Below are 72,089 nucleotides of genomic sequence, written 5' to 3'. Positions count from 1 at the left end.
GGGAAACTGAAACCTGCGTATCTCAGAAAGGAAACCAATTTCTGTCAGTAACCAAGGATAATTATCTGTCACAATTTGTGCAGGGCCCAACTAGAGGGACAGCCCTTCTGGACTTAATTTTAAGCAACAGGCCAGATAGAATAACAGAAGTACGAGTCGATGGGCACCTAGGGAACAGTGACCACAATATAATACAATTCCACTTGTCCTTCAGTAAAGTGCCCTGGAAGGGGGTTACGAAAACGCTGAATTTCAGGAAAGCAAAGTTTGATAAGCTTAGAGAGGACCTTCGCCGAATTGATTGGGACAATGTCCTCAAAAATAGGAGCACAGAAAATAAATGGGAAATATTTAAATCAGTTTTACACACCCACTGCGAGCTAGCCATACTGTACAGAAATAAAAGGGCTAGGAACAGGAGAACACCAATGTGGCTAAATAAGGATGTAAAAAGGGCAATAAATAACAAGAACAAGGCATTTAGGAAGCTAAAACAAGAAGGCAATGAAGAAGCATTAAAAAGTTATAGAGAAAAAATAAAATGTGTAAAAAAACAAAGACATTTTTTAAAAAGTGGAAACTGAGAGACTCATTGCTATGGAAAGTAAAACAAACCCCAAACTATTCTTTAATTATATAAACAGTAAAAAGATTAAAATTGATGGTGTTGGCCCTTTAAAGAACAATGAGGGTGAAATCATAGAGAGCGATGTGGGAAAAGCAAATGTTTTAAATACTTTTTTCTCAACAGTATTCACACAGGAAAAGGATTTGCCAGGGGAAATGCAGAGTGATATTGTAAACTCCCCATTAAGTATTACCTGCCTAACCCAGGAAGAAGTGCAGAACCGCCTTAGTAAGATTAAAATTGACAAATCACCAGGCCCTGATGGCATTCACCCTCGGGTATTAAGGGAGTTAAGTAATGTGATAGACAGGCCTCTATTCCTTATATTTAAAGACTCTATAGAAACAGGGTCTGTTCCTTTTGATTGGCGGCAAGCAAATGTGGTACCAATATTCAAAAAGGGGTGTAAAAGGGAACCTGGAAACTATAGGCCGGTAAGCTTAACATCTGTTGTAGATAAAATTTTTTGAAGGGTTTCTAAGGGATACCATTATGGAATATCTCAATGTTAATAAATGTTTAACTCCATATCAACATGGCTTTATGAAGGATCACTCCTGTCAAGCTAACCTGATCAGCTTCTATGAGGATGTAAGCTCTCAAATGGACCAAGGAGAATCATTGGATGTAATTTATCTTGACTTCTCTAAAGCATTTGGCACTGTCCCACATAAAAGATTGGTAAGTAAGATGAGAAAGCTTGGGCTAGGGGAAAATGTGTGTAGATGGGTAGGTAGTTGCCTTAGTGATAGAAAACAAAGAGTGGTTATTAATGGTGCATACTCAGATTGGGCCAGGGTTACTAGTGGGGTACCACAGGGTTCTGTATTGGGCCCCTACTATTTAATATATTTATTAACCCCTTCCTGACATCAGACGTACTATCCCGTCCATGGGACCCGGGCCCCTATGCCCATGGACGGGATAGTACGTCTAGCGCGATCAGCGGCGCCCACGTGGTGAGCGCCGCTGATCGCGGCCGGGTGTCAGCTGATTATCACAGCTGACACCCGGCACTATGTGTCAGGGGTGGTCACGGACCACCCCCGACACGTTAACCCCTTGCACACCGCGATCAAACATGATCGCGGTGTACCGGGAGTTAAAGGGAAGCATCGGCAGGGAGGGGGCTCCCTCCGTGCTTCCCTGAGCCCCCCACGGCAGCGCAATGTGCAGCGCTGCTGCGGGGGACTCCTTTCCTCCAGGCCCCCGGATCCAAGATGGCGACGGGGGCCTTCGGGGGCCTGGAGGAAGCTGGCTTCCTCAGTGCCTGCAAAGCGCAGGCATGAGGAAGCCTTGTGCACTGCCTGTGACAGATTGCTGATCTGTCACAGTGATCTGTGATGTGACAGATCAGCGATCTGTCACAGGACAGTGATGTCCCACCTGGGACTATGTAATAAAGTAAAAAAAAAATTAAAAAAAAGTGTAAAAATAATTTTAAAAAAATCGCCAAATAAATTAGTAAAAAAAAAAAAAATATTCCCCAATAAATTCATTTTTTGAAAATAAAAAAAACCCAAAACAATAAAAGTACACATATTAGGTATCGCCGTGTCCGTAACGACCCGCCCTATAAAACTGTCCCATTAGTTAACCCCTTTAGCGAACCCCTTAAAAAATAAAAATAAAAAACGAAGCAAAAAATAATGATTTATTATCATACCACCAAACAAAAAGTGCAATAACGCGCGATCAAAAAGACGCATATAAATATCCATGGTACCGCTGAAAACGTCATCTTGTCCCGCAAAAAACGAGCTGCCACACAGCATCATCAGCAAAAAAAAATAAAAAAGTTATAGCTCGCAGAATAAAGCGATGCAAAAATAATTATTTTTTATATAAAATAGTTTTCATTGCATAAAACCGACAAAACATAAAAAACGACCTAAATGAGGTATCGCTGTAACCGTACTGACCCAAAGAATAAAACCGCTTTATCAATTTTACCGCACGCGGAACGGTGTAAACGCACTACCCCAAAAGAAATTCATGAAACGCTGGTTTTTGTTCAATCTGCGTCCCAAAAATCGGAATAAAAAGCGATCAAAAAATGTCACGTGCCCGAAAATGGTACCAATAAAAACGTCAACTCGTCCCGCAAAAAATAAGACCTCACATGACTCGGTGGGTCAAAATACGGAAAAATTATAGCTCTCAATATGTGGTGATGCAAAAACTATTTTTACAATAAAAAGCGTCTTTTAGTGTGCGACAGCTGCCAAAAATAAAAACCACCATAAATAGTAAATCAAACCCCCCGTTATCACCCCCTTAGTTAGGGAAAAATAATAAAATTAAAAAAATGTATTTATTTCCATTTTTCCATTAGGGCTAGGGTTAGGGCTAGGGTTAGGGCTAGGGCTAGGGTTAGGGTTAGGGCTAGGGTTAGGGTTAGGGCTAGGGTTAGGGCTTGGGTTAGGGCTGAGATTAGGGTTAGGGGTGTGTTGGGGTTCGGGTTGGAGTTAGAATTGGGGGTTTCCACTGTTTGGGCACATCAGGGGCTCTCCAAATGCAACATTGCGTCTGATCTCAATTCCAGCCCATTCTGAGTTGAAAAAGTCATATGGTGCTCCTTCCCTTCCAAGCTCTGCCATGCGCCCAAACAGTGTTTTACCCCCACATGTAGGGTATCAGCCTACTCAGGACAAATTGCAAAACAATTTTTGGGGTCCAATTTCTCCTGTTACCCTTAGGAAAATAAAAAATTTGTTAATTTACTCTATAATAATAGTTAGGCATTGAAAACTGGGGGTTATTTGGCTAAAGTTGTGGGGGGGGGTAGGGCTAGCTCCAGATTTTCGTGGGCCCAGGGCCAAAGAGTGTCAATGGGCTCCTTTAACACATGCCACAATTCATGATCCTCTGATACGGCAGAGAAATAGTGGTATAGTACAATGAAAAATACTTCACTTCTTACATCTCATGACTGATATCCATTTTAAATTCTCCAATAGCTCCAAAAATGGACAGTATATTACTCCATACAGTATTATGGCCACCACATAGTCGCTATACAGAGTAATGAGGCCCATATATTTCTCCATACAGAATCATTGGTCCCATATAATGTTTGAAACAGTATATGATGAGCTCCACATAATGCTACAGTATATGTTGGTCCCCATGGATGAAGCTCCACTGTGTTATGGGCCCAAGTAATGCTCCATATATAATGGGCCCCATTTCTAATGCTCCAGTGCATAATGGGCCCTGTAAATGCTGCTCCAGTGTCTGATGTCCACCTTTGGAATGCTCCAGTGTATGGTGGGCCTCATATATCATTCTCCAGAGTATAGTGCTCCCCAAAAATAGCTGTCCCAACATTGAAAACAATTAAATAAGTCTCCTCACTAGGTAATCCCTGTACTAGTCTGGACTCCTCGTCGTCCCCATCTTCCATCTCACTGCACTTGGACTGTTTAGGCAGAGGGCGTACAGACGTGATGTCATCGCGCTCTCTGACCAGAATGTCACTGTCAGGAAATGCGGATGACGTCACGGCGGTGGAGCAGAGAGAGGTAAGTATTTCAACTTTGCAAGTGCTGTGATCGTAAGCAAGCAGGGGGGCCCACTCGTTGGCGATGGCACTGGCACAGGGCCCCTCATAGTACGCCGGTGTGTCTGACGGCGGGTGTGCACCCCCACCATCAGAGACACTTGATTGTGCTATGAGGGACCTTGTGCCAGTGCCATTGCCAAACAGTGTGCCCACCCACCTGTCCAGGGCAACGGCACTCGCACGGGTGCGTGCGCCAGGTGGTGACCCCGGCCCTGTGGGGGGAGGCAGCCAAGTTAGGGAGGTGGAAAAATTGGCATATGTTGATGTTGGACATTCAGCAGCTTCAAATGGAGTAATTGGAGAAGTCCGCGGAAGAGGAGGACAAAAGCAAGCCATTTTTCTGGCAACCTAAGTGTCAGCAGGGGACGGTGGAACAAAATCCTTTGAAACCCATGCATGGTTCATTTTAATGAAGGTTAGATCATCAACATTTTGGGTCAACAGACGGTCCTTTTTTCTGTCAGGATTGATCCAGCAGCACTGAAGACTCTTTCAGATAACACACTAGCAGCAGGGCAAGCGAGCAACTGTAAGGCATATTGTGCCAATTCAGGCCAGGTGTCAAGTTTACTGGCCCAATAGTCAAAGGGGAATGACCGGTGAGGGAGAACATCGATATGGGGGGAGAAGTAGTTTGTTACCATAATTGACAACTGCTGTCTCCTGTCACTTTCAATCGATGCAGTATTACCAGTCGTGTGAGCGGTACTTGAAAAATCAGTCCACAACATGGTCATGAAACCCCTGTGTCCAACGCCACTTCGGCTGTGTGCACCACGAACACCTCTTTCATGTTGCCCCCTACGGCTTGTTGGAAAAACATCACCGCCGCTGTGTGCTGGGAATGCCTCAAACAAATGGTTTACCAGAGTTGCTTGTTTGTTAGCCAATATTAGCTCTAGGTTCTCCTGTGGCATGATGTTTTGGAATTTGCCTTTATAGCGTGGATCCAGGATGCTGGCCAACCAGTAGTCATCATCGTTCATCATTTTGGCAATGCGGGGGTCCCTTTTTAGGATCTGCAATGCATAATCAGACATGTGGGCCAATGTTCCAGGTGTCAATGATGCACTGCGAGTGCAGAGTGGAGGAGCAGTTTCTGGTAAATCCACATCCCTCCAGTCACACACAAACCCTGTACCTGACCTTGCCACGCCAACATTTTTTCTTGCCCCCTGAGAAGCATCCTTCTCCCCAAAATAATCATCCCCATCCTCCTCCTCCTCCTCCTCTTCCTCTTCTTCCTCAAACTCGTCCACAAGACTTCCCTGAGCAGACAATGGCTGACTGTCATCAAGGCTTCCCTCCTCCTCGGCTGCAGACGCCTGCTCCTTAATGTGCGTCAAAGTTTGCATGAGCAGACGCATAAGTGGGATGCTCATGCTTATGATGGCGTCGTCTGCGCTTACCAGCCATGTGCATTCCTCAAAACACTGAAGGACTTTACAGAGGTCTTTCAGCTTCGACCACTGCACACCAGACAACTCCTTGTCTGCCTGCAAACTGCCTGCCCGTGTATCCTCCCACAAATGAATTACAGCCTGCCTCTGTTTGCACAGCCTCTGAACCATGTGCAGGGTGGAGTTCGACCTTGTTGCAATGTCGATAATTAGGTGGTGCTTGAGAAGGTGGAGCAATCGCTGCAGCTTCTGCATACGACTGGAGTGTATGGGCGACCGGCGGATGTGCGAGCACAGTCTTCGCACCTTATGGAGCAGGGGTGTTAACTCCGGATAATAATTGAGGAAGCACTGCACCACCAGGTTCAAGGTGTGAGCCAGGCAAGGTATGTGTCTGAGTTTTGAAAGGGCTATGGCTGCCACAAAATTCTAGCCGTTATCACTAACTACCTTGCCTGCCTCAAGATGTAGACTGCCCAGTCATGACTCTGTTTGTTGCTGCAAGAAGTCGGCCAGTACCTCCGTGGTGTGTCTGCTGTCTCCCAAACACATCATCTTCAACACAGCCTGCTGACGCTTACCACTAGCTGTTCAATAGTGGGACACCTTGTGTGCAACACTGGCAGCTGCGGATGGAGTGCTCATGCGACTGCGCTCTGTGGACGAGCTTTCGCTTCTGGAGGAGGAGGAGGGTCGAACGCCTACAGCCAACTGTTTCCTATACCGTGGGCTAGGCAGCACTGTCCCACCGCCGCTGTCCCCTGTACACCCTGCATCCACCACATTAGCCCAGTGTGCAGTGATGGACACGTAATGGCCCTGGCCATGCCTACTGGACCATGCATCTGTTGTGAGGTGCACCTTTCCACTCACTGATTGCACGTGGAGGGCTGGGATGGCTTTTCACGAAAAGAAGTGCCGACTGGGTAGGTTATAGTGTGTTACTGCGTAGGCCATGAGCTCACGGAAAGCTTTGCTTTCAACCAACTGGTAGGGCATCATCTCTAACGAGATTAGTTTGGCAATGTGGGCATTCAAAGCCAGAGTACGCGGATGAGAGGATGAGTACTTTCTTGTCCTACTGAGAGTCTCTGGTAGGGTGAGCTGGACTTGAGAGCTGCATATGGTGGAACTAGCGGTGGACATGGCGGACTGAGAGAGGGTTGGTGATGGTGATGGTGGTGTTGCTGATGACCTAGATTCAGTCTTTCGTAGCAATAACATTGTGATTCCATGACTGCTTTGCCCTTGCGACGACACCTCGACATTTGCTGCTGGTGGTGTGCTAACCAGTGGGCTTACAGTGTGGGGGAAGTGATGTAGCGTTGCTGACTACCTTCATTCAGAGCAGGTGCACATGTGGTATGTGAAGTTTGGTAGTCCGTCCACGCTTGCAAGTGCATGGTGGTTAAATGTCTAAGCATGCAACTGGTATTCAAATTTCTCAGATTTTTCCCTCGGCTAAAGGTATTTGCGCACTTCTTACAGATAACTTTTGCCTTATCATTAGGATTTTGTTCAAAAAAGTGCCACACTGCACTCTTCCTACTATGGAAGACATTTTGAGACCTTGCACGCTGTGCTAATTTGACTGTCTGGCCAAGCTGTCCTGCAACTCTTTTGGTTTTTGTAACCGTTTTTGAACTGCTACGGTCCTGCCAGATAACAACTGTTGCGATGTTGTTGCCTGCTGCGGATCCTGCTCCTCCTCTTCTGAACTATTGACAGCGGCACCCTCTTCCCCCAATGGATGCCAATCTGGGTCAACAACTGTGTCATCCATCACCTCCTCTTCAGTTTCATGTGCACCTTCCTCTGTGTCACCGTGTAAGGTGGTATAGTATGCGGGAAGGGGTACCTGAGTTTCATCAGGGTCTGATTCTGCCTCTGTACACTGCGAGGACAATGTAGTGCTCTGAGTGAATGTACCAGCAGAAAAATCTAGCAGTGGATGTGCATCAGTGCACTACATGTCAGATTCATCTTGGACTGGGGAATTCACGATTTGACTTGCTAACCCAGGCATGGTATGTGAAAAGAGCTCCATGGAGTAATCGGTAGTGTGGCCTGCCACATCCTTCACTTTTGGTAGGGGTGAAGGACACAAGGAAAGGTGTTGTTCCTGACAAGGAGCCTCCAATGACGACTCAGTGCTTTTATTTTTTGAAACTTCAGAAGAGGAGGCGAGAGAGCTGGAGGCTGTGTCAGCAATGTAAGCCAAAACTTGTTCCTGAAGCTCCGGCTTTAAAAGTGGTTTACCTACTCCCAGAAAAGAGAGCCTTCAAGGCCTTGTGGAGCCAGATGATGATGCAGGCTCAACACCTCCTGCCTTAGGTGCTATTGTGCTTTTGCCACTACCAACAGATGCAACACCACCACCACCACCATCGGGACCAGCTGGCAACCCCCACCCACTTCCATGGCATCTTCCACCATACTTGCTCATTTTTGTGAAAATGTACCCAAAATACCACCAGCTATATGGTACTGTAAAGCAAGGTAGAAGGTGTATCTACTATTGGTGAGAATTTGAATCTCACTAGAGATTTGAGGACGCTGAACTATTGTCTCTGGCCCACTAGAGATTACACCTCAATGTAACAGACTGAAATTGGATGGTGTATGACAAGGTGTAGGGTGTCTATAGGATTGGTGAGAATTTGAATCTCACTATAGATTTGAGGACGCAGAACTACTGTAATGTCTCTGTCCCAGTAGAGATTACACCTCAATGTAACAGGCTGAATTTGGATGGTGAAGACAAGGTGGAGGGTGTCTATAGGATTGGTGAGATTTTGAATCTCACTATAGATTTGAGGACGCAGAACTATTGTCTCTGGCCCAGTAGAGATTACACCATAATGTACCAGGCTAAAATTGGATGGTGTATGACAAGGTGTAGGGTGTCTATAGGATTGGTGAGATTTTGAATCTCACTGTAGATTTGAGGACGCAGAACTATTGTCTCTGGCCCAGTAGAGATTACACCTCAATGTAACAGGCTGAAATTGGATGGTGTATGACAAGGTGGAGGGTGTCTATAGGATTGGTGAGATTTTGGATCTCACTAGAGATTTGAGGACGCTGACAATGATGCTCTCAGTCCCAGTATGGACGCAGGCAGCCTAATAAGCAGGACTGCTGCACAGTACACACACAAAAGGGTGGAAAAATGAACCCTTGGTAACAGAAAAGAGGAAGAAAAGTATTTATGCTTTTAAAAAAGCAGCTTGCACAGCAGTGTGCAAACAGCAATGCAGCTATCAGGGAGCCTTATAAGGCAGCCTAATAACCAACAGAGCTGATACACAAAAATAGAGCCTCCCCTGTCACTGCACACAAAGTGTTGTGTTGTAAGTGGAAATAGCTAACAGCAGAAGCAGTTTTTTGGATCTTCTTCCCTGCCTAACGCTCTCCTTACAGAATCAGCAGCAGCTCTCCCTATGCCCCTGTGACGCCACACAAAGCCAGCCAATCACTTGCATGCCCTTCTCAAAGATGGTGGTGACCGATGCCTATGTCATCGCGTTGTCCACAGTGTGCGTCCTCCATCATTGGCTGAAAAAGGGCGCTGGAAGCATCTTTTGAAACGCGACTTTGGCGCTCTGGTCGCCGACCTCTTGGCCGACCTCACGCTATGGTCAGGTTTCGTTTCACGAAACCAGACTTCAGCGAAAGTCGGCGACTTTTGAATATGACTGACCCGTTTCACTCAACTCTAGTATCGAGTATAGTGTAAAAATTTGTTTCTCCGATTCACCGTATATATAGAAGGCGTAACCACACACACTCACTCACTATGGATGATGTAGGGAAGGTGGACTGACAGACAAACCAGCCTGTTGTGAGAATCAGAGGTGTAGCGCAGTGTAGGTGTGAAACCGCTAAGATAAAGAGAAAGGGTGCAGTGTTTTAGCTTGCCCATTTGAGGGCAGTGGAGAGTGTAGGAGTGGGACTGAATAACTGCCATTGGTCAGAGAAACTGTTAGGTGATGGTGGGTGGAGTTACCAAAACTGGAAGTATAAAAGGCTGAGGGAAAGTTCTGGAAGAGTCAGTCAGCGAAGGGAGCACAGTAAAGAGGAAGTTTTGCTGAGGAAATAGAGACAGTGGAAAGGCTTCAGAGAGGACTGACAGTTGAGGCGGTCACGGGGGGTGGCCCAGAGGATGGTAGCTGCAGACGAAGACGGCTTGGGGCTATCATACGGACGGTGTGCTCAGACTGGTGCAGCGCTGTGGTGGTTGGGCCTAGGCCAGCCACAGTGGAAGAGCCGCGATTATAATTACAAAGGAAGTGAAGGTATCGGGGCCTGTGTACAGAGAAATGTGAAACGGCTGTGGTGAATTGCTGTTGTCGACAGAAGGATGGGCACTAAAAACGGACCTGTTCAATACAAACTCTGTCTCAGTCTCGTGTTTGTCTGCGGCAAGAAGAGGGTTCCCCCCCACAGTTGGTTATCCTGCAGATGATACCTTAATACAAATTTTTGAAACAAGGTACTGTATCAGCACATACCAGGTGTGTCCAGTCTAGGGATAAAATTTCCATCTATACTTCCGGAGTCAGACACAGACACTCACAGGCTCACTATGTATTACATCAGAATTAAAAAAGTAGAAAAAGGGAAAGGTATTCATAGCGTACACCAGTATACAGTGTCACACAAACAAAGAGCACAGAATGACAAATGTGCAAAAATACCTTGCAGTAAGACACATGACAGTAGTCAGCAAGTGCTGATAAAAGGTAATAACAAATACAGGGTATTTAGTCGATACGTTTTTTTGCAAAAAAATGTATGCCAAGCTGCTCCACCTCGTCAAGGTAACACGTATCGAAGCAGTCCCTATCTAATGTATTTAAAACCTGAACATATGAACAGTGTCTAAATGAGCAGGATTAAGACAGGCGCTTTCTAGTATGGGCACGTGGTGCAAGACAGCTCCTTATGTGCATGTCACACAAGAGAGGGGTGGGGTCTCTCAAATCATGCATAAGCATGAAAAAAACTGGATTAAAAACACACATGTGTCACCGTGTAAGGTGGTATAGCATGCGGGAAGGAGCACCTGGGTTTCATCAGGGTCAGATTCTGGCTCAATAGACTGCGAGGGCAATTTAGTGCTGTGGGTCAATGTACCAGCAGAATCATCTAGCAGTGGCTGTGCATCAGTGCATTCCATGTAAGATTCATCTTGGACTGGGGAATTCAGGATTTGACTGGATAACCCAGGCATGGTATGTGAAAAGAGCTCCATAGAGTAATCTGAAGTGTGGGCTGCCGCATCCTTAACTTTTGGTGGGGGTGAAGGACACAAGGAAAGGGTTTTTTTATGACCAGAACCCTGCACTGATGACTCCGTGCATGCAGGTTTCGACCGTTCAGAAGAGGAGGCAATAGAGCTGATGGCTGTTTCGGCAACGTACGCCAAAACCTGTTCCTGATGCTCCGGCTTTAAAAGTGGTTTTCCTACCCCAAGAAAATGCAACCTTACAGGCCTTCTTGGGCCAGACGATGACACAGGCTCAACACCTCCTGCCTTAGCTGCTATTGTGCTTTTGTCAGAACCAGCCAATGCACCACCACCATCAGTACCAGCTGCGCCCCCCTGCCCACGTCCGCGGCCTCTTCCACCATACTTCCTCATGTTTGGGAAAATGTACCAAAAATACCAGCAGAGAGATGGTACTGTATGAGGAGCGTCCAACTGTGTAAGGTGTATTAAACAAATTAAGCCAACGTATTGTGAGAATCATGTGGGAACAGTGGATGAGGGCAGGTATATCTCACCTAGATACCTTTCCTATGTGGACTAGTCTGGTCTGTATCTCACCTTGTTAATAATGAATAATGGGAGGCGGATATAAAAGGATGCCATGTGGTTGTGAGAGTGTCTCAGCCTGGGGACACAGAGAGCCTGTCTGTGTGAGAGACACACGTGAATGAAAGCAGTGCCCACGGTAACTGTGGTTTGGCTGGACGGGAGAAGCCCGCCAGTTGGTAGTTAGGTTGTACCTTGTTTAGTTAGTGCCAGACAGGCAAGGATTTGTTTTATGTTTTTATTTCCTTTATGCATTGCTTTCACCTTTAATAAGCCTGACCCAGTGTCAGTTATACCCGGACCCCGGCTGTGCGCCTGAGTTTCATGCTGAACGCACGTGACCTTTGACCCCAGCAAAGGCGATCCCAGAGTGTTTTATCACATTGTGGTGGAGAACGCGGGCATCACGTTGGAAGCATGAGCATGGAGGACGTGGTGAAAGCGCTGGTACAGTCCACCGCCGTCCAGCAAGAAGCTAATCGAGTGATGATGGCCCAGCTGAAGGAGTTGGTGGACATGACAGCTACCGATCATTCGCTTCTCCAGCAGGTGGCGCAGCGCCTGGCAAGTTTACCTGAGGTTAACCTGGAAGCCGAGTCGAGAGTGATTCACATGAGTCGGTACTGGCAGAAGATGACGACCGAAGATGACGTCGAGGCATACCTGACCACGTTTGAACGGACGGCGGTGCGAGAAAAATGTCCGAAGGCACGATGGGCCGGCCTGATTGCCTCGTTTCTTTCCGGTGAGGCCCAAAAGGCTTATTATGACTTAGAACCTGAAGCCACGCAGGACTTTGACAAACTGAAAGCCGAGATCTTGGCCCGGCTGGGAGTGACGACCGCTGTCCGTGCACAGAGAGTGCTTCAAAGGACTTATCAGCCGGATAAACCACCGTGGTCACAGATGTTCGACCTGATCCACATGATGAAGAAGTGGCTACAACCCGAGGTGCTGACAGCCCCAGAGATAATCCAGAGAGTCGTCATGGACAAATACCTGAGAGCTCTACCGCCAGCCCTGAGGAAGTGGGTAAGCCATGGAAATCCTACGACGGCAGATCAACTGGTGGATCTGGTTGAACGTTACTCTGTGGCGGAAGGACTCCGAGACGACGCTACCCCACCTCGTTCTTCATCATCTCCACGTGGAACCGGTAAGACTGTTCCAGGGAGTTGGAGAGAAGGAAAAATCCCTAAGACAGTGGGGGAGGAAAATGGGACTGCCTGCACTGCGAGGCCGAGAGTAACAAACTATGGTCTAAGCAAGGGGCCCGTTAGGTGTTTCCACTGCCAAGAGATGGGCCACATTGCTGCGAACTGTCCGGTCACTGCTGAACCCATGCAGTGCAACGTCACAGACTCTAAAAACCGCATGTCTATGGTTGCACGGATAGTGAGTGTGAATGCCGGTCAAAAGGATGTGGAAAACACTTGTGTGATTTAACTGTTGATGGCAAAAATGTGGTGGCATTGTTAGACTCAGGAAGTGTGGTGACTCTGGTGTCAGCCCTGACTGGACCATCAGACAAATTTTCTGTAACGTGTGTACATGGAGACACCTGTTCGTACCACACCACGGTCATATGCATTACTACTTCCTATGGGTCTGTGCAACATAAAGTGGGACTCGTCCCTGCGTTATTGCATGATGTTATCTTGGGCCGGGACTTTCCCCACTTCTGGCAATTGTGGGAGGATCAGTTGATGCCCCAGGGTAATAGTGTACATGGTTCTTCTCCCAGGGTGCGTGTGGGTCCCGAACCCCTGGATGAGGTCCCCCCGGAAGACTTGGGGGAAGAGTCTGCTTGAAATTACCTGCAGTTCCCATTTTCAGTCATGGCGGGTGATACGGAGGAGACCAGGGAAGAGGAGGAGGCCGACAGTCGTCCACCTCCCCGTTTGCCGGATTTGGAAGTTCAGAAAGATGACTTCCAAAGCGAGCAAATAAAGGATCCTACCCTTTCTCAGGCTAGGACAAATGTAAAAGTGATAAATGGGGTACTCGTAGAACATGGCTCTAGGCTGGCATATCCTTACATGGTCCTGGAGAATGATTTACTATATCAGATAGAGACAAAGAGGGAAGACATGGTGCAACTATTAGTCGTGCCAAAACCCTACCGGCGGCAGCTGCTGGACCTGGCCCACGGACATGTGATGGGAGGTCACCTGGGAGTCCAGAAAACCACCGAAAGGATATTACACTGTTTTGTTTGGCCAGGCATGCATCACGATATTCGTGTACTTTATATTGTGAGTCTTGTCCTGACTGCCAAGCCTCTGCGCCTAAGCCCTGGTTCTGTAGCCCTTTGGTACCCCTACCTATTATTGAGGTCCCGTTTGAGAGGATTGGGATGGATTTAGTTGGGCCCCTTCCACGGTCTGCACGTGGACACCAACATATCCTGGTCCTCTTGGATTATGCCACTCGTTACCCGGAGGCCATCCCTTTGCGTAACATGGCCACCAAGACGATTGCCAAGGATCTGGTGCATGTGTTTAGTCGGGTCGGTATACCAAAACAGATCCTCACCGACCAGGGGACTCCCTTTATGTCCAGTGTAATGAAGGAGCTCTGCCGGTTGTTACAAATCGAACCGTTACGCACATCCGTCTTTCACCCTCAAACAGACGGGTTGGTCGATCGGTTCAATAAAACTCTGAAGCAGATGCTGAGAAAGGCGATAGACAAGGATGGGAAGAACTGGGACTATTTACTTCCGTATTTGCTTTTTGCCATCAGGGAAGTGCCCCAGTCTTCCACGGGATTCTTGCCTTTCGAGTTATTGTACGCCCGACGTCTTCGCGGACTGTTAGACATCGCCAAAGAAACCTGGGAGGGTCAGCTCACTCCGTTTAAAACGGTGATAGATCACGTATCCCAAATGCAGGACAGTATTGTGGCTGTTATGCCTATCGTCAAAGAACACATGATGCAGGCTCAAGGAGCCCAAAAAAGAATCTATGACAGGGGCGCCAAGATCCGTACGTTTGCACCCGGAGATAGGGTGTTGATCCTGGTCCCCACGGTGGACAGTAAGTTCCTAGCAAAGTGGCAGTGCCCCTTTGAGATTAAGGAAAGAGTTGGTGAAGTAAACGACAAAGTATATCAGGCAGGTAAACGGAAACCTGCACAGGTTTATCATGTAAATCTGATAAAACCCTGGAAAGACCGGTCTGCCTTGTCAGCGGAGCTGGCCCGTCCCGTCTGCTCGCATACCGTACCGGAGGTACGGGCTGCAGAGACTCTCTTGGAGCGGCAAAAGATTGAGGTCAGGCAGTTTCTACTTCAGAACCAAAAGTTTTTCTCAGAAAAACCAGGGCAGACTTCACTAATGAAACATGACATCGTAACGGAACCTGGTGTCACAGTTCATGTGAAACCCTACAGAATTCCGGAAGCGCGCCCTGAATCCGTTTCCCGAGAAGTAAAGGCAATGTTAGAGTTAGGTGTCATTGAGGAATCGCACAGTGCTTGGTCCAGCCCGATTGTGTTAATTCATAAACTGGACGGCACCATCCGGTTCTGCAATGACTTCAGGAAACTGAATGTGGTCTCAAAATTTGATGCTTACCCTATGCCCCGGGTCGACGAGTTAATAGATCAGTAAGGAAAAGCCCGGTATATTACGACCCTAGACCTAACAAAGGGGTATTGGCAGATCCCTCTGGCGGAGGCGGCCAGAGAAAAGACGGCATTTGCTACGCTGGAAGGTTTATTTCAGTATGTGTATATGCCGTTTGGACTGCATGGAGCACCGACGACCTTCCAGAGACTGACGGATTGAGTCCTGAGGCCACATAGGCAGTACGCTTCGGCCTATTTGGATGACATTGTCATTTACAGCTTGGACTGGGAGACTCATCTCCAGAAAGTACAAGCTGTGATTGACGACCTGTGGGAGGCAGGTCTAACCGCGAACCCCAAGAAATGTCACATCGGGCTAGAAGAAGCCCGGTATTTGGGGTATGTAATTGGGAGGGGTATTGTTAAACCTCAGGTCGATAAGATTCAAGCGGTTCAGGACTGGCCACAACCTGTCAACAAGAAGCATGTGCAAGCCTTTCTGGGGACCGCCGGCTATTACCACCGGTTCATACCAAATTTTGCAGCCATCGCTACCCCCCTGACAGATCTTACCAAAGGGAAAGACTCTGTCATGATTAAATGGAATTTAGTGGCTGAAGAAGCCTTCCATAGCCTAAATCTGGCACTATGCTCTCAACCCGTACTGGTGACTCCGGACTTCTGCAGCGAGTTTGTGGTACAAACGGATGCCTCTGATACTGGTATCGGGGCCGTACTGTCACAAGTGAGGGACAGAGTGGAACACCCAGTCCTCTATCTCAGCAGGAAGCTGAATAAGTAAGAGCAAAAGTATGCAGTCGTAGAAAAAGAGTGCCTAGCCATTAAGTGGGCTCTAGAGGCCCTCAAATATTACCTGGTGGGCCGAAAGTTCAGGCTGATCACTGACCATGCCCCTCTCAAGTGGATGCACTTGCACAAGGAACGGAATAGCCGGGTGACCCGGTGGTTCCTTGCCCTGCAGGCCTACACTTTTACGGTGGAGCACCGCCCAGGGGTACAGATGGGGAATGCAGATGCCCTGTCCCGAATGCACTGTTTGGCGGGTGTCATTGCTCGACCGGAGTGGTCTGAGCAGAGGGGGGGATATGTGAGAACCATGTGGGAATAGTGGATGAGGGCAGGTATATCTCGCCTAGATACCTTTCCTATGTGACCTAGTCTGGTCAGTATCTCACCTGGTTACTAATGAATAATGGGAGGCGGATATAAAAGGATGCCAGGTGGTTGTGTGAGTGTCTCAGCCTGGGGACACAGAGAGCCTGTCTGTGTGAGAGACACACGTGAATGAAAGCAGTGCCCATGGTAACTGTGGTTTGGCTGGACGGGAGAAGCCCGCCAGTTGGTAGTTAGGTTGTACCTTGTTTAGTTAGTGCCGGACAGGCAAGGATTTGTTTTATGTTTTTATTTCCTTTATGCATTGCTTTCACCTTTAATAAACCTGACCCAGTGTCAGTTATACCCGGACACCAGCTGTGCGCCTGAGTTTCATGCTGAACGCACGTGACCTTTGACCCCAGCAAAGGCGATCCCGGAGTCTTTTATCACAGTATATATTATGTTAGTCACAGACGCTTACATAATATGTATTTAACCGTAATCCAACAAGCAGATATACGGAACTGTATCAGAAGTGTACAGCTGTATGCGTTTTCTGTGTAACTAACAATCTCCGTATATGTATTTACGGAGTGTCACACACACGCTGACTGGGTATAAAAGTGACTGTAATGTGAACGGCAGATATACAATACTGTTGGAGAATCGGACAGCTCTATACGATGTGTGTATGTAAAATTGTCATGCTCCGTGTATTTGTATACGGACTGACACACGCTGTCTCTGTCTAGTTTTGACCGTTATCAAACAGCTGATATGCGAAACTGTTTGAAAAACGGACAGGATTCTAAGGTGTAGGTCTGGAAAAATGGAAAAATGCCTCGGCTTTTTTTTCCAGTGTCACACACAGGTAGCTTCTATTTGTCCATGCTAGAAGGTGGTACACGGTAGTGTGTGAGGAGCGTACACCGCTGTACGGTGTGTGTATGGAAAATTGTCAAGTTCCGGGTATTTGAATATGGACTGACATACGCTGTCTCTGTCTAGTTTTGACTGTTATCAAACAGCAGATATACAAAACTGTTTGAAAAACGGACACGACTCTAAGGTGTAGGTCTGGAAAAACGGACAAACTCCTCGGCTTTTTCTACCAGAGTCACACACAGATAGATTCTATTTGTCCGTGATTCCAGCCGGTAGAGTTGAGCGACTTTGGTCGGATCAGGTTTCATGAAACAAAATTTGTTTCAGATGAAACTGGTCCGACTAGGGCAAAAAAAGTCGGAGTTTCGTCTGAAACCCGACCCCAATGCAAGTCAATGGGGATTAAAAGTCGGCATTGAGTGGATGAATGTCATCCGCTCAATGCTGACTTTTATTTCCCATTGACTTGCATTGGGGTCGCGTTTCAGACGAAACTCTGACTTTTTTTGCCCTAGTGTAGTGTGTGAGGAGCGTACACCACTATACAGTGTCTGTATGGAAAATTGTCAATCTCCGTCTATTTTTATACGGAGTGACACACGCTGTCTCTGTTTAGTTTTGACTGTCATCAAACAACAGATATACAAAACTGTTTGAAAAGCGGACAGCTCTATAAGGTGTAGGTCTGGAAAAATGGAAAATCTCCTCGGCTTGTTTTTCCAGAGTCACACCCAGAGCTTCTATTTGTCCGTGATAACAGCCGGTACACGGTAGTGTGTGAGGAGCGTACACCGCTAGACGGTGCGTGAAAAAATGAACGCTCAGTAACTCACCAGGACAAAATAATAAAATTTGGAGTGCTTTGAAAAAAGCAGTTTGAACAGCAGTGTGCACACAGCAATGCAGCTAGCCTTAAAAGGCAGCCTAATCACCACCAGTGCTGCTGCACACAACAAAAATCCTCCCCTTTCACTGCACACTAACTGTACAGTGAAAAGCGCCAGCAGCAGAAGCAGTTTTTTTTTCTTCTTCCCTGCCTAACACTCTCCCTGTTCAGAATCAGCAGCAGCACCTCTCCCTATTCTAAGATCGGCAGAAGTAAGATGGCGGTTGGCGTTCACAGCCTTTTATACCCACTGTGACGCCACACAAAGCCAGCCAATCACTTCAATGCCCTTCTCTAAGATGGTGCTGGCCACTGCGCATGTCATCGCATTGCCCACAGTGTGCGTCCTCCATCATTGGGTGAGAAAAGGCGCTGAAGCATCATCTGAAACGCCACTTTGGCGCGCTGATCGACAACCTCATGGCCGACCTCACGCTAGGGTCGGGTTTCGATCAGCGAAACCCCACTTTGGTGAAAGTCGGCGATTTTTGAATCTGACCGACCCGTTTCGCTCAACTCTACCGATGACGCATGTGGATCTATGCGGATCAAGTGCTGCGCACACAGACACGAATGTGAAACCAGCCTAAGAAGGTCTAGCATTTATGTCACTACTACTTTTCGTAAAAATGTGATTTTTACAATTTACCTGCAGATTAGAGGCTATAGTACAGTCACACTTCATGACTATGCATATAGGAAGAATCCAAAAGGGAGAAATTGTGGTTCTGTGCTTTGATTACTACAAACTCACAATTAACACTGTTTCTTAAAAAATTGCAGCAAGACTGTAGGAATTTGCTAAAATTTTTCAGTAATAACTGTGGAAAAAGTTAAGGGGTACTCCTAGCTTAATAGCATATTCTCATGGTATACTTGTAGGAAACAATACTACAACTTTTTGGTATTTGATGAATAAAGAATGATATTTTTGATACACTACACCTTTTGGAGTGCTGTAGTTTTCCTATTTTTTTATATTCTCACAGTATGCCATAAAAGCTTGATAGGTGAAGATTATGTCAGTAGGACTCAGACCTATCAGATAAGAACATGTCAGGAGTACCTTGAGAAGTGAGTCCAGCATCTATCAGGTATACATGACAAGTGGTGTTGAGTATTCCGATACTGCAAATATCGGGGATCGGCCGATTTTTGCTGTATCGGAGTTCCGATATTTTTACAATATCGAATACCGGAATCGGAAGTTCCCATAATGCAATGAGCCAGTTGTGTTAGCCATGTTAACTAATGGCATGGCTGTGATTGGCTGCTGAAATTATGTCATCATGATGCGCGGTCTGTGCGGGCCTGCCGGGGGTCTGTGAGGGCCTGCCGGGGGTCTGTATGGGCCTGCCGGGGGTCTGTGCGGGCTGCCGGGGGTCTGTGCGGGCCTGCCGGGGGTCTGTATGGGCCTGCCCGGGGTCTGTGCGGGCTGCCGGGGGTCTGGGCGGGCCTGTCTGGGGTCTGTGTGGGCCTGCCGGGGGTCTGTGCGGGCTGCCGGGGGTCTGTGCGGGCCTGCCGGGGGTCTGTGCGGGCCTGCCGGGGGTCTGTGCGGGCCTGCCGGGGGTCTGTGCGGGCCTGCCGGGGGTTGTCTGTGTGTGCAGGCATCGTTCGATGGGACTACAAGTCCCATCGGGCTATGCCTGCTACAATGACAGTGATTGACACATTAGCCAATGATGGGACAGTAGTAGTCCCATCATCCGGCTAATGTGTTGAATGTAAAAAAAAACAAAACAAAAAAAACCATACATACTATATACATACTACATATATACAACATTCATACAACATACATACATACTACATACATACTTCATATATACTACATTCATACAACATACATACATACTACATACATACTACATATATACTACATTCATACAACATACATACATACTACATAATACATACATACTACATATATACTACATTCATAAAACATACATACATACTACATACATACTACATATATACTACATTCATACAACATACATACATACTACATACTTACTACATACATACTACATACATACAACATACATACAACATACATACTACATACTACATACAATACATTCAGACATTCATAAAATACATACATATAGACATACAGTACATATAACATAGAGTACATACTCACCATCACTTGTCACTTTGATCCCCGAAGCCAGTGTCATCTCACTGTAAAAAATATTAAAATAACAAATAGCCAATATACTCCCTGATCCGCAGAAATCCACGAGTGTCCCACGACGATCTCCTGCAGTGCATCACTGAGAGGTTACTATAGTTCACTGGTCTCACTTTATGGCAAAAGCTGTGTGGGAACTTTCTCACACAGCAATGCCAAAAGTGATACTAGGGACCATTTTTTTTACAGTGACAGAGGAATACAGTGCGGAAGGATACCTACCTCCCGTCATTGTATTCCTGGAGCCCCTAGAGAGCGGTTGCATCAGCTGAGGCTGCTGTTCTCCACGGGAGATCGTCGTGGGACACTCGTGGGTTTCTGCGGATCAGGGAGTATATTGGTTGTTTGTTATTTTAATATTTCTTACAGATGACACTGGCTGTGGGGCTCAAAGTGACAAGTGATGGTGAGTATGTACTCTATGTTATATGTACTGTATGTCTATATGTATGTATTGTATGAATGTATGAATGTATTGTATGTAGTATGTAGTATGCATGTTGTATGTATGTTGTATGTCTGTAGCATGTTTTATGCATGTTGTATGTATGTAGTATGTACTATGTATGTATGTATGTATGTTGTATGAATGTAGTACATATGTAGTATGTATGTAGTATGTTGTATGTATGTATGTTGTATGAATGTAGTATATATGTAGTATGTATGTATGTTGTATGAATGTAGTATATATGAATTATGTATGTAGTATGTATGTATGTTGTATATATGTAGTATGTATGTAGTATGTATGTTGTATGAATGTAGTATGTATGTAGTAATGTATGTATGTATGTATGTTGTATGAATGTAGTATATATGTAGTATGTATGTATTATGTAGTATGTATGTATGTTGTGTGAATGTAGTATATATGTAGTATGTATGTATGTTGTATGAATGTAGTATATATGAAGTATGTATGTAGTACAGTATGTATGTAGTATGTATGTTTTTTTTTTATTTTACATTCAACACATTAGCCGGATGATGGGACTACTACCGTCCCATCATTTGCTAATGTGTCAATCACTGTAATGTGTCAATCATTGTAGCAGCCATAGTCCAATGGGACTTGTAGTCCCATCGGACGATGCCTGCACACACACAACCCCCGGCAGGCCCGCACAGATCCCCGGCAGGCCGCACAGACTCCCCGGCAGGCCCGCACAGACCTCTGGCAGGCCCTCACAGACCCCCGGCAGGCCCGCACAGAACTCCGGCAGGCCCGCACAGACCCCCGCAGGCCCGCATACACCCCCGGCAGGCCTCACAGATCCCCGGCAGCCCGCACAGACCCCTGAGAGACCCGTACAGACCCCGGCTGCACACACACGCACAGTCTCCACCCACGCACCGCCCACACTATTCCCCCCTCCTGATCTGGATGTGCAAGTAAAGAAAGGGTTTATTTTCATTCCGATATTTGTGCCCCATTGACTTGCATGGGTTTCCGGTATCGGAATCGTCGATACCCAATATTTTTGGGGTATCGGTCCGATCCAATCCGATCCGATATTTCTCGATATCGGAAGGTATCGCTCAACACTAATGACAAGTCCTGCAGTGATACCATATCTGCCTAACATGGAAAAAAACTTTAAAGGGGATGTCCATAACATCTACAGTCATGGCCAAAAGTTTAGAGAATGACACAAATATTAATTTTTACAAAGTCTACTGCTTCATTTTTTCTAATGGCAATTTGCATCTACTCCAGAATGTTATAAAGAGTGATCAGCTTAACAGCAATTACTTGCAAAGTCAATATTTGCCTAGAAAATTAACTTTATCCCCCAAAACACATTTCAACATCATTGCAGTCCTGCCTTAAAAGGACCAGCTAACATCGTTTCAGTGATTGCTCCATTAACACAGGTGTGGGTGTTGATGAGGACAGGGGTGGAGATCAATCTGTCATGATTAAGTAAGAATGACACCACTGGACACTTTAAAAGGAGGCTGGTGCTTGGCATCATTGTTTCTCTTCTGTTAACCATGGTTATCTCTAAAGAAACACGTGCCGTCATCATTGCACTGCACAAAAATGGCCTAACAGGGAAGAGTATCGCAGCTAGAAAGATTGCACCTCAGTCAACAATCTATCGCATCATCAAGAACTTCAAGGAGAGAGGTTCCCTTGTTTCCAAAAAGGCTCCTGGGCGCCCAAGAAAGACCAGCAAGCGCCAGGACCGTCTCTTAAAAGTGTTTCAGCTGCGGGATCGGGCTACCAGCAGTGCAGAGCTTGCTCAGGAATGGCAGCAGGCAGGTGTGAGTGCATCTGCACACACTGTGAGGCAGAGACTCTTGGAGCAAGGCCTGGTCTCAAGGAGGGCAGCAAAGAAGCCACTTCTCTCCAGAAAAAAACATCATGGACAGACTGATATTCTGCAAGAGGTACAGGGAGTGGACTGCTGAGGACTGGGGTAAAGTCATTTTCTCTGATGAATCCCCTTTTCGATTGTTTGGGACATCTGGAAAACGGCTTATTCGGAGAAGACCAGGTGAGCGCTACCACCAGTCTTGTCTCATGCCAACTGTCAAGCATCCTGAAACCATTCATGTCTGGGGTCGCTTCTCAGCCAAGGGAATGAGCTCTCTCTCAGTCTTGCCTAAAAACACAGCCATGAATAAGGAATGGTACCAGAATGTCCTCCAAGAGCAACTTCTCCGAACCGTTCAAGAGCAGTTTGGCGATCAACAATGCCTTTTTCATCATGATGGAGCACCTTGCCATAAAGCAAAGGTGATATCTAAATGGCTCAGGGAACAAAACATAGAGATTTTAGGACCATGGCCTGGAAACTCCCCAGATCTTAATCCCATTGAGAACTTGTGGTCAATCATCAAGAGACGGGTGGACAAACAAAAACCTTCAAATTCAGACAAAATAAAAGCATTGATTTTGCAAGAATGGACTGCTATCAGTCAGGATTTGTTCCAGAAGTTGATTGAGAGCATGCCAGGGAGAATTGCTGAGGTCCTGAAGAAGAAGGGTCAACACTGCAAATATTGACTTGCTGCATTAACTCATTCTAACTGTCAATATAACCTTTTGTTACTCATAATATGATTGCAATTATATTTCTGTATGTGATAAAAACATCTGACAAACACACATAAAAACCAGACGGCAGCAGATCATGTGAAAATATAATATTTGTGTCATTCTCTAAACTTTTGGCCATGACTGTATATTGTACCTAAAGTACAGATAGACACCCCCAGAAAGCTATTACCAGTTACTACAGTGGCCAGAAGTAGAGATGAGCGACTTTGATCGGATCAGGTTTCATGAAACAAAATTTGTTTCAGATGAAACTGGTCCGAATAGGGCAAAAAAAAGTCGGAGTTTCGTCCGAAACCCGACCCCAATGCAAGTAAATGGGGAATAAAAGTCGGCATTGAGCGGATGACATTCATCCACTCAATGCCGACTTTTATTCCCCATTGACTTGCATTGGGGTCGGGTTTCGGACGAAACTCCGACTTTTTTTTGCCCTATTCGGACCAGTTTCATCTGAAACAAATTTTGTTTCATGAAACCCGATCCGACCAAAGTCGCTCAACTCTAGCCAGAAGTGCCCAGTGTATGAAGCTGGAACAGCACAACTCCGTATATTGCGTGTTGGATGTTCTCTGGTACTGCAGGTCAGCTAACATTCCTTTCAATGGGAGCTGAGCTACAGTATCCAAGAACAGCCATTACACAGGCTGTAGTGTTCCAGCTCCAAACACCATGTACTTCAAGCAGCAATGGTTTCTGCCAGCTCAGTGTGGGTGTTGAGTGTTGGATCTTCTTTGATATGACAATGATGACCTTCCTATCCCAAGAACAGGTCATCAATATTGCAGTCCTAAAAAAAAACTTTTTAAGATAGATTTAACAAAAAAGAGTAAAGAAATTAGCAGATAATGCATTACTCACTATAAATTCCTTTTAGCCTCTAGTATTAGCGAGGCGGTTCATGCCAATCCTGTCAATGGGAATCCCAAATCTTCTTTTTGTAAGATCTACTACTTTTCTGCAAGGACAAAAGCAAATGCATCAGCTTGTAAATTAATCAGCTTTTAAAAGAAAATTTAAGTCAATAAGGGTAGCGGTCATCAGGAAGCGCCAGGCAGGCAGTGAGATGAATTGTATTAGAAGAGTTGTTCAAAGCAGCTCCAGCCGTAAACCTCCAAGGGAGGATGATATACTGAGACAATAAAAATGAACGGTCAAAGGAGCGCTAAGAACACCATGACAAGTATTGGTTTCTTAAGTCCACAACGCATTTTGACGGTGACCAGTCTTCATCAGGTGGTAGTTTAAACTGCCACCTGATGAAGACGGGTCACCGTCGAAACGCGTGGTGGACTTAAGACACCAATACTTGTCCTGGTGTTCTTAGCGCTCCTTTCACCGTTCATTTTTATTGTCTCTTTAAAAGGAAATTTGACATCAACTTTGATTCACTTTAACTATTATCCTGTATGAAACTAAATCTAAAAAGCCTATATTACTCTATTTGTATTTTTTCTTTTAAAATCAGTCAACTGTGATATTACCATTAATGTAAATCTGACGCCTAAGGAAACACTCATTATGAATTATTAATCAAGCAGGCACCTACATGCATTCAACATAAAGGGTATTTCACTATATAATATAAAAAGGTGAATAATAGTAAACATAATATAAAAGGGAACCTGTCACCACCCCCAGTGTCCCATAGGTATGGTGTGTCCCCCTGTATCAGCCGCCTACCATCCATCCATCCATCATGCTTTTGTCCTGTGTCTCAGCGCCGCCAACCATCAGTCCATCATCATGCCCCTGTGCGTCGCTGCCTCCTCCTGTTTTGAATGCCGGTGCCTCCGCTGTGACAAGAGTTCTCGGGCATGCGCAGTGCGTACTGCCCGAGAACCGACATCAGGCTATTGCGCCTGCGTGTTGTGGAGGCCCCAGATCCCGCCCCGCAGTGTGTTATGATGTATTCACACTGCGGGATCTGGGGCCTCCGCAACACGCAGGCACAATAGCCTGATGTCGGTTCTCGGGCAGCTCACACTGTGCATGCTGAGAACTCTTGTCCCAGCGCAGGCACTGGCATTCAAAACAGGAGGAGGCAGCGACACACAGGGGCCATCATGATGGATGGATGGTGGACGGCGCCCAGACACAGGACAGAGGCTTGATGGACGGATGGTAGGCGGCTGATACAGGGGGACACACCATACCTATGGGACGAATTACAGGTATGATGAGCTAGTTATGAAAGTCAATATTTCAGCATTACTAGGGGTCTGAAACAGAAGAGCCACCTTCACAGAATGCAGCCTTAGTGCTGCTGAAGGTGGCTCTTTAACTGAAAAATGCCCTGTGTGGGTTAAAGGTTCCCTTTAATGGCAGCACTTAGGGCAGTGCATTAGCAGTTATATTAGGCAAACTTTTTTAAAAAGTGCGTCCCAACTGGTAATCTTTATTTTAAAGTGAGGTTGTCCAGTAACCAGATGATCATCCGAGGGCTGGATGGTCTAATCTCCAGCAAATGGTTCTTCTAATAAGGGGAAAGCTGATTGCGGCCAATGTAGGAGGAAAGCACAACTACATTTAACCTATTCCAGTGAATATACAGCAATGCAGAAATGGTCGGATTAAGACTTGTAGAGCAGGAGTTGCTCTTTCTTAGGGTATGTGCACATGACATCTTTTTTAATTGGTCGAGTTTTCGAGAGAAAGACGATTCAGGAAATACTGACATTTTTTTCCCTAAAGCATCATTTATAGCTTTTTATTTTAGTAGTTTTCTCAATGCTTTTTCGACGCTATTGACCACCAGCACTTCTTCTTTTGAGTGTTGCTTCAGGATTGTTGTGGAGAGCGTTTTACTGGTGTTTCTTTTCATTTTATTTAACTTCATTCAATAATGAATACAAGGAAAAATGCTGGCAGAAATGCTCAAAAGACAGTGTCTTTTGTGCCTTCTCACTGACTTGTATTACAAAATATAGAAAGTCTTCAGGCAGAAAATGCATGAACCATTGTTAACTGACTGGTTTTAATTGTTTGGTCTCATAGGCTAGGAATGGGTGAATGTGCAGTCTGTTTTCCATACTTGAATCAAAAGGACAAAAAACATGTTTTTATGAACAAAGCCCATGACGATGGAATCTTAAATATTACTCACCTTTTTTGATTGAAGGTTGTTGCTTCAATTATGAGAAAAAAAATTACATATGGCAAACCCATATGGCCACCTACTCTTATCATAGAATCATAGAATCATAGAATGTCAGAGGTGGAAGTGACCTCCAGGGTCTTCATGTCCATCCCCCTGCTCAATGCAAAATTCACTAAACCATCTCAGACAAATGTCTGTCCAGCCTCTGTTTAAAGACTTGCATTGAAATATTATACAAGTTTTCACAGTCCATCTATAATAAATCTGCCTAAGATAGGAAAAAAGGTAATGTTTTATTGTATAATAATGCTTTTTATAGTAGAAGAGTGTCCACATAAGGCCAGGGCTTCAATGCCAGATGTGTCGGTCTACAGTTATTCTCAGACGAGTCGCGTGACTATACGTACTTGTGTAGCTTGCCTGCAACTTGCTGTCATGTACGGTAATTATTTTAAAGCTATGATTTTGCTGCACAAAAACCCAGTCAAATTACAGACAAGTTGCATTTGCACATTGGCATTTACTATGGTTTGTTGACTCATCCATGATTTACAAAAAAAAGTCTATGCCCAAACTACACTGTTCACCCCATATCAACGGTGCATTCACGAGTCAAATGCAAGAGGATAGTTCTCTACTAGTGTTGAGCATTCCGATACCGCAAATATCGGGTATCGGCTGATATTCGCGGTATCGGAATTCCGATACTGATTTTCGATACTTTTTGCATATCGAATACCGGAATCGGAAGTTCCCATAATGCTATTACCCAGTTTTATTTGATTCAGCCAATGAGGAATCCTCAGAAGTGTGGGCACATCCTGTTAGGCATGTAGGCATGTTAACTAATGGCATGGCTGTGATTGGCTGCTGAAATGATGTCATGATGCACTATAAAAGCCGCCGCCATTTAGGGTTCACTCTGCTGTGAATTCAGTTAGGGACAGGCTGCTGTTCAAGACTCTGAGGGACAGTTAGAGATAGCGATTTTCCAAATAATATTGTGCTTTACCCAGGCTACATTATCAATCAGTGTAGCTTTCTTTTGCCTTGCAGCGCTGTTCACAGCTGTCTGCAAGGTCTGTCTGAGTGCAGCTCACTCTGTGTAGTGTGTCCTGCAGCCACGTCTGGTTGTAGGCCGCTCAGCGTGCGTCACTGCCTCATACATATTTTTCTTTTATTGCAGCTCATTTTTCATTAATTCTCCTATTAGTGTGCATCCATCCATATCCATATACATTGGTTGGTTGCAAACACTATAGGAGTAGACAGCGGAGCCTTTCTGCAGCCTTTCAGTGCTAGTGCCCAGTTATCTGCACTGTTCACGGCTGTCTGAGAGGTCTCTGTGTGAGTGCAGCTCATGCTGTAGTGTGTCCTGCAGCCATGTCTGGTTGTAGGCCGCTCAGCGTGCGTCACTGCCTCACACATATTTTTCTTTTATTGCAGCTCATTTTAATTAATTCTCCTATTAGTGTGCATCCATCTGTATCCATATACATTGGTTGGTTGCAAACACTATATACGAGTAGATGGAGGAGCTTTTTTTCTGGCTTGTGTCCTGCAGCCGCAGCCAGATTAGTATTACCCTATTTTTTGGAGCCTCATCTATTGCATTGTAGGTTATCTTCCTGCATTGTAATAGCTCCAAAAAGTTTGTGATACTATCGCTTTCACATCTTTGGTCACATCCTTTTTGTTTTTTTGAAAAAAAACAAACAAAATAAAGTTCACCAAACACTCCACTTGACAGTTGTGTAGGCCACATTAGCTCATATTTAAGTGTAGTCCACACACTTTATGAAACTAGTGTTTTTATACCTGTTAGCAGCTGTTCAGGAATAAGCACACTAAGCCCCCCTTTGTACTTTTCTGCCTATCTTTATGAGTCCACCAAGATGAAGAAGGCAGGGAGTAAGGCACGTGGTCGTGGGCGTGGCGTTGCAGCAGGGAGAGGACGTGGGGATTCAGCAGGGAGAGGACGTGGGGATTCTGTGCCTGCTGCAGGCACCAGTGAGTCAGCATCCCCCAGTTTTACCAGACAAAAGTCCTTTATGCGCAGCTTTGTAGGACCTCGCCGTACGCCACTGCTGTGGGACGAACAAATTGAAGCCATTGTCGGATGGATGGCAGCTAACGCATCGACTTCAATGACTTCCACATCCTCCCAGGGCCAGAGCACTGAAGCGCAACCATCTGTCTCTTCACCACCTGCCAAATTGCCCAGGCAGTCAGAGAGCCCTGGACAGGAGCCATCTCAGTCTCTAATTCTGTTCTCTAAATCTGTTGGCTTGGAAAGAGGGGGCCAGCCAAGCAGCATTCAAGAATGTGAAGAAGAGGGAGTATGAAGTGATGCGCAACTGCTTTGTCCCTCTGAATCTGAAGAGGCGGGTGGGCCAGTGCCTATGGTCAGCACACCGCAGTACACATCAGATGATGAGACTCAGGTGCCACTTTCTGGTGCGTACGGTGCTGGCGAGACTACCCAGGAGAAGCAGGTGTTTGAAGAGGGGAGTGTAGATGATGAGGTCCTTGACCCATCATGGCGTGAGGAACAGGAAAGTGGTGGGAGCAGCTCTGAGGAAGAGATTCCCCGAATGGCCAAAACAGGAGGGGGAGGGAGGGGGCATACTTGGTTGCCTATAGCCTCCACCTAGGCACCCATTAGGAGCATTCCTCTTCCAAAAGCCAAAACGGGCGCTCCCAAGACTTGCAGTGCGTGGTCCTTTTTTGACACAGTTGCAGATGACATTTGCTTTGTCAAATGCAAGCTGTGTCACTAGAAAGTCAAAAGAGGGAAAGTGTCAGCAACCTCAATACCACAAATATGTGGAAACATGTGCGGACCAAGCACGTGGTGGAGTTACAAAGACACGCTGAAGACGTAAGCCAACCTACAGCACCACCTACCACCTCTTCAGCTCGTGTTGTAGCCTCTTCCTCCAGCTCACACACAGCTGGTTCGGCTTCCTCACAGGATCGCCATGGAAGAACCTCTGACACTGTTGTCCAGAGACTCAGTGACATTCCACCCACAGCACCACGATCCCACTCATCCTCACACTCCCAGGCCACTCTACAGCAATCGGTAGCACAGGCATGGGAGAAAAGGCGGCCATACTCGGCAAACCATCCCCGAGCACAGGCTCTGAATGCTGGCATTGCCAAACTACTGGCCCTTGAAATGCTCTCATTCAGGCTGGTGGAGACAGACACCTTCCGGAACTTCATGGCATTGGCAGTCTCACAATACACCGTGCCCAGCCACTTTTATTTCAGTAGGCAAGCCGTTCCTGCCCTGCAAAAGCATGTGGAGGGAAAAATTAAACATGCGCTACTAAACGCCGTCAGTAGCAAGGTCCACCTGACCACCAATGTGTGGACCAGTAACCATGGACATGGACGATACCTTTCCCTCACTGCCCATTGGGTCAATGTTGTGGAGCCGGGTACAGATCTGGAGAGTGGCGCAGTATGGGTTCTGCCAACTCCAAGGATTGCAGGAATCCAGTCTGTACACATTGACTCCTCCTCATACTCCAGTTCCTCAGAATCATCGCTGCAGGAGCCTGTTACAACCGATATGAGCACAGCCGTCGCCAAACGTCAACATGCCGTACTGAAATTAATTTTCTGAATTTTCTTTCTAGTAGTGGGAATGTGGACAGAGCAGGAGACATTGCTGGACACACATCCGGGGATCAACTGACGTTACTGAGCCCCAGTAACACAGGAACAAGTGTTGATTGTGCAGATGGCACTTCTGAGCAGCAACTGCCGGTGTTGGAGGATAGGGTAAATACTAGAGACAGTGGAGCCAGAGGCCTAATTGGAGCACGGTTAAAATCAGTAGTAGTCTACAACAGATATAAAACTTGATGAAATTAGGCCTCAGGATACACTCAGATTGACCCTGGGCTCCAACATCGCCAGTTGCTGCTCAGAAGTGTCTTTGGGACGGGTACTCCCTCCTGCCCAGCCTGGTTCCAGCACACCTGCTGTTTCCGGGGAGTGTCAACATCACTTTGCCACCAATACGTTGTCCTGTCGTGTTGCGGTCGAGTTAGCCGAGTCTATGGTGCCTGCAGTTTAGGTGCTTCCTATGTGGGCTGCGGGTTCTGGTAATAAAGGCTGGTTCTGTAGTGCCAATAGGTCAAGCACCCCCTGTAAGGACTGTGGGTTTCGGTAACTGCGGCTGGCTCTCGGCCTTGCAACTTTGTTTTTCATGGGAACCTTCTGCTACCCATCCGGGTTCCAGTACCGTCAGCTGGTTCTCGGCAGTGCCTTTGGCTGAGGTGCCTCTTTCTCGGTATCCGAGTTCCAGCAACGTGTGCTGGTCCTTGGTAGTGCTTTCTAGCACAGGTACCTCCTGCTTAGTAACCGTGTTCCAGCACCGTCAGCTGGTCCTCGGTAGTGCCATTGGCTTTTGTTCCTTCTGCTGCTCCTCCGGGTTCCAGCACCATCAGCTGGTCCTTGCTAGTTCCATTAGCTCTTGCAGCTTCTGCTACCCATCCGGGTTCCAGCACCATCAGCTGGTTCGCGGCAGTGCCTTTGGCTTAGGTGCCTCCTCGGTATCCAAGTTCCAGCAACGTCTGCTGGTCCTTGGTAGTGCTTTCTAGCACAGGTACCTCCTGCTTAGTAACCATGTTCCAGCACCGTCAGCTGGTCCACGGTTGTGCCATTGGCTCTTGTTCCTTCTGCTGCCCCTCCGGGTTCCAGCACCGTCAGCTGGTCCTCGCTAGTTCCATTAGCTCTTACAGCTTCTGCTACCCATCCGGGTTCCAGCACCATCAGCTGGTTCTCGGCAGTGCCTTTGGCTAGGTGCCTCCTTCTCGGTATCCGAGTTCCAGCAACGTCTGCTGGTCCTTGGTAGTGTTTTCTAGCACAGGTACCTCCTGCTTAGTAACCGGGTTCCAGCACCGTCAGTTGGTCCTCAGTAGTGCCATTTGCTCTTGTTCCTTCTGCTGCCCCTCCGGGTTCCATCAATGTCAGCTGGTTCTCGGCAGTGTCTTTGGCATGGGTACTCCCTCCTGCCCAGCCTGGTTCCAGCACGCCTGCTGTTTCTGGGTAGTGTTAACGTCACTTTGCCACCAAAACGTTGTCCTGTCGTGTTGCGGTCGGGTTAGCCGAGTCTATGGTGCCTGCAGTTTAGGTGCTTCCTACAGTGTTGGGCAAAAGTATTGACACCCCTGCAATTCTGTCAGATAATACTCAGTTTCTTCCTGAAAATGATTGCAAACACAAATTCTTTGTTAATATTATCTTCATTTAATTTGTCTTAAATGAAAAAACACAAAAAGAATAGTCCTAAAGCCAAATTGGATATAATTCCACACCAAACATAAAAAAGAGGGTGGACAAAAGTATTGGCACTGTTCGAAAAATCATTTGATGCTTCTCTAATTTGTGTAATTAACAGCACCTGTAACTTACCTGTGGCACCTAACAGGTGTTGGCAATAACTAAATCACACTTGCAGCCAGTTGACATGGATTAAAGTTGACTCAACCTCTGTCCTGTGTCCTTGTGTGTACCACTTTGAGCATGGAGAAAAGAAAGAAGACCAAAGAACTGTCTGAGGACTTGAGAAACCAAATTGTGAGGAAGCATAAGCAATCTCAAGGCTACAAGTCCATCTCCAAAGACCTGAATGTTCCTGTGTCCACCGTGCGCAGTGTCATCAAGAAGTTTAAAGCCCATGGCACTGAGGCTAACCTCCCTAGATGTGGACGGAAAAGAAAAATTGACAAGAGATTTCAGCGCAAGATTGTGCGGATGTTGGATAAAGAACCTCGACTAACATCCAAACAAGTTCAAGCTGCCCTGCAGTCCGAGGGTACAACAGTGTCAACCCGTACTATCCGTCGGCATCTGAATGAAAAGGGACTGTATGGTAGGAGACCCAGGAAGACCCCACTTCTTACCCCGAGACATAAAAAAGCCAGGCTGGAGTTTGCCAAAACTTACCTGAAAAAGCCTAAAATATTTTAGAAGAATGTTCTCTGGTCAGATGAGACAAAAGTAGAGCTTTTTGGGCAAAGGCATCAACATAGAGTTTACAGGAGAAAAAAAGAAGCATTCAAAGAAAAGAACATGGTCCCTACAGTGAAACATGGCGGAGGTTCCCTGATGTTTTGGGGTTGCTTTGCTGCCTCTGGCACTGGACTGCTTGACCGTGTGCATGGCATTATGAAGTCTGAAGACTACCAACAAATTTTGCAGCATAATGTAGGGCCCAGTGTGAGAAAGCTGGGTCTCCCTCAGAGGTCATGTGTCTTCCAGCAGGACAATGACCCAAAACACACTTCAAAAAGCACTAGAAAATGGTTTGAGAGAAAGCACTGGAGACTTCTAAGGTGGCCAGCAATGAGTCCAGACCTGAATCCCATAGAACACCTGTGGAGAGATCTAAAAATGGCAGTTTGGAGAAGGCACCCTTCAAATATCAGGGACCTGGAGCAGTTTGCCAAAGAAGAATGGTCTAAAATTCCAGCAGAGCATTGTAAGAAACTCATTGATGGTTACCGGAAGCGGTTGGTCGCAGTTATTTTGGCTAAAGGTTGTGCAACCAAGTATTACGCTGAGGGTGCCAATACTTTTGTCTGGCCCATTTTTGGAGTTTTGTGTGAAATGATCAATGTTTTGCTTTTTGCTTCATTCTCTTTTGTGTTTTTTCATTTAAGACAAATTAAATGAAGATAATAATACCAAAGAATTTGTGTTTGCAATCATTTTCAGGAAGAAACTGAGTATTATCTGGCAGAATTGCAGGGGTGTCAATACTTTTGGCCAACACTGCATGTGGGCTGCGGGTTCTGGTAATAAAGGCTGGTTCCGTAGTGCCAATAGGACAAGCACCCCATGTAAGGATTTGTGGGTTTCGGTAACTGCGGCCGGCTCGCGGCCTTGCAACTTTGTTTTTCATGCGTACCTTCTGCTACCCATCCGGGTTCCAGCACCGTCAGCTGGTTCTCGGCAGTGCCTTTGGCTGAGGTGCCTCATTCTCGTTATCTGAGTTCCAACAACGTCTGCTGGTCCTTGGTAGTGCTTTCTAGCACAGGTACCTCCTGCTTAGTAACCGTGTTCCAGCACCATCAGCTGGTCCTCGGTAGTGCCATTGGCTCTTGTTCCTTCTGCTGCCCCTCCGGGTTCCAGCACCATCAGCTGGCTCTCGGCAGTGCCTTTGGCTTAGGTGCCTCCTTCTCGGTGTCCGAGTTCCAGCAACGTCTGCTGGTCCTTGGTAGTGCTTTCTAGCACAGGTACCTCCTGCTTAGGAACTGGGTTCCAGCACCTTCAGCTGGTCCTCGGTAGTGCCATTGGTTCTTGTTCCTTCTGCTGCCATTCCGGGTTCCAGCACCGTCAGCTGGTTCTCGGCAGTTTCTCAGCCTTCTTGTACCTTCTGCTACATTTCCAAGTTCAAGCCTTTGGAAATGGTTTTTGTTTATTATCACTCTGGATCTCCCTGACGACAACCCTGAAGACCACCCCGAAGAAGACGACGACCATGAAAATGATGACCCTGAAGACGACGACCTGGAACATCACCCCAAAGAAGACCAAAAAGATGACCCTAAAGAAGATGACCAAGAGGACAAAGAACATGAAGACAACCACCAAGATACAGAACAACAAGAGACAGAAGACCAAGAAGCAGAAGACCAAGAAGCTGCAGAAAAAAAGCAGAACAACATTAAGCATAAGACTAAAAATCAGAGCAAAGGATATTATCTAAAGTATAAGCAGAAGAAGACTAAGCAGTGTATGGGGGTGAGTCTGTTCCTCCTCGTGGTGCCCCTGGAAAATGCCTGCTGCTGCAGGCCAAAGTGAACGCAGACAAATCCTGTTGTAAATCTTTTGTGACAGGCAGAACGGAAGGTGTAATGTTCAAACTTTTATAGATAACAACTAGAGGAATGCCTGTCACAAATAAGAATATGATGAAGAAGAAGAATAGGAAGAAGATGAAGAAGTAGAATATGAAGAAGGATAATAGTTGAATAAGAAGAATGTGAATAATGTAAAAAAAAAAAGAATAAAAGGAAGAAGATGAAGAAGAAGAAGAAGAATAAGGTGAAGAAGTTGATGAAAAAGATGCTGCTGCTGCTGCTGCTGAGGATCATGAAGGAGAAAGCGTGGGAGAAGTGAAAAGGAAGGTCAAAAGCATGGAAGTAGTGAAACATACATATCTGACAAAATATAAAAAAGTTTAACATTGTCAATATCTTTGTAACTCTGAATGTCTTTAAAAAAAACAATTCCTGCTATTCCATTTGATTGGGCTAAACCTCTATGTCTTTAATGTCTCCTCCACCTCCCCCAATACATTCTACATTATTCTTAGTTGTTTTTCTTCATGTTGAATTAACCTACAAGGAAAGAAAGGGTTTTTTTTTTATTCCGATATTTCTGTCCCATTGACTTGAATGGGACTTCCAGTATCGGAATCAGCGATACCCGATACTTTTTGGGTATCAGCCGATCCAATCCGATCCGATATTTCTCAATATCCAATGGTATCGCTCAACACTATTCTATACACATATAGAAATTAGAATTTGTTTAACTATTATTATACTTATTATGTGTCATAAAATAATATTGTACGCCCCACTTTTCAGTTTTTGAATTTCCACAAAAATTTTAAATAACCAATAAATTTCGTTCAACTTCACAATTGTGTCCCACTTGTCGTTGATTCTCCTCCAAAAATTTACATTTGGTATCTTTGTGCTTGAAGCATGATATGTGGGAAAAGGTTGAAAAGTTCCAGGGGGCCGAATACTTTTGCATGGCACTGTATATATATATATGAATGGAGATATGTCTGCATGTTGAATATACACTTTATTTAAAAATATCTGATGTTACAGTTTCTTGGCTCCCTCTTCTGGCTGAATCTCACAAGTACAGCTTTGAATTTTTAATTTTTTGGAATGAATCGTCTTTGACACAGAACAGTTATTTTCTAATGAGATATGTATGAACAGAATGAGCTCCAGATCCACAAATACACATTTTTCTGTAATGGGGAAAATTGGATAGGTCATATAGTTGGAAACATGCAGTAAATGTTCTACTAAAGAAGTATATTCACCTTTGTTTTCCTTTAATTTCAGTGGTGCTTGCAGAAATTCTGTCTAGCGGAGATCCAAATCCTGGAAAACTTCTTTTCTTCTTGGTCTCAATCACATCATTTTCCAGAGAGACAAGTTCATCCAGAAGTAAGAGTTTAGCTGCCAGATCTGCTGACTTCTCTTCATTCGAAATTGATCGCTGACCAACATCCAAAACAATTGGAGAGTCAAACCTCTGTTAAATAAAATTCAAAACAAACAAAACAAACACAACCAAAGACCATTGAATAAACAATGTTCAAAATTTGAGAGTCCTCAGTGGTTCATACTAGTGATGAGCGAAGGCGCTCAGATAAGGTGTTATCTGAGCACGCTTGTGTGCTAACCGAATGTCTTCGACATGCTTGAAAGATATGTTCGAGTCCCCGCTCCTGCATGTCTCGCGGTTGTTCAACAACTGCAACACATGCAGGGATTGACTGTTTGTTAGGCAATCTTTGCATGTGTTGCGTCTGTCAGTCACGAGACATGCAGGAGCGGTGTCTCAAACATATTATTAGAGCATGCCGAAGACACTCCGTTAGCACACAAGCGTGCTCGCATAGCACCATATCCAAGTATGAACTCTCATCACTAGTTGAAACCATTTAATGGCTAACTGAATAGATGGTAGCAAATATCAAGTTTTCCATACTACTCAGGTCTCTTCACTAGGCATAGCTTAACCTATTTCTATTACATTGACGACAGTTAACCTCTTCACGCCGAAGCCTGTTTTCACCTTCCTGACCAGGGCAAATTTTTTAATTCTGACTAATGTCACTTTATGAGGTGTAGCTCTGGAACACTTTAGCATATCCCATTTATTCTGAAACAGTTTTTTGTGACACATTGTACTTCATGTTAGCAGTAAGTTTGGATGGATATGGCTAACGGCAATTTATGAAAATATAAATTTGACAAAAAATGTGAAAATTTAGCATTTTTCAAACTTTGAATCTTTATGCCCTTAAGCCAGGTATTTATACCACTCAAAATAGTTAAGAAATAACATTTATCACATGTCTACGTTACATCAACAGAATTTTTCAAACATAATTTTTTGTTAGGAAGTTAGAAGGTTTAAAAGGTTATCATCAATTTTTCATTTTTCCCCTCAAAATTTGCAAAATCAGTTTTTTTTAGAGACCACATCCCATTTGAAGTGACTTTTAGGGTCCTACTTGACAGAAAATACCCAGTATGCAGTAGCTGTGGCCGCTTCATGAGCTGGCACGCTACATGGAAATGGGGGTTCTGGCTGTGGGGTGTGGACTTTAGCTGTGATGGTGATATGCCCATGCAGACCACATGATGCCATTTTTCCTGCCAGCCAGCACCAGATGTAAGAGTTCAGTGCGAGAGAACATAGCTCATAAATAAACTTATTTTTACTGAAGAATAACTTATGAGAAACTAAGTACAACAAATAACTGTGCTAGCGGGGATCTCACCAAGGTCATGGCAGTTCAGCCTGGCTGGAAACGCAGCCTCAGTGACCGGAGGTAACCTTGATAATGTCACCGCCAGTCACTGAGGCTGCAGTTAAGTAACCAGTGGTTCTCAGCCTGGACGGTCCCATCTTGGCACCGTCCAGGTTGAAAACTTACCCTGAGACATGGATTATGGCGTGGGACAGAGTGATAGCTAGGTGAGGGATAATGTTGTTTTTTATTTATGTTTTATTACAAAAGATGAGGGCTTCGGTGGAATAGGCGTTAGGTGAGCATAACAGTGTTTGTTATTTTTAAATAAAAAAGTAAAAGTGTGTTTTGTTTTATTTCAAATAAAATACTTTATTCTGGCTGTCTTTTTTTACCATATAACTATAGGAATAGTAATGGATAGGTGTCTTATAGATGCCTCTCCATGGTCTTGATGTCACCAGACAATACAAAGGTGACATCAACCCTACAAATATTACCCCACTTGCCACCGCTACTGGGCAAGTGGGAAGAGCAGGGCAAAGAACCAGAATTGGCGCATCAAATACATGTGCCTTTTCTGGGCGTCTTCGAACTGCTATTTTTAGTCTGGGGAGGCCAATATCCATGGCCCCTTACCAGCCTGAGAATACCAGCCCCCAGTTGTCTCCTTTAGCAAGGCTGATTGTCAAAAATGTAGGGGACCCCAGATCGTTTTTTTAAATTATTTATTTAAATAATTTAAAAATACAGCATGGGGACCCCTCTATTCTTGAAAACCAGCCTAGCTGAAGCTGACAGCTGAGGGTTGCAGCCACCAGCTGTGAGTTTTACCTGGCTAGTTATCAAAAATACAGAGGAACCCTCACCGTTTTTTTTAATTATTTATTTTTTTACAGCGCAGGAGCTGGCTAATGAATACTCTCATCAGCCGCTCCTGCTCTCGCTGTTATTAGCGGCAGCAGGCTTCGGATAAAGGGAGCAGTCATCCCATCAACTGACGCCAGTGACCGGAGGTGAACTTCATACCTCCGATCACAGCTCAGTGCTCATGCTGTCTTTTGACAGCGTGGGAACCGCAGCTCTCTGACCGGCGAGTATGATTTCACCACTGATCAGAAGTGGTGTTTTCTGCCCTGTCATGCACATAACAGCATGACAAACACGCGGTGTTCGGGCAGCCGAAACCAAACAGTAACAAAGAGTAGGTGTTCGGTACGGATCCTGAACTTCAATGCTCGGGTTCGCCCATCTCTAGTCAGAATTCATCATCCAATTGCATCAATCAGTGCTGTGTGCATTAACATTACTATAGTCCACTGTTGTGAGTTCATTTTTCCCTTCACCAGTGAGGTCTGATGAACTCCCTCTTCTGGCGAAGGGAGGTAGTGAGGCTGATTACCAAACAGCTGAGCAGGTAGATGATGACTGGGCCACAGGAACTGATGACTGGATATAAGGAAGCCGACGCCCTGCTGCCTTGCCGGTGATTTTCCTGCTGGATTCTTGGAGACCAGTCTGATTTCTGCTTCTCAAAGCTAAGTTTTGCTCTGCCTTTTGTACACTTTAGTTCTGGTTTTGTTTGCCTTGTTTTTTGGAGTTCAGCCATCCCCGGCCGGGGGTGAGCTGAATTCCATTTTTGTCTCTGATCTGTTGATCTCTGGCTCTGTCTTCAGAATATACCTGAGTGCTGATATAGTCTTTTTGAAGCCTAGCGACTTCAGGACCTGTTTTTCCTATCAGTCTGTTGGTTTATTTTTGGATAGGGTTTTTGCGGATTGCAGACAGCAGCTTTTCTATCCTGTCCTATTTAGTTAGCTTGGGCCCCATCATTTGCTCAACCTATCTTTCTATCTGTGTTAGTGTTTTTTCATCTTGCTTCACAGTCATTATATGTTGGGGGCTGCCTATTGCTTTGGGGTCTGCTCTGGGGCAGTTTAGATTTCCCCTTTCTGTCTTTAGGCTAATTTAGTTCTCCGGCTGTGATCGAGGGGTCTAGGGCACCGTAGGAGCCCCCCACGGCTACTGCTAGTTGTTGTGGATAGGTTCAGGGGTCTGCAATCCGATAGCTTCCAACTTCTCTGGTTTTCTGGACTTAGCTATTATTTTTGTTTTTTCCTCCTTCGGTGACTCATCCATAACAGTCCATGATGTAACTGTACGTCAGTTTGCGGAAACCTCTTCCCGATCAGGACGTACAGTTTCGTCATATGTCATGAAGGGGTTAATTTATTCTTTGACGAAGAGCAGTCTGCATAGTGTGGAAACCTTGATATTTGTTACCATTTTTTCAATTAGCCATAAAAAGGTACCAACCACTGAAGACTCGCAATTTTGACTATTTTTCTATCTGCTGGCTAAGAGCACAGTACAGTAGAAAGATATATTTTTTACAGTAACATTTAAGTAACAGTGAGAACAAGGATGATATATTTATACTGACCCATTTATTATTTAAAATGTATATATAGTGGCATGTAAAAGTTTGGGCACCCTTGGTCAAAATTACTGTAATTATGAACAGTTAAGCTGTTAAGTTGAAGACGAAATGATCTCTAAAAGGCCTAAAGTTAAAGTTGACACATTTTATTTTATTTTAGGCATTTTACATTTTAAAAATTACTAAAGGAAAAAGGGCCAATGCAAACATTTGGGAACCCTTGGAGATTTGTGTGCTCAGATAGCTTTAACCAAAGTTTCAGACCTTAATTAGCCTGTTAGGGTTATGGCTTTTTCACTATCATCATTGGGAAAGGCTAGGTGATGCAAATTTCCCAGCTTTATAAAAACCCAGCCTCCTGTAACCCTGTGCTAAAAAACAGCACCTATGAGTTTCTCTAAGCAGCTGCCTAGCACTCTGAAAATGAAAATAGTGGATGCCCACAAAGCAGGAGAAGGCTATAAGAAGATACCAAAGCAGTTTCCTCAATGCTTCTAAGAAATGGAAGCTAAAAGGAACAGTGGAGGTCAAGAAAAGGTCTGAAAGACCAAGCAAAATTTCAGAGAGAGGTGCTCAAAGAATTGCTAGAGAGGTAAACCAGAACGCCCACCTGACTACAAAAGACTCAAAAAAATTAAGCAGACTGTGGAGTTGTGGTACATTGTTCTACTATTCAGAGACAACTGCAAAAATATGGCCTTCATAGAAGAGCCATCAGAAGAAAACCTCTTCTGCCTCGTCACCATAAAATTCAGAGTCAGAAGTATGTAAAAGAACATCTAAACAAGCCTGATGGATTTTAGAAACAAGTCCTGTGGACCAATGAGGTTAAAATACAACTCTTTGGCCACAATGATCAAAGGTATGTGTGGAGATAAAAAGCACATAATTTTAGGTAAAGAATATCTTGCCACCCATTAAGCATGAGGATGGATCAATCATCCTTTGGGGTTGTGTTTTAGCCAATGCCACAAGGAACACTTTATGGGAATTTTCAATGAAATTTCAACAAATCCTTGATGCAAGTATATACACCATCTATAAAAAAGCTGAAGTAGAAAAGAGGAAGGCTTCTACAAATGGATAATGATTCTAAACACACAACAGACTACCTAAAAAGGTGCAAGCTGTAGGTTTTAAAAAGGCATTCACAGTCCCCTGATCTGAACATCATTGAAAATCTGTGGCTAGACCTCAAAAGAGCAGTGCATGCAAGATAAGCCAGGAATCTCACAGAACTGGAAGAATTTTCCAAGGTAGAATGTATGGAAATCCCTCAAACAAGAATTGAAAGTCTCTTGGATGGCTACAAAAAGCATTTACAAGCTATGATACTTTTATAAGAGGGTTCTACAAGGTACAAACCAGTACAAACCATGCAAGGTGTCTAAACTTTTCTATCAGTCCATCAGTCCATTTTCCTTTTTGTAATTTTTAAAGTGAAATAGATGAATATATATATATATACACACACACACACACATACACACACACACACACACACACACACACACACACACACACACACACACTAACATTCCATGAAAACTCATACTTTTTTTAATCAAATGAGTTGCCAAACTAATTTACAATCTAGTCCAGACATTGACAAGGTTCGAAAAAAAGGTTTTTATTTGAAATAATAATTTTCTTCTTCAAACTTTTCTTTCGTCAAAGAATGCTCCCTTTACAGCAATTACAGCATTGCATACCTTTGGCATTCTTGCAGTTAATTTGCTGAGGTAATCTGGAGAAATTTTACCACATGCTTCCAGAAGCCCCTCCCACAAGTTGGTTTGACTTGATGGGCACTTTTTGCATACCATACGGTCAAGCTGCTCCCACAACAGCTCAATGAGGTTGAGATCTTGTGACTGCCCTGGCCACTCCATTACAGATAGAATTCCAGCTGCCTGCTTCTTCCCTAAATAGTTCTTGCCCGTAGAAGTGCAATAGCACGAAACCGCCGCCGTCGCTCACAGACTCCTGTCCCCATTCTCCCCGCCAACATGTTTTAATTACCGTCAATAAAGTATGGACTTCTGAGACCGGTGAGTGCCACCTCTCTTTCTTCTACACAAGATAATCATGAACCATGTATCTAATCCTATCCTGTGTGTTACTGTCTGCTGAGCCATGTATCTAATCCAATCCTGTGTGATACAGTCTGCTGAGCCGTGTATCTAATCCTATCCTATGTGATACTGACTGCTGAGCCATGTATCTAATCCTATCCTGTGTGATACTGGGCTGTGTATCTAATCCTATCCTGTGTGATACAGTCTGCTGAGCCATGTATCTTATCCTATCCTGTGTGATACTGGGCTCCCCCTGCAATCTGTGTCAGAGGGTGGTCTGTGTCGGCACGGTAATAATTTGTGTTATTTCCAGCTTTACAGAAGGATGATACCATAGAAATGATAAGAATAATAGGCCTTGGTTACCACAACTGTCTACAAGGAAAACTGTTCCTCACAGCAACCAATCACAGCTCAGCTTCTTTTAAACAGCTCTGGTGAAATGAAAGATGCTTAATGATTGGTTGATATGTGGAGTGGGCGTGGCTGATAAACACACACATACAGTTGTGGCCAAAAGTATTGACACCCCTGCAATTTTGTCAGATAATACTCAGTTTCTTCCTGAAAATGATTGCAATCACAAATTCTTTGGTTTTATTATCTTCATTTAACTTGTCTTAAATGAAAAAACACAAAAGAGAGTGAAGCAAAAAGCAAAACATTGATCATTTCACACAAAACTCCAAAAATGGACCAGACAAAAGTATTGGCACCCTCAGCCTAATACTTGGTTGCACAACCTTTAGCCAAAATAACTGCGACCAACCGCTTCCGGTAACCATCAATGAGTTTCTTACAATGCTCTGCTGGAATTTTAGACCATTCTTCTTTGGCAAACTGTTCCAGGTCCCTGATATTAGAAGGGTGCCTTCTACAAACTGCCATTTTTAGATCTCTCCACAGGTGTTCTATGGGATTCAGGTCTGGACTCATTGCTGGCCACCTTAGAAGTCTCCAGTGCTTTCTCTCAAACCATTTTCTAGTGCTTTTTGAAGTGTTTTGGGTCATTGTCCTGCTGGAAGACCCATGACCTCTGAGGGAGACCCAGCTTTCTCACACTGGGCCCTACATTATGCTGCAAAATTTGTTGGTAGTCTTCAGACTTCATAAGGCCATGCACACGGTCAAGCAGTCCAGTGCCAGAGGCAGCAAAGCAACCCCAAAACATCAGGGAACCTCCGCCATGTTTGACTGTAGGGACAGTGTTTTTTTTCTTTGAATGCCTCTTTTTTCTCCTGTAAACTCTATGTTGATGCCTTTGCCCAAAAAGCTCTACTTTTGTCTCATCTGACCAGAGAACATTCTTCCAAAACATTTTAGGCTTTTTCAGGTAAGTTTTGGCAAACTCCAGCCTGGCTTTTTTATGTCTCGGGGTAAGAAGTGGGGTCTTCCTGGGTCTCCTACCATACAGTCCCTTTTCATTCAGATGCCGACGGATAGCACGGGTTGACACTGTTGTACCCTCGGACTGCAGGGCAGCTTGAACTTGTTTGGATGTTAGTCGAGGTTCTTTATCCAACATCCGCACAATCTTGCGTTGAAATCTCTTGTCAATTTTTCTTTCCTGTCCACATCTAGGGAGGTTAGCCACAGTACCATGGGCTTTAAACTTCTTGATGACACGGCGCACGGTAGACACAGGAACATTCAGGTCTTTGGAGATGAACTTGTAGCCTTGAGATTGCTCATGCTTCCTCACAATTTGGTTTCTCAAGTCCTCAGACAGTTCTTTGGTCTTCTTTCTTTTCTCCATGCTCAATGCGGTACACACAAGTACACAGGACAGAGGTTGAGTCAACTTTAATTCATGTCAACTGGCTGCAAGTCTGATTTAGTTATTGCCAACACCTGTTAGGTGCCACAGGTAAGTTACAGGTGCTGTTATTACACAAATTAGAGAAGCATCACATGATTTTTTGAACAGTGCCAATACTTTTGTCCACCCTCTTTTTTATGTTTGGTGTGGAATTATATCCAATTTGGCTTTAGGACAATTCTTTTTATGTTTTTTCATTTAAGACAAATTAAATGAAGATAATAATAATAATAAAGAATTTGTGATTGCAATAATTTTCAGGAAGAAACTGAGTATTATCTGACAAAATTGCAGGGGTGTCAATACTTTTGGACTCAACTGTACATGCACTCATTTTTATATATATAGATATATATTTTCCTAAAATGCAAAGGAAATGTGTCATCTTCAACTTTAGGCCCTTAAGAGATCATTTCATCTTCAACTTGCTTAACTGTTCACAATAACAGTAATTTTGACCAGGTGTGCCCAAACTTTTACATGCCACTGTAGATTACTTTTTCACTTTTGTTTCAAACTAAGCAGCACAAAATATTAAAGTCAGTGTTCACTTATTTTCTAACTGACCCCCATTGAAGGCAGATTGCAATAAATAATAAGTAAAATAATTCTACAGTACTTACTCCCTTACCTCTGAAGATGCCTCAGTGACAGTGAGACCAGTCCACTTCAGGATAGCAACAGTAAGGAAAAGGTAGACACTCACATTGCTCCTGTCCAGCATCTGTAAAGAAAAGGCCAATATTACTGATAAATAATATTGAAGAAAAAAAGGGGGAAGAAAATCTCCAGCGTGTATACTGAGTGAAGTTTAAAATTCCAATTTATTCAACACATCTTTAAAAAAAAGCACATTTCTCAGTAATGCACATGAAGGATGGAATTCCAAGTGTAACCAACGCGTTTCAAACAATATAGGTCTTAATCATGGTATGACAATTATACCAGGATTAAGACCTATAGTGGTTGAAATGCGTTGGTTACACTGGGGATTCCATCCTTCATGTGCATTACTGAGAAATGTACTATCTTTTAAAGATGTGTTGAATAAATTGGAATTTTAAACTTCACTCAGTATACACGCTGGAGATTTTCTTCCCCTTTTTTTCTTTAATATGGACTACGCCCTTGATCAAGTTGCCTCCGTGCATGTCTGACAAACAGGTTCCTCCAGAGATTGGAGAGCTGACCTCCTTTTTCCCTTTATCTACATTTTTTATAATAAATAATATATCATGTTTCATAAAGCTAACTGATAAGGGAATACACCGTAAGTAGAACTATGCTTTAAAAGAGTTGGCCACTTTATCTTTAGGTGTTGAGGACATAATTTTGTGTCTTTTACTAATATATGAGTATTACAGGTTCTGCTCTTGCATTTGTTAGTGCAGCTTTCCTTACAAACTATAGAGCGCAACTGTTCCCATTATGGCAGGTGGTGGAGGAGTATGTGACCAAACCTGTCTATCAGCCTCTTCCGATGGAAAAGCAGGTTTTCTGGGTCTGGTTACATGCTCCTCCATCAACTTCCATTTTAAGAACAAAAATATTGTGCAATCTGTGAGGAAGGCTGCAATGACTATGCTTCATAAAGGAGGAGAAATAATATTAATAATGATATATTAGTTAGAATGGCAAAAATGATATCCCAAAAACATTTGCTAAAATAGAAAAAGATAGTGACAAAGCCTATCCCCTTGCAGAACCAGACAGTTTTCTTTTTTTTCTTTTTGCTTTCGTATTTCCCTTTTTGTTTTACAAGAACCATCCTTTTTTTTTACCTCTATTGATATAGGTATAGTAGAGTTTGTTTTTTTTGCAGGATGTGTTGCAGTTTTGAGTTTTTACATTCATTTTACTATATAATGTTCTGAAAATGGAAAAAAAATCTATGTGGGGTAGAATTAAATAAAATCAGTAATTATGCCATAGTTTTTTAGTTTCTGCTTTTACAACTTTCTCTTTGGACGAAAAAGGACCTGGTAATTAGTATGGTTATGGTGAAACAAAATTTATATGTATTGTAAAGCAGCGGTAGCACCGTACGCAGTGAAGAGGCAGAGACTCACAAATTTCAAACACAAAAGTCTCTTTAACCCCTTCACCCCCAAGGGTGGTTTGCACGTTCATGACCGGGCCAATTTTTACAATTCTGACCACTGTACCTTTATGAGGTCATAACTCTGGAACGCTTCCATGGATCCCAGTGATTCTGACATTGTTTTCTCATGACATATTGTACTTCATGTTAGTGGTAAAATTTCATTCAAATAACTTGCGTTTATTTGTGGGAAAAACGGAAATTTGGCGAAAATTTTGAAAATTTCGCAATTTTCCAACTTTGAATTTTTATGCCCTTAAATCACAGAGATACAGCACACAAAAAACTTGATAACTAACATTTCCCACATGTTAACTTTACATCAGCACAATTTTGGAACCAAAATTTTTTTTTAGTTAGGAAGTTATAAGGGTTAAAAGTTGACCAGCGATTTCTCATTTTTACAACACCATTTTATTTTTAGGACCACATCACATTTGAGGTCACTTTGAGGGGTCTATATGATAGAAAATACCCAAAAGTGACACCATTCTAAAAACTGCACCCCTTAAGGTGCTCAAAACCACATTCAAGAAGTTAATTAACCCTTTAGGTGCATCACAGGAATTTTTTTGAATATTTAAAAAAAAAATGAACATCTAACTTTTTTTCACAAAAAAAATACTTCAGGTTCAATTTTTTTTATTTTACCAAGGGTAACAGGAGAAATTGGACTGCAAAAGTTATTGTGCAATTTGTCCTGAGTACGCTGATACCTGATATGTGGGGGGGAACGACTGTTTCGGCGCATGGCAGAGCTCAGAATGGAAGGAGCGCCGTTTGACTTTTTCAATGCAAAATTGGCTTGAATTCAGATCGGACGCCATGTCACGTTTGGAGAGTCCCTGATGTACCTAAACAGTGGAAACCCCCTACAAGTGACCCAATTTTGGAAACTAGACCCCCCAAGGAACTTATCTAGATATGTGGTGAGAACTTTGAACCCACAAGGGCTTTACAGAAGTTTATAACGTACAGCGGTACAATTAAAAAATCATATTTTTTCCACAAAAATGATCTTTTCACCCCAATTTTTATTTTCCCAAGGGTAACAGGACCCTAAAAGTTATTGAGCAATTTGTCCTGAGTACGCTGATACCCCACATGTGGGGGTAAACCACTATTTGGGCACATGGCAGAGCTCGGAAGGGAAGCAGCATCATTTGACGTTTTTGGATGGAATTGAGATTGGACATCATGTCGCGATTGGAAAACCCCTGATGTACCAAAACAGTGGAAACCCCTCACAAATGACACCATTTTTGAAACTAGACCCCCTAAGGAACTTATCTAGATGTGTGGTGAGAACTTTGAACCCCCAAGGGCTTCACAGAAGTTTTTTAACATACAGCCGTACAATTAAAAAAATCATATTTTTTCCACAAAAATGATCTTTTCACCCTCAATTCTTATTTTTCCAAGGGTAACAGGACCCTAAAAGTTATTGTGCAATTTGTCCTGAGTACGCTGATACCCCACATGTGGGGGTAAACCACTATTTGGGCGCATGGCAGAGCTCGGAAGGGAAGCAGCACCATTTGACGTTTTTGGCTTGAATTGAGATCGGACACCATGTCGCGATTGGAAAACCCCTGATGTACCTAAACAGTGGAAACCCCCCACAAATGACACCATTTTGTAAACTAGACCCCCCAAGGAACTTATCTAGATGTGTGGTGAGCACTTTGAACCCCCCAGTGCTTCACAGAAGTTTATAACGCCCGGGCGTGAAAATAAAAAATTCGTATTTTTTCCACAAACATGATCTTTTAGTCACCATTTTTTTATTTTCCCAAGGGTACCAGGAGAAATTGGACCCCAAAAGTTGTTGTCCAATTTGTCCTGAGTACGCTGACACCCCATATGTGGGAGAAAACTACTGTATGGACACACGTCGGGGCTCGGAAGGGAAGTAGTGACGTTTTGGAATGCAGACTTTGATGGAATGGTCTGTGGGTGTCATGTTGCCTTTGGAGGGCCCCTAATGTACCTAAACAGTGGAAACCCCCCACAAATGACCCCATTTTGGAAACGAGACCCCCTAAAGAACTTATCTAGATGTGTGGTGAGCACTTTGAACCCCCAAGGGCTTCACAGAAGTTTATAATGCCCGGGCATGAAAATAAAAAAATCGTATTTTTTCCACAAACATGATCAATTAGTCCCCAATTTTTTCTTTTTCCCAAGGGTAACAGGAGATATTGGACCCCAAAAGTTGTTGTCCAATTTGTCATGAGTACGCTGACACCCCATATGTGGGAGAAAACTACTGTATGGACACACGTCAGGGCTCGGAAGGGAAGTAGTGACGTTTTGGAATGCAGACTTTGATGGAATGGTCTGCGGGTGTCATGTTGCCTTTGGGGATCCCCTAATGTACCTAAACAGTGGAAACCCCCATAGATGACCCCATTTTGGAAACGAGACCCCCTAAGGAACTTATCTAGATGTGTTGTGAGCACTTTGAACCCCCAAGGGCTTCACAAGTTTATAATGCCCGGGCATGAAAATAAAAAAATCGTATTTTTTCCACAAATATGATCAATTAGTCCCCATTTTTTTTTATTTTCCCAAGGGTAACAGGAAAAATTGGACCCCAAAAGTTGTTGTCTAATTTGTCATGAGTACGCTGACACCCCATATGTGGGAGAAAACTACTGTATGGACACACGTCGGGGCTCGGAAGGGAAGCAGTGACATTTTGGAATGCAGACTTTGATGGAATGGTTTGCGGGTGTCATGTGCGTTTGGAGAGCCCCTGATGTACCTAAACTATTGAAACTCCCCACAAGTGACCCCATTTTGGACACTAGGCCCCCCACGGAACTTATCTAGATGTGTGGTGAGCACTTTGAACCCCCAAGTGCTTCACAGAAGTTTATAACGCTCGGACGTGAAAATAAAAAAATCATTTTTTTCCACAAAAATGATATTTTTGCCCCCAATTTTTTATTTTCCTAAGGGTAACAGGAGAAATTGGACCCCAAAAATTGTTTTGCAATTTGACCTGTGTAGGCTGATACCCTACATGTGGGGGTAAAACACTGTTTGGGCGTATGGCAGAGCTTGGAAGGGAAGAAGCACCATTTGACTTTTTCAACTCAGAATTGGCTGGAATTGAGATCAGACGCAATGTTGCATTTGGAGAGCCCCTGATGTGCCCAAACAGTGGAAACCCCCAATTCTAACTCCAACTCGAACCCCAACACACCCCTAACCCTAATCTCAGCCCTAACCCTGACCCTAGCCCTAACCCTAGCCCTAATGGGAAAATGGAAATAAATACATTTTTTCTATTTTATTATTTTTCCCTAACTAAGGGGGTGATAACGGGGGGTTTGATTTACTATTTATGGCGGTTTTTATGTTTGGCAGCTGTCACACGCTAAGAGACGCTTTTTATTGTAAAAATAGTTTTTGCATCACCACATATTGAGAGCTATAATTTTTCCGTATTTTGACCCACCGAGTCATGTGAGGTCTTATTTTTTGCGGGACGAGTTGATGTTTTTATTGGTACCATTTTCGGGCACGTGACATTTTTTGATCACTTTTTATTCCGATTTTTGGGACGCAGAATGAACAAAAACCAGCATTTCATGAATTTCTTTTGGGGGGGTGCGTTTACACTGTTCCGCGTGCGATAAAATTGATAAAGCGGTTTTATTCTTCGGGTCAGTACGCTTACAGAGATACCTTATTTAGGTCATTTTTTTATGTTTTGTCAGTTTTATGCAATGAAAACTATTTTATATAAAAAATAATTATTTTTGCATTGCTTTATTCTGCGAGCTATAACTTTTTTATTTTTTCGCTGATGATGCTGTGTGGTGGCTCGTTTTTTGCGGGACAAGATGACGTTTTCAGCAATACCATGGATATTTATATGCGTCTTTTTGATCGCGCGTTATTACACTTTTTGTTTGGCGGTATGATAATAAATCATTATTTTTTGCTTCGTTTTTTTATTTTTATTTTTTAAGGGGTTCGCTAAAGGGGTTAACTAATGGGACAGTTCTATAGGGCGGGTCGTTACTGACGCGGTGATACCTAATATGTGTACTTTTATTTACTTTTATGTACGGTTTTTTTTTTTTATTTCTAAAAAATTGATTTATTTGGGGGAATATATATTTTTTTTTCTAATTTATTTGGCGATTTTTTTTAATTTATTTTAACATTTTTTTTTATTTTTTTTTTTTACTTTATTAAATAGTCCCAGGTGGGACATCACTGTCCTGTGACAGATTGCTGATCTGTCACATCACAGATCACTGTGACAGATCAGCAATCTGTCACAGGCACTGCAGAAGGCTTCCTCATGCCTGCGCTTTGCAGGCACTGAGGAAGCCAGCTTCCTGCAGGCCCCCGAAGGCCCCCGTCGCCATCTTGGATTCGGGGGCCTGCAGGAAAGGAGCCCCCTGCAGCAGCGCTGCACATTGCGCTGCCGTGGGGGGCTCAGGGAAGCACGGAGGGAGCCCCTTCCCTGCCGATGCTTCCTTTTAACCCCCGGTACACCGCGATCATGTTTGATCGCGGTCTGCAAGGGGTTAACGTGTCGGGGGCGGTCCGTGACCACCCCTGACACATTGTGCCGGGTGTCAGCTGTGATAATCAGCTGAAACCCGGCCGCGATCAGCGGCGCTCACCACGTGGACGCCGCTGATCGCGGTAGACGTACTATCCCGTCCATGGGCATAGGGGCCCGGGTCCCATGGACGGGATAGTACGTCTCATGTGAGAAAGGGGTTAAGGCTGGAGTCAGACACAACGTATAAAAATACGGTCCATATTTTACGGACGTAATATACAGAAATGTTCCCTGAACAGTGATCCGTATGACATCCGTTGGCAAGGCTAGGATGCGATTTTTTGCGCTTGTAAGGCTAGTTTCACACTTGCTTTTTTTTGCAGCGCGTTTTTCCCGCAAAAAAACGCATTGAAAAAACGCATACAAAAGCATACAACTGCTGCGTTTTTTTCAAGCATTTTTATGAGCATGCATGAAAAAAACGCAGCGTTTTTAAGCGTTTGTATGCGTTTTTAGTGCGTTTTTACCGCGTTTGCGTTTTTTTCCAACATTTTTAGGTGGCCCCTCACACTACCCAAACCATGACTTTACTAACCCTAACCCTGACCCTAACCCTAACCCTAACCCTGACCCTAACCCTAACCCTAACCCTGACCCTAACCCTTAACCAAATCATACTTAACCCTAACCCAAACCCTAAACCCTAACTAACCCTAACCCTAACCCTAACCCTGACCCTAACCCTAACCCTAACCCTGACCCTAACCCTAACCCTAACCCTAACCCTGACCCTAACCCTTAACAAAACCATACTTAACCCTAATCCTGACCCTAACCCTGACCCTAACCCTTAACAAAACCATACTTAACCCTAACCCTGACCCTAACCCTAACCCTGACCCTAACCCTAACCCTAACCCTGACCCTAACCCTAACCCTAACCCTAACCCTGACCCTAACCCTTAACCAAATCATACTTAACCCTAATCCTGACCCTAACCCTGACCCTAATCCTTAACAAAACCATACTTAACCCTAACCCTGACCCTAACCCTAACCCTGACCCTAACCCTAACCCTGACCCTAACCCTAACCCTAACCCTAACCCTGACCCTAACCCTTAACAAAACCATACTTAACCCTAATCCTGACCCTAACCCTGACCCTAACCCTTAACCAAACTATACTTAACCCTAACCCTGACCCAAAACCCAACCCTAACCCTGACCCTGACCCTAACCCTAACCCTAAACCCCCTTAACTAACCCTAACTCTAACCCAAACCCCTAAATTCCATGGTTTAAAAAAAAAAACGCATATGCAAAAAAACGCATACATGAGCATGCCAGTGCGCACATATGCGCATCCATAGGCTATAATGGCCATTTTTAGCGCAAAAAGTGCGCATATGTGCGCATGCGCTTTTTTGCAGGGCCAAAAAATGCAACATGCTGCGTCTGGAAAATCCAATCGCACACCCCAAAAAAACGCAGCGCATGAAAATCGCATACATGCGCTTACAAGCGCGCAGGTATGCGCACCCATGTTAAATATAGGGGAAAAAACGCATGCGCACATGTGCGTTTTTTTCCAGCGCTAAAAAACGCAAATGTGAAACCAGCCTAAGCATCCGTATGACATCCGTATTGCATCCGTATGCTGAGATTTTATCGCCAGCTTACAAAATGGACATATAATGGATCCCAATGACAGGTTAAAAAACACAAACGAAAGAATAGATAGACATATATATGTCCTCCCTCCCCCACTGCATCTAGCTCACTCTCTGATTTTGAACCAGTCACAGAAGAAGAAGTAAACAGGCTCCTTGCATCTTCTCGCCCAATCACTTGCACCATTGACCCATTTCTGTCACATCTCCTCCAGTCCCTTTCCCCTGCTGTCACCCCTCACCTAACTAAAATATTTTACCTCTCTCTCTTCTATTATCTTTCCCTCCTCATTTAAGCATGCCATCATACATCCACTACTTAAAAAACCATCCCTCGACCAAAACTGTGCCGCTAACTATAGACCTGTCTCTAATCTTCCCTTCATCTACAAACTCCTGGAACGCCAGGTCCACTCCTCCCATCTTATCCACTATCTCTTTGATAACTCTCTTCTTGACCCTCTCCAATCCGGTTTCTGCTCTTTACACTCTACTGAAACTGCCCTCACTAAAGTCTCTAATGATCTACTAACAGCTAAATCTAATGGTCACTACTCCATGCTAATTCTCTTGGATCTCTCTGCAGCATTCGACACTGTGGCTCATCAGCTCCTCCTCACTATGCTCCGTTCCATTGGCCTCAAGGACACTGTTCTCTCCTGGTTCTCCTCCTATCTCTCTGACCGCTCCTTTACTGTATCTTTTGCTGGTTCCTCCTCCTCTCACCTTCCCCTTACTGTTGGGGTTCCTCAAGGATTGGTTCTAGGCCCCCTCCTCTTCTCCTTGTACACTGCCCCTTTTGGCCAAACAATCAGTAGATTTGGTTTCCAGTACCATCTCTATGCTGATGACTCCCAATTATACGCTTCTTCTCCTGACATCACGCCAGCCTTTCTAGAAAACACCGGCAATTGTCTTAACGCTGTGTCTAACATCATGTCCTCACTATATCTGAAACTGAACCTGTCAAAGACTGAACTCCTTGTGTTTCCTCCCTCTACTAATGTACCTATACCCGACATTGCCATTTCCGTGTGTGGTTCCACTATTACTCCCCAGCAACATGCCCGCTGTCTTAGGGTCATACTTGACTCTGAGCTTTCCTTTACCCCCCCACATCCGATCACTGGCTCGCTCTTGTTATCTGCACCTCAAAAACATTTCTAGAATTCGACCTTTTCTTACTTTTGACTTCGCAAAAACTCTGACTGTTTCTCTTATTCATTTTCGTCTCGACTATTGTAACTCCCTTCTAATCGGTCTCCCTCTTACCAAACTCTCACCTCTCCAATCTGTCTTGAATGCTGCAGCCAGGATCATATTCCTCACCAATCGTTACACCGATGCCTCTACCTTGTGCCAGTCATTACGCTGGCTACCCATCCACTCCAGAATCCAGTACAAACTTATTACCCTCACCTACAAAGCTCTCCATGGCTCAGCACCACCCTACATCTCCTCCTCGTTTCAGTATACTACCTTACCCGTGCCCTCCGTTCTGCTGATGACCTGAGTTTAGCATCCTCAATAATCAGAACCTCCCACTCCCGTCTCCAAGACTTTACACGTGCGTTGCCAATTCTTTGGAATGCACTTCCCAGGTCAATACGATTAGTCCATTAGTCCCCAATCCCCACAATTTTAAGCGTTCCCTGAAAACGCTTTCATTCAGACTGGCCTACCGCCTCAACACATTAACCTAATCTATCCCTGGGTGGCACAGTCAAAAGTTTTACCATAACCAGGTTCCCTGCATCATGTTCCCACATGCTTTATGCATCCATTAGCCCTCTGTGTCTGTACTGTTACACTCTTAACGTTATGGCTGGTCCATACAATCAGGGCAATTATTACCACCCACCTTTCGTGTCTACCTTTTTCCTCATAGACTGTAAGCTTGCTAGCAGGGCCCTCATTCCTCTTGGTATTTGTTATATCTATGTGATTATTGTTATGCTGTAATGTCTATTGTCTGTACAAATCCCCTCTGAAATGTAAAGTGCTGCGGAATATGTCGGCGCTATAGTAATAAAATTTATTATATATATATATATACACACACAGTATATACATGTCATTATATACAGTATATAGATTTAAATTTCATAGAGTTCTCCATAGCATAATAGCCACTAAATCAATTGCCGGCTTCTGTAAAATAATTACACAGCCCGACATGAAATGATATATGGTTTACATACAGCAAACCATTTCATTTATTTTTTTTATATGTATTTGACTAATAATTAGATTAGGGTATGTGTGTAAAATTTTGGATATGTAGGTGTTAAATTAACGGGTAAATTCATTGAAAAAAATTGCATGGGCCCCCTCGGTAATTTCTCCGCCAGAGAGGGAAAGCCAGTGAGTGAGGGCAGATATTAATAGCCTAGAGAGGGACCATTGCTTTTGGCCCCTGGGCTAAAAAAATCTTCCCCCAGCCACCCCAGAAAAGGCGCATCTATAAGATGCGCCTTTTCTGGCGCTTAGCCTCTCTGTTCCCATTGCCTTTAGCGGTGACTCATGGGTTAATAATAATGGGTTAAAGTTAACTAATCTAATCTAATTATTAGTCAAAGACATAAATAAAAAAATTAAATGGTTTACTGTATGTAAACCATGTGTCATTTCATGTCAGGTTTTGTAATAATTTTACAGAAGCCGTCAATTGAAATATAAATATATATATGTGTCTTAATGACATATATATACAGTATATATATATATGTATTCTATGTGTATATATCTATTCTTTCTTGTCAGGAACACCGCACTGCACTTGCTCACTGAGCCAGTGCACGCGTCCTGAGTACAAAAACAGTGTTCAAAGATACCAGTTGAGCGGGCAGCAGCGGTGACGATGCATGCTCCAGGACCTGAAGCACGTGACTGCTGGGGGCGAGGCCTAAGCTCCACAGAGCTAGGAGCTGCAGGGAAACTCCTAGAAAGGTAACTACAGGACAATGTTACCAAGGGGCATAGACAGAGACAGAAACCAGATCAAGTCGGGTCAAAGCACGAGATAGCAGGACAGTACTAAAGGGTTAGACAGAGCAAATAGTAAAGACGTAGCAATAGATCAGAAAACCAGAACGGGCAATGGACAGTACAATAGGGACAAACTGCAATGGAGTAGCAATAGCCAAGCCAGGAGGTCAGAACCGGAGAAGACAATAGTACCAAAACAAGAGACGGAGTACAGGGTGAGGGAAAAGGCCGGGTCATACACGGGAATCAAACAAGCAATGCAGAATACACGCACACCAGGGGGTCGGTCAGACACACAGCCAGGATAACAGTATAGCTGACAGGGAATGCTAGTCTGGAGTGAGTATAAATACCCCTCCCAGATCCAAAGAGAGGCCGGCAAAAGTTAACCCTGTGAGAACAGGACATTAACCATGTCCTAACCATGACATTTCTATTCTTTATTAAACATGTCAGTGTGATTTTACTGTATCGCAAAATGAATAGTTTTCGCTCCCCCATAGACTTGCATTGGCGTATTGCAGGCGTAAAACGCTGACAATCGCATGATATTGATGAAATTTGTGCAAAATCAAAGCTGCTTATTCTGGCCTTTTACTTTTTTTGTCCCTTTTAGAACATAAACTAGCATAATCTTTTAAAAAGTCACACAATCTTCTTCAAGTATGCAAAAATGTATTTTTCACTCTACTTGAGCACTGCAGTACAATTGTGCAAAACAATTGTACAAGAATGTTAAGCAATTCAAAAAGTTGCAAGTGATGAATTAGGATAAAACAACTGGATGAGGAAAACCAAGGCCGCATTGTTGAACAAATGAAAAAAGAAAAGTCAGGTTAAAACTGCAAATTAAATAATAAAGTGCAAATAATAAAGGTCACTGCTAAATCACTTTTTATTCCAGAAAAATGACACCAAGACATTGATAAATTGAGGCCTATGTTTTTTTGCTAAAATGTTGCTAATGTTGGAAAAATAATTTCTGGTAACACATTTTTTTCGTTACTGACTCCAAATCCACATTAAGTAAAATTATAGTCTCACATATGAGGAATGAATTTGCTGTAATACAAGCATAATTTTACAAGCATAATCATCACACATCTTCAAACTTTCATAGAATACAGTGGCACTGACTTACACTGAAGATCTGGAATAAGAATGTAAAATATTTGGATTTACAAATGCAAAGTTTTGACTTATTAAATAATTAATAAAATATCACAGAGTGAGTTGCAATATTATTTATTGACTAAGGATTTTACCTCTTTTTGGGAAGGAATATAAACAAATTAATAATAAAAATATATATAGCGCTAACATATTCCGCAGCGCTTTACAGTTTGCACACATTATCATCACTGTCCCCGATGAGGCTCACAATCTAAATTCCCTATCAGTATGTCTTTGGAGTGTGGGAGGAAACCGGAGTACCCAGAGGAAACCCACGCAAACACGGGGAGAACATACAAACTCCTTGCAGATGTTGTCCTTGGTGGGATTTGGGCTAACCACTGAGCCACCGTGCTGCCCAAATTAAGTTTTGCCGCTTTTTTTATGCGTTTTAAATTTTACACTATGCGCTATGTTGTTCCATACCTTTGTTCCGTGTGTTACAACTATTGATTTGGAACTAAATGGCTATCTGGTTCTTACCTCGATCGAGAATTTATGATACCCCTTAACAGGTACGGACTGGGGCTGAAATTCAGCTCTGGCATTTGAAATCACACAGTCCCATGCTGTCTCCGTCCCCAAGCACCAGATGGGATATATTACTAATATTACCCTGGATGGAGGAAAGAAATATTTACTACAAGACCAATGTTTCTAATGATACCCGTGGCCTGCAGGGATAAGTGATGGAGTTCGCGACTTTGTGCTCCGGCACAACTCTTAACAGTATGGATGTCTTTAGTACACCGATTCTGTTAACAATGTAGCAGACAAGGCAGCCCATGATCAGACAGGCCCTTCTGGCATTTGCCACAATTGCCAGATGGCCAGTCCGGCCCTGCCCCTTAAGGATAAAGTGATCAAAAGTTTAAATTAGGGTTATTATTCAACTGTTCTTCTCGGGATACATAATTCCAAGTACCATCTATGCTTTATGCTTCCCATGGATAGTTGTTTAACCAGCCATGGTTTATAATAAGGTTTTGGAGTTGACAACACTCATACTAGGAGTGGCAATCAAACATCCTCCGCAAGGCGCTAAACTCAACTGTTCTTTGTTTTACACACTTTATTCACTATTTTAATGATTTAATAAAAGTTAAGTATTATATACTTTACAATCTATGATTTTTAACCTAAAAGGTAGACTGTGGGCTGTTCTCACCACAGCTATTTCTATTAATATCTATTAACCTCTTCATGACCTATAACGTATAGATATGTCACAGGTCATGTCCCGCCATTCTACAATTGTTTTTTCTTTTTTACCTTGATCACTAAATGCTAAGACTGACCTGCTACTATGGTTCTTCCGGACATTATCCCCTTCCTGACATGTGCCTTACTAGTACTGCTTTGCAGGACATGCGTTCCTGCAAACAGCAGTGCTAGTACGGTGCACCGATCTTGAGGCCTCATGTTGTTCTGTGGCGATCGGGTGCGGGTGTCAGTTGTATGTGTGTCAGTATTGACAGTGACATAGAGAAGCATTGTGCAGGGAATCAGTTCCCTGTGTGCTTCCCTCAGGACAATGCAATGCGATCGAGTTGTCCTGAGAGTCTCCATGGAGAACCCCGGCAACAAGATGGCCACGGGGTCCTTCTTGGTCCTGCAGGGAGGTGGCTTGTGAGCGTCTGCTGAGAGTAGGTGCCAGTATGCCTTCTTCCCTGCCTGTCAGATCGTTGATCTGATACTAAGAGTGATCTGACATTGTATAGTGATGTCTCTTCCTGAAACAATGCAAAAAAGTAAAAAAATATTAGAATGTGTAAAAAATATTTAAAAAAAAATTTCAAAAGAAAAAAAATAAATGTTTTTCCAATATATATTTTTTATGTAAATTAAAAAAAAATAAACACACACATATTTGATATCTACATGTCCGTAATGACCCGCTCTATAAAATAATCCCACTAGTTAACCCCCCAGTGAACACCGTAAAAAAATAAATAAAAAAATTAGGCAAAAAAACAATGTTTTCTTATCATACTGCTGAACAAAAAGTGCAATAAAACGAGATAAAAAATGGATGTCAATAAAAATAGTACCGCTGAAAACGTGATCTTGTCCTGAAAAAAACAAGCTGCCCTACAGCTCCATCAGCTGACAAGTAAAAAAAGTTATAGCTCTCAGAGTAAAGCAATGCAAAAATTATTATTTTTTATATAAAACAGTTCATTGTGTAAAAGCACCAAAACATAAAAAAAGATATAAATGAGGTATCGCTGTAATCGTACTGACCTGAAGAATAAAGCTGTCTTATCAATTTTACCACATGTGTAACTGTATAAAAGAAAAAAAGAAAAGCAATTCCTGAATTGCTGGTTTTCGTTCATTCTTTCCCCCGAAAATTGGAATAGAAAGCGATCAAAAAAGTCATGTGCCCAAAAATGGTAACAATAAAAACGTCAGCTCATCCCACAAAAACCAAGCCCTCACATGACTCTGTTGGCCGAAATATGAAAAAAATATAGCTTTCAAAATATGGTGATGCAAAAACTAGTTTTTGCAATAAAAAGTGTCTTTTAGTGTGTGACAGCTGTCAAACATAAAAACCCGATATAAATCTGGTATCACAGTAATCACACCAACCTGAAGAATAAAGTCTCCTAAACCTAATTCTTCACATGCTGTTGATTTTTTTCATTCTGCCTCCCAAAGATTGTAGTAAGGCTCGGCGCACATTTATCCTGCGCTCTGTGCTGAGCGCTTACACTGAGGTTTCTGTGTAAATCTCTGAAATAAGTGATTCAGACAGATCTCCCGGCGGAAGATTCCCTATAATAAGACAGATGAAGGCACTGTGTGCGCCATAGGACCTGTGATGCGGTCGTGTCTGTCTTTTTAGGATTGCATAAAAATGTCGTCGGCCACAGTTTTGCGCACTTCTCAAAAGGAAACTACTGAACAGAGGCCAGATGGAAGCCAGAGTAAATCTGCTGCCTCATTATAGTGAATGGATGCCTTTTGGGTTTCATCTGTCACATCACTCAGAGATTTAGATGGAAACCCCAAAGTGCTCAGCGTAGAGCGCTGGATGTGATCCCTAATGTTATGTAAAATGTTCCCAATAAAAGCATCAACTCAATCCACAAAAAAGGCAAGTCCCTACTCAGGCTCATCATCTGTTAGTGGAAATATAGGGGGCTTCCACCTTACTGGTAGCACAAAGGCTCTGGAAAAGCTAAATGGTTTCACGCTCCCCAAAAGAAATTCAGCAAATTCTGTGCTCCCAAATCCAAATTTCCCCCGTCCCTTCTGAGCCCCAGTGTGTCTAAACCACATATAGCGCCCACATGTTTGGTATTTCTGTAGTGATGAGAGCCCACCTAGTTTACAGGTGTGTGTTACCAGAAGCGTGAGCTGGGCATAATGTACTGGTTACTACAACGGCAGTTTGTAATTTTCACTCAGCAACATCCACTGCTGCTTGTTTCTGGAAAACACCCATGGAGTCAAAATCGTCAATACATATGTGTAGATGTGGTGTCACCTGTGGGGGGTTTCCAGTGTTTTGGCACATCAGGGGCTTTCCAAACACTACATGGCATCCGCTAATTATTCCAGTAGATTTTACCTTCACAAAGATGCTCCTTCTCTTCCAAGCCCTGTCGTGTGCTCAAACAGTAGTATTCCCCCACATAAGGGGTATCGTGTATGCAGGACAAATTGCACAACAAAATATATGGAGCAATTTCTCCTGTTACCCTAATGAAAATGCAAAATGTGGAGCTAAAAAAGATTTATTTTGGAAAAATGTGATTTTTTTCACGGTTTAACTTTATAAACGTCTGTGAAGCACCTGTGAGTTCAAGGTGCTCTATACACATCTAGATAAGTTCCCTAAGAGGTCTACTTTCCAAAATGGTGTCATTGTGGGAAGTTTCCACTATTTAGGCACATCAGGGGCTCTGCAAATGTTACATGGTGACTGCTAATTATGCCAGCAAATTTTACATTCAAAAAGTGAAATTGCGCTCCTTCCCTTCTGAGCTCTGCCATGTGCCCAAACAGTAGATTTCCCCCACATATGGGGTACTGGCATGCTCAAGAGAAATTGCATAACAAAATGTATGGTTCATTTTCTCCTGTTTCCCTTGTGAAAGTAAAAATTAGATCTAAAGGAAAATTTTTGTGAAAGAAAAGTAAATGTTTATTTTTTTCTTCCACATTCCAAAAATTCCAGTGAAGCACCAGAAGGGTTAATAAACTTATTGAATGTGGTTTTGAGTACCTTGAGGGGTGCTGTGTTTAGAATGGTGTCATTTTTAGGTATTTTCTGTCACATAGGCCCCTAAAATCACTTCAAATGTCAGATGGTCCCTAAAAAAATGGTTTTGTAAAAAAGAGAAATCACTGGTCAACTTTTAACCCTTATAACTTCCTAACAAAAAAAAATTGTGTTTCTAAAATTGTGCTGTAGTAAAGTAGACATGTGGCAAATGTTATCTATTAACTATTTTGTGCGATATGACTCTCTGATTTAAGGGCATAAAAATGAAAAGTTTGAAAATTGCAAAATTTTCAACATTTTCACCAAATTCCTTTTTTTGACAAATAAACACAAGTCATATCAAAGAAATTGTACCACTTTCATGAAGTACAATATGTCATGAGAAAACAGTCTCATAATCAACAGGATTTGTTGAGGCGTTCTAGAGTTATGACATCAAAGTAGCAGTGGTCAGAATTGTAAAAATTGGCCCGGTCAGGAAGGTGAAAACAGGTTTCGTGGTGAAGGGGTTAAGAGTTAGCAGATTCCCAACATGTATAGTTTATGTTTTATCTAAGTGATGAAAAAATAATACAAAGTTTGTAAAAAAAAAAAAGGAAAAAAAAATGGCGCCATTTTCCGACACCCGTAGCGATCACGACTGTCATTCCCCACATTACCCATTTGGATGTGCGCAGATTTGAAATTCTCAATTAGTCTGTCCTATGTCCAGGAGCCCATCTCAAACAGTCTGATACGCATCTGGAGCATCAACAATCTCCCACTGTTCTGGCAAAAATTAAGAGACCACCACATCAAAACCTTGTCATGGGCAGCCCATTCTCCAGACCTGAACCCCATTGAAAACCTCAGGAATGTAATCAAGAGGATGATGGAGAGTCACAAGCCATCAAACAAAGAAGAACTGCTTACATTTTTGCGCCAGAAACAGTGTGAAAGGTTAGTGGCAAGCATGCCAAGACACATGAAAGCTGTTTTTAAAAATCATGGTTATTCCACAAAATATTGATTTCTGAACTCTTCCTGAGTTAAAACATTAGTATTGTTTATAAATGATTATGAACTTGTTTTCTTTGCATTACTTAACGTCTGAAAGCACTTTTTTTTTATTTTAACCATTTTTCTTTGTCAGAAAAAAATACAAAATTTATTGCTTGGAAATTCGGAGACATGTTTTCAGAAGTTTATAGACTAAAATAGCAATTTGCATTTTACTCAAAAATATACCTATAAAGAGAAAAATCAGACAAACCGAACATTTGAAAGTGGTCCCATAGTTTTTTGCCAGAGCTGTATCCCTGTCCTTTTATATATTATAGAACTTTGTGTGCATGTAAATGAAGAGGGAAATAGGCTCAATGTTATATCAATAAAGAAAATACTCCAAAAAAAATTCTTATTCCATTATTGTAAATACAGGGATAATGCCTCATAAAATCTCACTATGTGGAGACGACTCTCATTAAAACTGAGAAAAAACTGGAGAAAAAGTGGAGTCCAGATCCATTTCAAGCATTGTACATTTTATTAGTAATAAAAAGGCACATAACAGAGATACAGGTTAGTGAAAAAACAGTAAGATGGGTAATCACATAAATAACCCGGAGCCAAAAAGAGAAAAGCAAGTCAGCAGCCTGATGGTAAGTATGAATGCCTCAAACACACTCCAAAGAGAAATTATGCAATAAAAATGCTAACTAGCAGTATTCAAAACTTCTACTAAACGGAATTGATCCTATAATAAATTGCACATAGCCCAAATAGTAGTGTGCGGTAATACCCATTAATAATGGGCTAGGTGTGAGTAACCAGTAATGCAGTGGATTGTGCAGCCCCCGTCAATCAAACAGTAATCTAGTAATCAACACAGATGTCTGTGTATATTATGTATAAAGACCGGGGGAAGCAGACTCCACCACACGGTTGGTTGCGGTGTAACGTTTAGGGTAAATACATGGTAGTCGCAGCAGTGTGCCGCTTCCAACACTCAGGTTCAAATCCTGTTTATGATGCCACTTTTGTGGTAACCTCATGTGCTGTATGGCAGAGGACAAAGGTTATAACAGTGGGAGATAGTTTGTTGCTGCGCCAGATGTGTATCAGACAGTGTAAGATGGGCTCCTGGACATAGGGCTGATGGTGACTCCCAAATCTGCACACATCAGAATGGGTAAAGTGGAGGATGTTGGTATGCACAGTAGCTGTCTCTAAGTAGAGGATGATGGTGGTGATAGTGATTTGTGCAACTAAGCTCCAATATGAAGAAGCAGTGTAAACTTAAACAGAACAGTCTTTTTACTAATAATAGCGAGGCAAGTAATTATATACAAATGGTAGGTAATTAGTGCTCAGGTTTACACTCACAATTGAAAATTGACTCATACCTGTGGACAGGCAGATCCCTTGTGTCATGAAATCAGAAAATGTCTTCCTTAGAGTTGACCTATGCTTCTGCCATGGGATAGTTTTTCCTCCTAGAGGTGCAATAAGAATTTTCCTAATATGAAGGCTGTCCTCTCCCCTTTCTTATTTCATTAGTCCCTTCTAGACCCAGTAGTCAGGGGGAGAAAACTCCTCCTACAAAATGGCTTCTTCATCTCACTCCTCTCACAAAATGTTTGACCTTCAAATGCCTCCTCAATTCTTAACTACCTCACAAGATTTAGCTTCTTCTACTCTCATGTAACTCTTACAGCTGCAGTCATAGGCTGACTGCCTAAAGCAGTCTGTTCCAGAAGCTTCCGCATACCAAGCAGAGCTGGGTCACATGATCAAGCCTATGAGGAGAAGATTAACCCTTTTTGTGCTACCTGTCAACAGGTCTGATAATGTGTTTACAATATATTGTTTACACAGAAATCACAGCATTTGTATGGAATACACTGCACATCCGCTATCCCATGGAAATGGCCACTTTGTGGGATACCACATAATAGTAGGAAAGCGACATCACAAATTGTTGTGCAATTTCTCCTGAGTATGCTGATATCTCATATGTGGGCCGAAACTACTGTTTGGGAACATGACAGAGCTTGGAAGGGAACGAGCGCTATTTGATTTTTGGAGTGCAAATTTGGCTGTAATAGATCGTGGGCCCCATATTACATTTGAAGAGTTACTAGGATAAAAAAGACAGCAAAAACACCTAAAGTAACCTCATTTTGTAAACTGCACCTTTCGAGGAATTTTATAAAATTGAACTGTGAACATAAAAAAAATTAAATTGTTTTACACTAAATTTTTTTCCAGGCGATCAAAAGATCATATCTACCCTAAAATGATATAGATAAAAACATCAGTTCAGCATTCACCAAATAATCCTCACAAAGCCCCAGATCTCAAAAAATGGAGACACTATGGGTTTTGGAAAATGGCATCATTTTTTTTTTAAAACTTTGGATTTTTTTTTAAGACTTAAATAAAAAAGAACTTAAACATGTTTGGTATTATGAAACTCATAATGACCTGAGGAATCATAATGGCAGGTCAGTTTTAACACTTATTGAACATGGTAAAACAAAATCCCCAAAAATTTTTTTGCAATTTCACCGCACTTGGAATTTTTTTCCTGTTTTTCAGTACACTTTATGGTAAAACCAACATTGTTTTTCAAAAGTACAACTGGTCCTGCAAAAAACAAGCCCTCAAACGTTCATATTGACAGGCAAATAAAAAGTTATAACTCTGGAAAGAAGGGGAGCAAAAAACAAAAATAGAAAAACGGTTAGGTTTCCTTCTGTCCTGTGCTCTATGCTGAGCAATTATGTCATGGATTAATCCCCAAAATACTAAGATTTGAGAATCCTCAGTGGTTGATACCTTTTAATGGTTAACTGAGAAGATGGTAACAAATTGCAAGTTTTCGAGACTACTCAGGTCTCCTCATCAGGCATAGAATAGCACAACATTAGAAAAATCACATATTTATACACAAAAGGGCACAGAAATAATGCAATAAATAAGATAAATGATGTGAAGCAGAACAAAAAGCTTTGCATTATTCTATACTTGATGATGATACCTGAGTAGTCTTGAAAGCTTACAATTTGTTACCATGTTTTCAGTTAGCCATTGATTGGTATCAACCACTGAGGACTCTCAAACCTTAATTTTTTTCTATCTATTTGGTAACATGTACAAAGATTTATATCTTCCCCAAAATACTTAATTCATACAGAACCCTGACAGATCATTTCACTATCAGGAGGCTGACAGAGTCACTTTGGACTCCATATGACCTCTGCTCTGTTGGTGTCTGTCTTTTTTAGAGCGGCACAAAAACTTGTAAACCACTCGTTTCTACATGCCTAAAAAGAGATAGGAAACAGGCCAGATTGAGTCTACACTGAAGTGAATGTTTCCATGTTTTGCCACATTTTTATACTAAACTATTTTTTATGCAAAATTATTTGTTTTAGCATTACCATATTTCAAAAGCAATAACATCTTCATTTTTTTGGCAACTAAGCTCTTGATGTTTGTAGGACAAGATGACATTTTCAGTTATACCATTTTTCTTTATATTTTACTTTTTGTCTGTTTTTTCCAGTTTTTGCATCACACAATGAAAAAAACTACAGTTTTGGCTTGTTTTTCAAATATATTTTACAGTGTTTACTGCACAGGTTCAGTAGATTGAGACTTTTATAGGTCCAGGTGTTACTGACGTGACGATACCAAGTATGTGTATTCTATTTCTATGCATGTCCATGTCGGCAGCTTAGGATTGTTGTGTTACACCGCTCCGTCATACTCACCCGGCCTCCGCTCCTACGCCGCAGCCGGCCTCCACTCCCACGCCGCAGTTTCTCTCCACCGACGGCCACGGCGGTCACCTCTGACTGGCTCGCGGCCGATGCCATCCCTGCATGCAATGAGCATGCGCCATAGGCCGCAGCCGCGCCTCCCTGCTGCTTCTTGTGCTCCGGCTGTGCCCTGACCCGGAAGCACCTTCGGACCAATGACAGACCAGACAGGGCTATATCAGGCCGCTTCCCCCTGAGGGAGGTGCCTGATCGTTGTGTTACCTTGCACACTGGGCCCTGCTTCCTTCTGTGCTCTCTACAGTATCTCGGTGCCGTTCTCAGTGTTTCCTGCAGCAGCCTCGCAGCCTGTCTTCCGTGTTCGCTAACAGTTTTCTCAGTCCTGCTCCAGTGTTCCTGTTTCCTCCATCTCCTGCCTCGGTGTTCCTGATCCATCCTGCTCCAGTCCTGCCATCCTACTCCAGTCCTGCCTCCGGTATTCCTGTTCCATCCTGTTCCAGTCCTGCCATCCTACTCCAGTCCTGCCTCCGGTGTTCCTGTTCCAGTCCTGCCATTCTACTCCAGTCCTGCCTCCGGTGTTCCTGTTCCATCCTGTTCTAGTCCTGCCATCCTACTCCAGTCCTGCCTCCGGTGTTCCAGTTCCATCCTGCTCCAGTCCTTCTGTCCTCCTTTATTCCCATCTCCTGTGTTCCAACTCTGTCCTGTCATCTACACTTCAGTTCCTCCACGTTCCAGTCTATAGTCTTACTCCATTCCTGTCTCCTGTGTGCCAGCCCTGTTCTGTCATCTACACTTCAGTCCCACTGTCCTACTCCAGTCCATCCTGAGCTGCCCCTCTTGGTACCAGCTACCGTGGTACTCAAACCCCTGGGCCTGCTCCTAACGGTCCCTGTATAGGGGTCGGTTCCACATGGCAGCTCGCCCGGGATCCCTCGGTGCCACGGTCGAGAGGGTCAACTCCTGGAGATTCTGGCTCCTGACCACCCATGCTAACAGTACGATCAGGCCATGGACTCTGCTGGTACTACTGCTGCTACTCAGAAAGAGTTGCTCTTCCTGCGGGAGAATCGCACCCGTTTGTCAGCCCTGCAGGTGGCCGATCCTGGAAATGCCACTCAACTGGCCAGTCTCCAACAGGAGCTGGGTCAGCAACAAGATACTCAAGCCCACATTTTGTCTTACATGCCCCCATTTGACAGTCGCTTGTTGGCCCTCCAGGCTGCTACCGCAGCCCCGACTCCTCCCTCCGCGTCAACAGCTCTCCCGACGCCCCGCCTTGCCAAACCACCTTGCTTCACCGGGGATCCCAAGCTCTGTAGGGGGTTCTTAAATCAGTATAGCCTCCACTTTGAATGGTTGCCGCAGCAATATCCTTCTGATCAGGCCAAAGTGGCCTTCATCATGTCCCATCTGGAGGGGGAGGCCTTGTCTTGGTTGAATCCCCTCTGGGAACGTGACGACCCTGTAGTCTCGAGTCTCCCGGTTTTCTTGGATACTTTTCACAGGGTCTTCGATGAGCTGGGCCGGTTAGCCTCTCTCACTGAGTCACTCTTTAACTTACATCAGGGTTCTCTCACGGTCGGATAGTACGCTATTCGCTTTTGCACTGTCTCCTCTGAGCTCGGCTGGAATAACGCGGCTTTGGTAGGGGCATTCTGGCGCAGTCTTTCAGGCAGAATAAAAGATGAACTCGCAGGTCGAGATACCCCGTCCTCCTTAGAGGACCTTATCTCGCTGGCTACCTGCATTGACCTATGCTTCCAGGAGCGCATTCGCGAGTCAGCGAGAGACAGGAGGTCCACCAGGCCAGTTCCCCTTTTCACCCGTTCTGCCAGTCCCCGTTCAGCCGGGTCCCCTTCTCCCTCCTCAGTCGAATCCATGCAGATAGATCACCTATAGTTGGCCGAGTTGCATCAGAGAGAGAGGCGGGCACAAGGTCTGTGCCTCTATTGTGGTGATTCGTCACACTATGTCCGCACCTGTCCTAAGAGACAGGGAAACTTCTCCACCTAGGTCAGGTAAGAGAGGCCTTCCTAAGTGATGATGATCCCTCTCAACCTCTTACAATTTCTGTGCTTTTGGTTTCACGGGAGAGACGTGGTTCTGAGTTGGCCTTCGTGGATTCGGGCTCGTCAGGTAACTTAATTCGACCTGAAGAGGTGAACAAATACCAAATTCCCGTGGTTACTCTATCTAACCCTATCCAGATTGCCGCAGTGGATGGCAAACCGCTACAGGTGACCATCACCTTGGTAACTGAAGACGTGGAGTTGCAAGTCGGAGCCTTACACCGAGAGAAGATAGCCTTCTACGTTTTGCCTAAGCTCTCTCGCGCCATTCTACTCGGTCTTCCATGGTTAAGGACTCATCAGTCTGTGCTCGACTGGTCTTCTGGGTAGATACTCTGCTGGGGGCACCCATGCCAAGCTCGCTGTCTGACTCCTGTCTGACTGGCGGCCGCTCCTCGGTCACCTCCAGACCTTCCGGGTCTTCCTCCAGCCTACAGGTCTTACGCTGAGTTTTTGATTAGAAGGAAGCGGAGGTCCTTCCTCCACACCGGCCGTTTGACTACCCAATTGAACTTGTTCCCGGTTCAACCCCTCCAAGGGGCAGAATCTACCCCTTGTCTCCCGCAGAGACCACCGCCATGTCTGAGTACGTCTGAGAGAACCTCGCCAAAGGCTTTATACAGAAATCCTCTTCGCCCGCGGGAGACGGGGTCTTTTTGGTCAAAAAGAAGGATGGAACTCTACGGCCGTGCATTGACTATAGGGGATTGAATGAGATTACCATCAAGAACAGGTACCCTCTTCCACTCATTCCGGAGCTGTTTGACCATCTCAGAGGGGCTCGGGTCTTCTCCAAGCTGGACCTCAGAGGAGCCTATAATCTAGTCCGTATCCGTGCAGGTGACGAGTGGAAGAGCGCTTTCAACACTCGAGACGGCCATTACGAGTACCTGGTCATGCCCTTTGGTCTCTGCAATGCTCCTGCGGTGTTTCAGGAGTTCGTCAATGAGATTTTCCGGGATCTCTTGTACTCCTGTGTGGTCGTGTACTTAGACGACATCCTCGTCTTCTCGCCGGACCTCTCGTCCCACAGAAAAGTGTCCACCTGATGCTACAGTGTCTTCGGGAGAACCGCCTGTATGCGAAGATCGAGAAATGTCTCTTCGAACAGACCTCTCTGCCATTTCCGGGATACATTATCTCCGACGCTGGTCTAAGGATGGACCCCGAGAAGTTGTCTGCCATTCTCAAATTGCCTCGCCCCGTCGGAGTAAAGGCGATACAATGATTTCTCGGATTTGCCAATTATTACCTGCAATTTGTCTCCCACTTCTCCGCGATCACAAGACCTATTTCTGCTCTCACCCGTAAGGGGACTACCCCCAAAGATCGGACTCCTGAGGTGGAGGAGGCCTTTCTGACCCTAAAACGGGCTTTCTCCTCAGCTCCGGTCTTGCATCGCCCTGAGAACAAATCGACCTTTTGTACTCGAGGTAGACGCTTCCTCGACAGGTGCCGGGGCAGTATTGTCCCAGAGAACTGCCTCCGGTCGCCTGCATCCTTGTGGCTTCTTCTCGAAGGCCTTCTCTCCATCCGAGTGTAACTACTCGATCGGTGACCGGGAACTCATGGCCATCAAGTTGGCCTTGGAGGAATGGCGTCACCTCCTGGAAGGAGCTGTTCATCCCTTTGTCATCTTCTCGGACCATTAGAATCTGGCCTGTCTGCCCAGAGTCACAACCCTCGTCAGGCCAGATGGTCTTTATTTTTCGCCCGATTTGACTTCGAGCTCCGTTTCCGTCCTGGGAACAAGAATACCAAAGCCGATGCCCTGTCAAAGGTCTTCCAGCCACATGAAACAACGGAGGAGCCTTCGCATATCATTGATCCCACTAGGATCATCACCGTGGCTCCAGTGAACTGGCTTACTCCTCCTCCAGGCAAGACACTTGTGCATGAGAACCTCAAGCAAAAGGTCCTCCTATGGGGGCACTCCTCCAAACTGGCCAGCCATGTCGGAACTAAGAAGACCCTTGATCTTATCACGCGTCACTACTGGTGGCCCACGCTTCGCCAAGATGTACACGACTTGTGGCTTCTTGTCCATCCTGTGTTAAAAACAAAGTGCCACGAAGACCTCCGTCCGGCTTGTTGCTTCCATTGTCCGTTCCTACAGTTCCTTGGGAAAACATCGCCATGGATTTCATCACCTACCGCGCTCTTCAGGCTGCACAGGTCATTTTGGTGGTGGTGGATCGTTTTTCCAAGATGGCCCACTTCGTCCCTCTGCCCGGTCTTCCCTAGGTGCCAGAGCTGGCCAAAGTTTTCATTCACCAAATCTCCAGACTCCATGGACTACCTCAACGCATTGTGTCTGACCGAGGGGTTCAGTTTACCTCCAAGTTCTGGCGTTCACTTTGCAAGCTCATGAACGTTTCCCTCGACTTCTCCTCGGCCTACCATCCACAGTCCAACGGACAGGTAGAGTATATCAACCAGACATTGACGTGGTACCTACGTCATTTCTCCAACGCCCACCAGAACAATTGGGTCGACTTACTCCCCTGGGCAGAGATTGCTTATAACAGCCATGCTGGTTGAGTCCTTGGCCAAGTCTCCGTTCTTCATTGTTTTTTGCAGACATCCTGGTGTTCCTCTTCCGATAACCCCTGCCTCTGAGGTACCCGCGGCCAACGCCTTGTCCTCTGAATTTTCCAAAATTTGGGCCGAGACCAATACGTCACTCAAGAGGTCTGCTGATCAGATGAAGAATTATGACGACAAAAGGAGATTGGATCCTCCACCATATCATGTTGGGGACAAAGTCTGGGTCTCCTCCAAATTCATCCGGTTGAAATTGCCCTCCTACAAGTTGGGACCACGCTACATCGGTCCATTTGAAGTTCTTGGACGTATCAACGAAGTCGCCTACAAATTGAGGTTGCCTGCTTTGCTGGGTCCAGAACACCTTCCATGTCTCCATCCTGAAGCCTGTGGTGATGAATCGCTTCCATTCCTTGCCTGATCCTGGTCCTCAGCCAGTGGGTGCCGATGATGTCTTTGAAGTGCAGGACATTCTTGCTATGAAGAGGGTTAGAGGTAGGACATTCTTTCTTGTTGATTGGAAGGGCTTTGGTCCTGAGGAGAGATCCTGGGAGCCTCGGGAGAATATCAATGCTCCCCGTATCCTCAAGAGAGGTCTTGCTAATCTCCAGGGAGAGTGGCTTAGGGGAGGGGGGTACTGTTACACCGCTCTGTCATACTCACCCGGCCTCCGCTCTCACGCCGCAGCTGGCCTCCGCTCCCATGCCGCAGCCTCTCTCCACCCGACGGCCACAGCGGTCACCTCTCACGGGCTTGCGGCCGATGCCATCCCTGCATGCAATGCGCATGCGCCATAGGCCGCAGCCGCGCCTCCCTGCTGCTTCTTGTGCTCTGGCTGTGCCCTGACCCGGAAGCACCTTCAGACCAATGGCAGACCAGACGGGGATATATCAGGCTGCTTCCCCCTGAGGGAGGTGCCTGATCGTTGTGTTACCTTGCACACTGGGCCCTGCTTCCTCCCGTGCTCTCTACAGTCTCTCGGTGCCGTCCTCAGTGTTTCCTGCAGCAGCCTCGCAGCCTGTCTTCCGTGTTCGCTAACAGTTTTTCTCAGTCCTGCTCCAGTGTTCCTGTTTCTTCCGTCTCCTGCCTCTGGTGTTCCTGATCCATCCTGCTCCAGTCCTGCCGTTCTACTCCAGTCCTGCCTCCGGTGTTCCTGTTCCATCCTGTTCCAGTCCTGCCGTCCTACTCCAGTCCTGCCTCCGGTGTTCCAGTTCCATCCTGCTCCAGTCCTTCCATCCTTCTTTTTTCCTATCTCCTGTGTTCCAACTCTGTCCTGTCACCTACACTTCAGTTCCTCCAAGTTCCAGTCTATAGTCTTACTCCATTCCTGTCTCCTGTGTGCCAGCCCTGTTCTGTCATCTACACTTCAGTCCCACTGTCCTACTCCAGTCCATCCTGAGCCGCCCCTCTCGGTACCGGCTACCGTGGTACTCGAACCCCTGGGCCTGCTCCTAACGGTCCCTGTATAGGGGTCGGTTCCACCAGGCAGCTTGCCCGGGGTCCCTCGGTGCCACGGTCCAGAGGGTCCACTCCTGGAGATTCCGGCTCCTGACCTGCACAAGGTAGAGGCATCGGTGTAACGATTGGTGAGGAATATGATCCTGGCAGCAGCATTGAAGACAGATTGGGGGGGAGAGTTTGGTAAGAGGGAGACCGATTAGAAGGGAGTTACAATAGTCGAGACGAGAATGAATAAGAGAAACAGTAAGAGTTTTTGCAGAGTCAAAAGTAAGAAAAGGTTGAATTCTAGAAATGTTTTTGAGGTGCAGATAACGAGCCAGTGATCGGATGTGGGGGACAAAGGAAAGCTCGGAGTCAAGTATGACCCCAAGACAGTGGGCATGTTGCTGGGGAGTAATAGTAGAACCACGCACGGAAATGGCAATGTCGGGTATAGGTACATTAGTAGCGGGAGGAAACACAAGGAGTTCAGTCTCTGACAGGTTTAGTTTCAGATATAGTGAGGACATGATGTTAGACACAGCGTTTAGACAATTGCTGGTGTTTTCTAGAAAGGCTGGCGTGATGTCAAGAGAAGAAGCGTATAATTGGGTGTCGTCAGCATAGAGATGGTACTGGAAACCAAATCTACTGATTGTTTGACCAATAGGGGCAGTATACAAAGAGAAGAGGAGGGGGCGTAGGACTGATCCTTGAGGAACCCCAACAGTAAGGGGAAGATGAGAGGGGCAGGAGCCAGGAAAAGATACAGTAAAGGAGCCGTCAGAGAGATAGGAGGAGAGCCAGGAGAGAACAGTGTCCTTGAGGCCAATGGAACGGAGCATAGTGAGGAGGAGCTATTTAGTGATATCTTTACATGATATCACTAAATATGGGTGACAGATTCCCTTTAACATAATAGATTCATTTAAACTATATAGATAGATTTTGTAACAATTGCATATAATTTTTTTTTTAAATAAAGTAACTGTTTGGCTTTTTATATAGCTCATGTTGTGTACTATTAACCAAATGTTAACTAGCATGTGAACGATCATTAGGAATTCCACATTAAAGCATGCCTTTGCTATGTATTTAGCTTTGGTGTGTCTGATTCTTACAAATGCTCTCTTTCCTCCTACAATAGAGAAACCGTGAATAGCTTTATAATATGTCTGTATGCATGCAGAAGTATAAAGAGACTCTATCGTCCCTTCGATGACCACATCCTGATTATTTGGACGTGAGGATATAAAAATAAACAGACTGCCTAAATACACACATTTAATATGGCTTAATGTGCTTGCTTGGGTTTATTCATCCAAAAGACTGAATTTCCAAAAATAGAATATGGTATACTAACAAAAATAAACCATAGCACCTGCCTTACAAAAGACACTTGATTAAGTGGTTGAAATTAGACTCGTGCAGAATTTGGAAGTGGTATCATTTACTGCCTCCCTTT

The 72,089-nt window shown here is 44.2% G+C and overlaps 1 protein-coding gene across 1 annotated transcript; it reads right to left on the bottom strand.

Moving 5' to 3' along the window:
* Window positions 1–24,008: 24,008 nt before the first annotated feature.
* On the bottom strand, window positions 24,009–43,830 carry OSTN (osteocrin). The gene is made up of 3 exons (XM_073589459.1): window positions 43,738–43,830; window positions 35,327–35,541; window positions 24,009–24,093 (listed from the first exon to the last, which is right to left on the bottom strand). Exons 1-3 carry the CDS (start codon window positions 43,828–43,830, stop codon window positions 24,009–24,011), a joined length of 393 nt encoding a protein of 130 aa, XP_073445560.1.
* Between the last annotated feature and the right edge of the window lie 28,259 nt (window positions 43,831–72,089).

The sequence above is a fragment of the Dendrobates tinctorius genome, unplaced genomic scaffold (genome assembly GCF_039654945.1).
Source record: "Dendrobates tinctorius isolate UK_male_01 unplaced genomic scaffold, ASM3965494v1 ptg000107l, whole genome shotgun sequence".
In the NCBI taxonomy this organism is placed as follows: Eukaryota; Metazoa; Chordata; class Amphibia; order Anura; family Dendrobatidae; genus Dendrobates; species Dendrobates tinctorius.
Note: the sequence above shows the minus strand (reverse complement) of the source record. Positions and strands in the feature narration are given on the sequence as shown.

Coding starts and splice junctions, on each gene's coding strand:
- OSTN (XM_073589459.1), bottom strand. CDS start 43,830: ATGCTGGACAGGAGCAATGTGAGTGTCTACCTTTTCCTTACTGTTGCT. Junction 35,542..43,737: donor TCACTGAGGCATCTTCAGAG/GTAAGGGAGTAA, acceptor TTTATTTAACAG/AGGTTTGACTCTCCAATTGT. Junction 24,094..35,326: donor GAAATTAAAGGAAAACAAAG/GTGAATATACTT, acceptor TTGTCCTTGCAG/AAAAGTAGTAGATCTTACAA.